This window comes from Magnolia sinica, chromosome 17 (assembly GCF_029962835.1).
Source record: "Magnolia sinica isolate HGM2019 chromosome 17, MsV1, whole genome shotgun sequence".
Classification (NCBI taxonomy): Eukaryota; Viridiplantae; Streptophyta; class Magnoliopsida; order Magnoliales; family Magnoliaceae; genus Magnolia; species Magnolia sinica.
Window position 1 is genome coordinate 60,991,802 of NC_080589.1, and position 72,089 is coordinate 61,063,890.

The window sequence follows — 72,089 nt, forward strand, 5'->3', positions numbered from 1 at the left end:
CATGAAACAAATACCTTCTTTCTTCTTCTTCTTCTTCTTTTTTTTTTAAATAATGTTATTTAGAAGGTGTTTGAGAAAATACCTATAAAACCATTGCCTCTGTATGTAAAACGGTGGGATTTTGAAGTTGCAGTTAAGGTGTTTGTGGAAATGCCTCAATGGCGAACTCTGCTCGATCTTGGCTCAAACTCGGCCCAAGCTGGGCCGAACTACTGACCGAACCGAGCTGAGTTGGTCAATTAGGCTCGAGGACCGAGCCGAGCCGAGTTCGAGCTGAGGTCAGCCACTGTTCGAGTCAAGTCAAGTTGAGGCCAACTCGACTCGATGTACACCCCTAGTTGAGATCATTATTTAGAAATGTTGTTGATGTCTTAAATTAAAGAGCAACAACGTCTCTTGATGCCATCGACAGACTACTAGATGCCATCGAGTATAGTTCAATGCCATCGAATAGGTGCCCGATGCTATCGGAAAAATTCAGAAAATCCATGTTTTCTTGTCGAAATGTTTTGGTGTTTTCTCGATGCCATTGAGGGTTTCGATGCCATCAACAGTTTGTTGATGCCATCGAAGTCCCATTGAAGGTGCCATCGAGCCTGCGCAGAATTGCATAAGTACGTGATTTGTTTCCAACTTCGATTGCGATTCTTGTATATGCTATATATATGGGTGTAATTGGGATTTGGGATATCTCACAGCTTTCTCATTTATTCATAGGGTTTCAAGGGTATAGCTTGGGATTGTAAGGGAAATTCGAGGCATGTTCGAATCGAGTAATCTCTATCTCTTGTAATTTTCTGCTTTCATAGTGCATTACTGTTACTTTGTGTTGTGGTTTTTTCCTGCAACGATTTTTCCATGTTAAATTTGGTTTGTTTGTGATTGGACTGGATTGTGCGGTTAAACCTATCAATGATCTGGTGATAGATCAATGAGCCCCTCACTTTAAATTGTACATAAAAAGTAGGCCCCGCTACCTACACGAAGTTTCAATGGTAGATTTAGACATATAAAGTCATCTTGTAATTTAAATCTTATAAGGACCTTGATCTAGTCATGATCACCATGATCACTGGACTGATCTCAGATCCAGTCTTTGAAAATTAAGGAAAAGACAAAAATGATCTACTTAGACCGTTAATATTTCAAACAGGTCCAAACTAACAGTTCATTTTAAATATAGACACCTATTTTGAAGGTTTAATATAAGGAAAGGAAGAACCACCTGACCTAACCCATAAATTTCAAACTATAGATTAAAAATTTAGATGAATCATGAAATTCAATGATCAGATCAGATGGATTTTAGCATCCAACATAGCTTAAAGCAAGATCTTGACCTATAAGTATAAGTTTTAGATTTGATCAATGGTTCGGATTGTATTAAGGGATGTGTATTATTAGTAGAATGGACCGTCTATGGAATGGATCTAATGGACCAACCTTGCCAATCAACGATTAGAACGTTGATAACTATTGATCTAAATTCCGATCTTATTATACAAGTCCTTGAATAGTGTAGTGCATTGACTAGATTATTTAATTTTAGTAATAACTCAAAAGAGAAAATTGTCCAAAGAAAGAAAATCAGAATCCAGCGACAGATCATCAGGGAGATGATCAAGAAGCGTAAGTGGATTAAAGAAGAAGGGACATGTTGGATAAGTACTCACATGGTTGAATTTTCTCGCATGCATCTCATGGCATATCATGTATATTTACTTGTTTATCTTTGAATATCCTCGATATCTGCTAAGTATACAATTGTCTTATATGATAATTGATTCTTTAGAACACTAAATAATTAAGGGAATGGGTATTCCTTAAATTTTTGGGTGAGCATCCCACTAGGCCAAAGTTGGTATCAATAAGGCCTCCTCCTTCGACCGAGGTCAAGGTTAGGGAAGCAGTTTGGTCAACTTCAAAGTAAGCTACTCATTGCTAGATTATATGGTCACACATCGTATGTGAGAAACCACGAGTAAGCCTTGTAAGTATGCTCTTGCATGTGATGGATTTGTGTAAATCTTAGGTAAATAGATGTTGGCAGGCTAGGTATTGTGCGCAACCATGGCCTTAATGGTTCAACTTATAATCATACCTTGGTAGTTCGCACACTCATTTATATATTCTTACTTTTGTATCTTGATTTTGTTATGAATCATGCATATAACTACTTGCTCAGCTATTATCTCATGTTGTCGATTGAAAAACAATCTAGGTTCTAAAAAAGACTTCAAAACTTCGAAAGCAAATTGATGCATTTGAGAAGCATGCTCATGCTGATTAGATGATTGAATAAAGAATATTATTCCTATTTTTTTCTTTTTATGAATAATGTTTATAGTTATGTTCAACCAAGTGTCGCCATATGGATGACTATACTTGAATATTTTCATGTTGGGATGGACAATGATTAAGAAGTTGATAATGATTATTGGATTATCATAATATTTAGTTATGGCTTGAATACTCAATGTGGTATTATAAACTATTTTTATATCATCCTTACCCGAGTCACACCTCCGACTCGGCGAATGAGTCAAGTGAATTTAAGATACCAGAAGCGGTGTGTGACATGGGATCCCTCATGCACTATAATGTCTTGCAATAGAGCGAGATATGAGGAGTTACAAGTTAGACCTCATGAAAAGAAATATTTATGCATCCTATAGAATCCCTTAAAGAGTATCTCTACCTACAAGTATAAACCAAATAACCTAGTAATATCTACTATATACTAGTAACATACAAGCAATATTGGAGCAACATATCATAGGTTATAAGAATATCATGTCCCTCTAAAAAAATGAATCATTAACTTAACCTACAAGGATCTTTTATGCACTATAATGTCTTACAATAGAGTGGGATCTGAGGAGTTAGAAGTTGGACCTCATAGAAAGAAATATTTACGCATCGTATAATTATAAAATCCTTTAAAGAGTATCTCTACTTATAAGTACAAACCAAATAGCCTAATAATATCTTATCACACCTCAAAATCTAATACTCGAGTATGGAGATCCATATCCCGAATTTAGGGGTGTGAACTAATAACGATTAGGTGTTTTGATATAACTCTTATAGTGCCCCAGCTTTTGCCACCCGAGTATAATACTCTCACACTAGAAACGGATGGGTACATAGGAAAGGGCTGCACATGAGGGTATTCTCATGTATCAACATAAGTAAATTAACATTTATCCCAAAAACAAAGAAATCAAATCAGAGTTGCATTCGTGTACATAGCGGGTATCAAAGGAAAGTAAAGACAACTAAACCAAAGCATGGCCAGCTAAAGAAAAAGTATATGAGTCCAATAGGTGCCATTGAGGCCCACCTAAAGCACCATATCCATATGTCAAAATATCCAAAATATACATAAGCCACAATTTAAATTAAAAAAAAAAAAAAGGGGAATCTAGAGGCTACGGGCTTGCTTGAAAAGCGTAACCACACTATCCGAGCTCCTCCACTCCTAACGCTCCACAAGGTTGTAGTAAAATGCCGCAGGTGCATCGCTAAACTACACTACTCCTAGGTCATCTGTATATATCAAATAGAAGGTGTCAAAGGCCAACATAGTAAAGAAATACTCCCAAGATTGTGCATATGATATGATAACCAAGCATAGGATTCAATAATATCGCAGGAACAGGGTGCCTTCATGTAGGGGAGATCGATCGTGGAGAGCATTGCGCTAGCTCAGGAGATGATCCGTGATATCAACAGGAAAGTTAGGGGAGGAAACCTCATCCTCAAGCTAGACCTCGAAAAAGCTTATGACAGGGTGAGCTGGTATTATTGGAAGCACGTGCTTCTCAAGTTCGGGTTTAGCCAGAGATGGATTCAGCTGATCATGGAGAGTTGTTGGGGGAACAATTAGTTCTCCATCCTTATCAACGGGAAACCCACAGGCTTTTTCAAATCACATAGGGGATTGTGCCAAGGGGACCCCCTCTCACCGGCGCTCTTCATCATTGCAATGGAGTCTTTCTCCGCCAACCTAAACCTCATGGTTGCGGTTAGTGGGTGCCAATAATTTGTCATCCGTCGAGGCTGCCCCAGCCCATCCCATCTTCTATTTGCTGATGACATTCTCCTCTTCACCAATGGGAAAAGGGCGTCTCTCCTGCAACTTAACCAGTTTTTGGCTTTATTCCAGGTTGTCACAGGTCAAAAAATCAGCTACCAAAAGTGCAGATTTATATGTTCGAAAGCCCTTTCTCCAGCAAGGATCAGATCCACTGAGCGTACGCTCGGTTTCCAGCAAGCCAGAGATGATGTTATATATTTGGGCGCCCCGCTATGCATTGGCAGAGTCAAATCTGCGGCTTTCCAATTTCTGTTAGATAAGGTGGATAGGAGAATTTTGGGTTGGGCGGGAAGACTGATCTCCCAAGCACGTAGAGTTACGCTTATTCGTCATGTCCTGAGCAGTCTTCCCATCCACATCATGTCAACAATGCATATCCCTCGCCAGGTAACCGACAAGATCGAAAGAAGCTTCTCTAATTTCTTTTGGGGCTGGTCTCATGGGAACAGGAATCTACATTGGTTAGCTTGGAAGCAGATTACCAGACCCATCGAGGAGGGCGGTCTGGGTATCAAAGGGCTGAAAGAAGTCATGGTTGCTCATCGCTTAAAATTAGCATGGAGAGTCAAGTATAATGAAGCTCCCAGCCCCTGGGCAAGACTAATGAACAACAAGTATGCCAGGGATCTACACACCAACATCCACGGGACCTCCTCTCCAAATCCTTCACCTCTCTAGAAGAAAGTGAGATCACTTCTTCCGTTTCTTTCAGATTCTATTCAATGGTTGGTGGGCAATGGCGAACTCAACTTCTGGGCAGACAACTGGTTGGGCAAAGGGCCCATGCAACATCTCATCGACGGCCCTGTCCCTGCGGAACTCATCAACCTAAAAGCGAGTGAGGTGCTGGGTCGCGCCGGCCCCTTCCCTCCTTCGCGGGTTTTCACTATCCTCCCCTAACACCTTTCAGATAACATAATCAATGGGGGTTTTTCTACTTCCGACGATCCTCCAGAGTGCTTTTGGCCTCATGAAGCATCAGGAAGGTTCTCCATTCGATCAGCTTGGAAGCTGTTGCGTGCTCCCTCCCCGCCCGTCCAGTGGGCTTCTTGGATCTGATTTCATATTCTCCCTCCAAAATTTTCCATCTTCATGTGGAGAGCTCTCCACAATGCGCTCCCAATAGATAACAGAGTTCAACAGAAAGGTATTGCCTTGGCCTCTAGTTGCAGGTGTTGTCCTCAAGGTATGGGTGTTTCTCCCCAATAGGAATCTATCTCCCACCTCCTTCTTTTTGGTCATCACGCACAGGCCCTTTGGTCTTTTTTTGACTCCATGAGTGGTGTCTCGCCACTGGTCCATAGCTCCATTGCAGGTAGGTTGGCCCACTGGAGAATTGCCTCAGCACCTGGTGCTGCTCACAGATCACTTAGATGCTTGCTACCCATTCTGATTTTATGGGAGATCTGGCGCTCTAGAAATGAAGCAATCTTCGACAACTCCCCTATGTCCCTTGGAAAATTTGTAAATCGCATCAGATGGTGGACCAATTTGATCCTTCGGGCTGATCTCAAGGATGACGCTGGCTGGAATTACAGCTTTCGAGCCGGGAATTCAGTTGCGGGTCACATTCGTACTGCTTCTCTCTGGTGAAGTGCAGACAACCAACCCTGGGTTAGGTAAAATTAAACATTGATGGGTCGGCGAGGGCTAACCCGGGCCCCTCAGGCGGGGGTGCCATTTGTAGGAATGAAAGCGGTTCTTTTCTATTCGGCTTCGCGTCTGGCTACGGGGTTGGTTCCAATAATATGGTGGAACTCCGGGCTATTCATGACGGGATGTTGCTCTGTTTGGAAAGGGGTTTGGACAGGGTTATTGTGGAGTCGGATTCCAAATTGCTAATTAACACCCTCACTAGTCACTTAAAATCCCCATGGAATTAGAATCCCTGACTAGCCAGGATTAACCGCCTTCGCCGGTTGGGTGATTTACATTTATGCACATTCTCAGAGAAGGCAATGGCCTGGCTGATGGTATGGCTTGGGAAGGGAGTCGCCTTCAACAGTCTTTGATTTTTCTCCAAGCCAGGAGCTTACCTCAAGATATTCGTGTATGATCTTGTTGGATAGGGTAGGATTAGGTGCGCTCAGAACCCACGCCTAGCTCGGTTGTTTTTTCTTCTCGTTTCTTCATGTAGATAGCTGGTCGCTCATGCCCTCTGCTATTGTCCCCTCTCGTCCTTTTTGTTGTGAGGGGTTGGCCTCTTTATGCTTGCAAAGCTTTGTATAGCTTTTTTGATGAAATGGAAATAGTTTCTTTTTTTGAAAAAAAAAAAGCATAGGATTTAATAGGAACATTAAGCTACGGTGCCTACAAAATACAACAGAACAAACAACCACAAAAATAATAGATTACAGGTTCGAACAATAGTACAATGCATATATGGAAGTGAATATTGATCTAAAATGTCGGGAAAATATTGAAGGGTATATTTTCATCTGTTGAATTAAAATTCCTATGACTACGAGTGCTTTGAACCAAGTGCGTTGCGATCATGGTGACTCCTATAGCTGAAAATTAATAAAAATCATGTTCTAACATCAAAACACTAAAGTTAGTTCTAATTTTCATTTCAATTAATCTCAAATTAGGGGTCAATTTGAAAAAATTCCACTTACATAGCTAAGGAGTCAACTTGAATCACCAATCCGACCTTGAACTTGGGCCTAAATGGATGATCTACATTGCTACATCACCACACAACTCATACATATAGTTGAGTAACTGCTACCGACAATTTAAACTTTAGAAACCCAATAGGCATGCACCAGATAGGGCATGCATGACATGCACATGCTGATGGAAGGCATGCAACACACATGTGTTGATTAATTCAAGCTGTCACCCTTCACACGACACCAAGTCACTCACCTCAGCTAAGAATTTGGAAAGAAAGAAGAGAGAATGTTTTTTTAAGAACTTTCTATTCATGTATAAAGCAGAGGAGTTGTACAGAGAAAAGAAAGGCCTCCCAACAAAAAATCGAGGTAGGCACACCATAAAACCCGAGGTGACACCGCCTACTACAGCTCACGCAAGTATCCTAGGCCTAATTTGTCCAACAAAAGAAGGTCTTTAATGATGTCAGGAAGATCAGATAACGATTGGAAAAGACGGTGGGACTGGTGACTACTACCTCTCCAAGCCAAACCATCAGCCACAACGTTAGCTTCTCTGGGGGAATACGTGATTGATACTTCCATGGCTTCCATGAGGGATTTGATTCTAGTCCACCAATACTAAAGAGTCCAAGAGATGCCCTCCTTCTTGTTTATAGCGTCCACGACTACCTTGGAATCACTAACGAGGTCCACCTTTAGGAATCCCAAATCTCTACTAATTGACAAACCCTCCCAGATTGCTTTTGCTTCTGCCTTGCCATTTGATCCGAAGCCATAACCCGAGGAAAAGGCAAACAAAAAATTACCGTTGTTGTTCCTGGCAACACCACCACCTCCCGAACTCCCAGGGTTGCCCAATGCTGACCCGTCTACATTTAGCTTGATCCATCCCATGGCAGGATGAGACCATTTACCAATCTTTCTTATTTTGGGATTGCCGCATCCCCTTGGAGGCCCAGATTGTTCAAAGCCAAGGCAGCTGAACGCTTGACTGAGCGATGAAGGGGGAGGAGGGGCGCTAGCATAAGAAACTAATGGTTCACCCTGGAGATAGTTTTCGTGGATGAGACAGCAACCCCCTCCATGCGGGCTGAGTTTCTGGCCAGCCATAACTCCCAGAAAATAATCGGAGTAATACCAGTGAGAATGAGAAAACGGTCTCTCGTTGCGGCCTTAGCCCACCAAAAAGAGGCCCTGCTAAAAGCAAAGGTGTTCTGGTAGCTGGGAATACCAAAAAGACCCCCGAAGTGCGTCCATACCATGTCAGCTAGCGGCCTTGACGAGAAGACGTGGTCCAAAGTTTCATTGTGTGGAATGAGAGGTCCTACACAACAAGAGCATTTGGAAGCAAGGGAGATGCATTTAGCCTGTGTTTGAGCATCCAAGGGAATGGCTTTGTTGATCACTTTCCAGGAGAAAAGAGAGAGCTTGGGCGGAAGAATTTGATGCCAAATCCATTTGGCCCATGTCATTGACGTCCCACTCAGGTGAGCGTAACGCTAAGCAAAAGCAATGCTGAATTCGTCAGTACTAGTATTTAGCCAGATCTGCTTGTCGTCGAAGGAAGAGGTGCAGATACCGTCACCGTCAACGTGGTCGATAACCACCGAAGGAAAATGCTGGATGACAAGCGAGTGGTCCTGCCAACCCGTCGGACCCAACTAATCACGAACCTGCGCCTGAAAATTCTCGCGTGCTAAAGTCGACCGCTCCTGGAGGGGCCCCAGGCCTGACCAGTCATCAACCCAAAAACTGCATTCTCCTTTACCTATGATCCAACGAGTGTTGGCCGCAATAAAAGGGAAAAGAGTGCAGATCCTCTTCCATAGCGGGGACACCAAAGGCGATCTGCTGGACAACTCTAGCTACGCCCCAACCATCCTGTGTTTCCGCTCCATGAAAGTTGCCCAACAGCTGGACGCTCTTCTTCATAAGACTGTCCATGCCATCTTGGATCGATAGGCTGTCATAGTACCTCTAAAGCTTTTAACGCCTAACCCTCCTTCATTCTTTGGGCGGGATATAGATTTCCAACTAACCCAATGACAACGCTTCCGACTGCCTTCCCAACCATAGAAGAAGTCAGCCATAGCCTTGTCGAGGTCCCCAAAAAAGCCCAATGGGATATCAGCTACTCTGATGGAGTGGACGGGGATACTACATAGAACGTGATTGATCAAAGTGAGGCACCCCGCTTGGGACAAGATCCGGCTCTTCCAGCCAGCAATTCGTTTAGAGAATTTCTCCTGAATCGGCTGAAAATACGCCTTGCGAGTTCTCCCTTTGAAAATCGGGATGCCCAAGTACGAAAAAGGAGTGGATCTCATATTGAAACCGAGGATGCGTTGGGCAGTCCATATTCTGGCTGCCGATTGACTCGAAGGCATAATGAACATACTCTTGTGTGCATTGATTCTCTAGCCAGAAGTGGATTGGTAGAGGGCGAGAAACTTAGAGATTTTTCTGAGGCAGCGGGAGAATCCGTTCGCAAGAAGAAACATGTCATCAGCGTATAGCAAATGCAAGATGACGGGGCAATCGCCGCGAGTTTGAAAAGGGCTGCAGCTACCCGAATCGATTAACCGTCTGAAACCTCGGCTCAAAACTTCTGCCGTAATGATGAACAGGGTCGGAAAGAGGGGATCGCCTTGGTGGAGGCCCTGTGCGGATTTGAAGAAGCCAGTGGGCTCCCCATTAATGAGGATAGAGAACCACGAATTGTTCCAGCATTTCTCAACTAGCTGTATCTAAGCACCGCAAAAACCAAAACGACGGAGAACGGCTTTTAGAAATTCTCAATCGAGCTTGTCATAAGCCTTCTTCATGTCAAGCTTGATAAGAATGTTACCGCCTCTGACCTTTTTGTCAATATCTCTAAAGATCTCTTCTGCCAGAGCGTAATTTTCCGCAATGGATCAGCTTTAGACAAAAACTCCCTGTTCAGCAGAAATAATTTGTGGGAGTAAAGATCCCAATCTGTTAGCAATGATTTTAGAAAATTTTTTATAAATACAATTACAAAGGCTGATAGGCCGAAAGTCGAAGAATTTGACAGGAGCGGAGGATTTGGGAATGAGGCATAGGAAGGATGCCAAGAAGGTCCTCGGAAGAGGACTCCCATGAAAGAAGGAACAAACCGCTGCAAGGATATCCTGACCCACGACGTCCCAGCAGTGATGAAGAAAGGCCCCCAAGAAGCCGTCCGGTCCAGGAGCGCTATCAGCTGGGATAGCCATGAAAGCCGCATGAACCTCTTCGATGGTTAGGTCGAGTAGAAGACCTCTATTGTCGTCTGCTGAGATTGTTGGGGGAATAGCATCAAGGATATCTGAAGCAGGAGTGGATGGGGTGGCCTCCATGAGGCTCGAGAAGAAGGAAAACGCTGCATTCTTGATGGAGACATTATCCGATAGGACAGTACCATCTTCTAGTTGGATCGTTGAAATTTGTGATCTTCTAGCACAGTATGATGCAGAGGAGTGGAAGAATTTGGAATTCCGGTCTCCCTCTTTCAACTGATGGTTTCTCGACTTTTGTTTCCAGAAAATCTCCTCGCAAAGCTCCATATGTGTCAGTTTTTCTTTGGCCTGCTGAAGAACTTGGATCGAGGCTTCATTGTTTTTAGTTTGCATAGCCAATTCAGCTGCAACCACGTTTGATTCTGCCTGTTTGAGGTTTTGAAACACGTCCCTGAACGTGTGTCTGTTCCATATTTTTAGCGTTGCTTTCAGATTTTTTTAATTTGCTGCCCAAAACTAGCATCAGGTCCCCTGTTAAGTTGGATGCCCAGGTCTGTTTCACCACCTCCTGGAAGGAATCATGTAAGCACCACATGCGTTGAAATCTGAACTGCTTTGGGCTGTTTCTGGGCTGATGAGGGAAAGAGATTAGAAGGGGGCCATGGTCGAAGTGAATCCTGGGGAGAAGCGAAACTTGGAAGGAAGGGAAGGAACGCATCCAGTCGTCATTACTGCAGGCCCTGTCCAGTCTGGCCCAAGCTCTGGAAAGGCCCTGCTGATTATTGCACCAAGTATAGATGTTACCTGTAAAACCTGCGTCCTTTAGACCCGCTCTATTAATCCCCTCATTAAATTCAGCTGCACTCTGAGTATCAAAAGACCCCGGGCCCCTTCTTTCTGAAGGGTAAAGGACTGCATTAAAGTCCCTTGCCACCAACCATGGAATGGAGAAGCCATTTGTCAGGACCAGTAGCTGGTCCCACATCGATCTACGGAGGATTTTGGAACATTTTGCATAAACAAAGGAGGCAAGAAGCACCTCCAAACAACCTTGAACTTTAATCAGGAGAGACAAAAGTTGGTTAGAAGTAGAAACATGGTCGATGGAGAGTGGGGAATTATGAAAGATCCAAATTTTACCACCTTCATGCGCATTAGAAATGGACTGATGAAAACCAAGCTTCAGCCCCGTACCAACACGTTTCTCATCCCGGAGCATAGGTTCTAGGATAGCCACAAGCGATGGCCTAGACTGAATGATGAGTCGCTTAAGAGAGGAAATTGTGGGGCTGTTGCCGACCCCACGAGCGTTCCAGATCAGCCAACTATCCATGGGGAGACTTCCTTGGCCCAAATTGACGGCGCTTGAGCTTCCTGATTCTGCCTTTCCAACCACCCTCCAGACCAAACATTCTGGGGATGTGCTTCTGCGGTCGTCTCTCGTATTGCTTAATGGAGACAATTTGTTTTTTTTACGGTGGATTCCAACCCTATGCCTGAGGCGTGCTGCTTGCTGACCTATTGGGATTTGATAGAGTCAGGGGCGCTATTTGAGGGAGGCAAGTCTCCCAAAAACAGTGCCGACTGAACAATATGAGAGGGCTGATCAGCTGCAGGAAGGTTTTTTTCCCGAGTGGACAAGGAAGCAGGGGGAGAGGGGCACTGAGTAGATCCACAGCAGGGAGGATGTTGATCAGGGGTGGGGGCTTTATAGAAAAAAGGAGATAGGTCAAGAGCTAGATGGATGTCTTCTTCTTCCCTGTCCCTAAGGTGTTATCTGTCAGGAAGGGAATTCCAGGCTAGCATGGCCTCATCAGCCGAGGATTCCTCAAAGGCGGTATCCACCCGCAGGGGATTGTGACCTTCAGATAAAGCTCGTCTGTTCCTAGTAAGTGAGGTGTCTCCCCTGATGGGAGGCCAGGTACAAATGTGAGATGGATTTGGGGGTTGATGAATAGGGTGAGACTGAATGGGTTGAGCCTCAATAGCCTGATTTTCACCAGTGTGTGAAGACAGTTGTTGGCTTTGAGTGGGGGAAGGAAGTAAGGGGGGTTGGAAGAAGGGGGCAAATAAGTTGCAGATTTATGAGAAGTAGGTGGCATGCAAACCATGTTGGATAATGGTGCGTCCATGCCTTGAAATGTACCACTGTGAGGAGAAATGTGTTAATTGTGGTTTTGAAAATGGACTAAGTTGTGGTCAATTGTAGGGGCCGTAGGGGCCAGTGATTTATCACAAACAGTAGATGGGCGAACAATGGGTGGGGATGCCGAGGCCTCCCTATAGTGAGGAACCCTTGATTCATTGTCAGCAACATTATCACAAACACAATCATGGGATTGGGGAGTTATACCTGAGACGGGGAGATGAGTTTGGACAAGGAGCTAAGATTACAGCCCTGCGTTTGAGGGTTCCGGTGGTCGGACAAGTTGGTGAAAAGTTCTTTCCACCCATTCTCTTGTAGATATGGCAGGAACTCTATTTTAGATTGGATCATCCGGTCTGTCGGCATGGTCTTCCACCTGTGCCCAGATCTGGAAAGCAGTACCATTAATCAGCAAAGTTCTTAAGCTGTAGATATTGATCCCTGGTTGGAGAAGGACTTTCACCTTTGCTACCATTTGGGCAACTCCTCGAAGCAAGCAATCAGCAACCTCCACCACTCGGCCGAAAGTGTTCCCTAGCCCGATGAAAACTGACTCCAGCCAGGCATGTGTGGGGATCCCGAATATGGATATCCAGACCCCATTGGTGGTTGGAAGGGATGGGTTCCAAGGTTCCACCAAGGATATGCCCATTGAAGCTTGCAACGACTTGTCAGCGAGAAACGCATTAAAATCAGCCCGGGATTTAAAAATGAAAAGCACCTTCTCCGTTGAGATTCTGGAGATGTTGATACTAGCGGCATCATGCCTCAAGTTCCGCAAACGTTGGATGAGGCGGGTGATTGGAAATGGCTGACCCTTCACATGACCCACAAGGGCGAGCTCCAACATCTTTAGCCTGTGATGTATCTCGTTCTGGTTAGCAACAAAAGAAAGTCTGGGATTTGAGGGTGGGAGATGGGTTTCTACTAGTGCAAATGCAGGTGGTGTGGGATTTGAGAGGCAGGGGTTATGCCAGCTATTAGGGTTTTGGGATGATCAGGGTTGGTTTGGTAGGGTAGGGGATGACCGAATGGGAGGGGTAGGGTTCAGGTGCAAAGGGGGGGTTTGGAAAGTGGGTTTCGGGGAATCTGGAAGGCCGCGAGAGGGTGGGGGGGGGGGGGGGGGGTTGGAAGGTGGGTTTCTGGGATTTTCGTGGGCTGCTTGAGGTGAGGGGGGTTGGAGTTGAGATTTCTTGGTTTTGCAATCTCCACCATAAGGATTCGACCATCCATCTACTTGCCATGGAGGACTCCAATTGCTGCATATACGTCTGCTAAGTAGAGGAAATTGACAAAACCAAATCCTCGGTGGCAGTGAAGTTTCTCATTCCACGGCGTGTAGGCCTCTCTTATCCGACCATATCTGCTGAAAATCCGCCGGAGATCTTCGGCGGAGGTGTCGTACGTGATGTTTCGTACGAAAATAAGGAAGCCGCTATTCCGCCTCTCCATCTCGGGTTGCTTCTAACAAGAGGTGTTCCTTCTTTGGAAATGTAGAAGAGAGAGAGAGAGAGAGAGAGAGAGAGAGAGAGAGAGAGAGAATGTTGATTTGAAGGCATGTAATGACTTAGAGCGGCAATCCGCTCCCAGTCTCACTCAATCTCTCACTCTCCTGCTCTCTCTCCCTCTCTCTCTCTCTCCCTCCCTCCCTCCCTCCTCTCTCTTATTTACTCTCTCTCTCTCTCTCATTCTCTAGCTAAAAATAAGGAGAAAATGGTGAAAAACCTTTTTATAGGTCCAAACTTTAAGTTATGTGGTGTCAATGCACAATTCTCGAGCGATTGTCAGTTGAACCGAGAGAATTTCATAAGTTTCCAAGGTTAGACAGTCGATCAGACCAACAGATCTATAGGTCAAACTAACAAACCATAGATTCATCTCATAATTGAGATTTTCCCTGCCTCAAAGTTCTAGAGTTCTAGCCTAGGTGTTCTACAAATTAGTTCTTTGCCTAAACTATTCAATTTGGGTGATTTAACATGAATTCTCTTTTATCATTCTTAGGGTTAAGTGAGTTAGGGAATCCAAGTCTCGTAGGTGTTATTGTATGGTTCGATCTTCCTCTATACAAAGACTAATTGAGTCACGGGTTCCTAGGTTAAGTTTCGGCCTATAGCCCCAAAGCCTACGAGTTAACATGCATAAGAACATGTGCAATTACATGTTTTAACCAAAATATTTTTGGTAACACCCAATGATATCCAATACCTAAGTATTGGAGGGCCAAGGTATTACATATATACTACATACTAGTAGGATACAAGCAAACTGGGGCACTGTACCATAGGATACAAGAATTTACTGTCTCCCTAAAAAGTGAATCCTCTGGGTACAACATGTGTGTCTGTGTCTATATACATAATTAGTTGTTTATTTTCCATGCTCAATCGCAACTACCATTCACCAACCAAATTCCTAAACCATAAATCTGAAACCCTAAAACCTAAAATGTCAACACTAGACCCTAAACCGTAAATCTTTTCCCTTACCCTAAACCCTAAACCCTAAACCTCTAACTCTAATTCGTAAACCTGTAGTGTAAACCACAAAATCCAAAATCTAAAACCCTAATCCCAAAGCCTAACCCTATATGCTTAACCCTAAACCTCAAATCCTAAACCTAAAACTCTAACCTAATCACTAAAACCCGAATCCCAAAACCCTAAAACTCAAACCCTAAACAGTAAACCCTAAACCCAAAATTTTATTTTATTTTATTTATTTATTTATTTTTACCTTATGACCTAAATCCTAAATCCAAAAACAAAAAACCCCAAACCCCAAACCCCAAACCCTAAACACTAAACCCTAACCCTAAAATCTAAATCCTAAACCCCAAATCCAAAATCATAAATTTTAAACCCTACCATAAAACTTAAAATCAAAACCCAAAACCCTAAACCCTAGCCCTAAACCTCAAACCCTAAAGATTAATCCCTAAGCCTTACCCTAAACCTTTCCTAAACCTCAAACTTTAAACCCTAAACTACAACATTAAACTCTAAAGCCTGAGCCCTAATCCCCAAGACTTAAACCCTAATCCTCAAACACTATACCCTAAATCCAAAACTCTATTCCTAATCCTAACACTAAATCCCGAACCCTTTTTTTTTTTTTTTTTAAAGGTGGACAATTGATCCACCACAATTCATTCATAAACCAGGATACACAGCATTTTAGGTGGGTCAGACAAAAAGGTATTGACCCCACCTATCATATAGCAAGAAGGAAACCAAAAAAAAGATTGCACAGGGAGCCACAACAAATATACAAAACACCCCAAGAAAATGAAAATTAAAACCGTGAGACATCACACTATGCTCCGAACTTCCTTTCTGGCAACCTCTCTCAGAGCACCCAAGCCAACCTTATCCAGAAAAATGCTACCTCTAACCTTGGGTGGGAGATCATGGATGGCAGAAAAGGCAATGGAAGAATCCTGGGCACTACCCAACCGCACCAATCCATCAGCAATTGTATTCCCTTCCCTATAAATGTAACAAAATTGAAATTGTCCTTTCTCCTTGAACCTAGCAATCCTAGCCATCCAGTAATTCCACTTCCAGCTAGGAATGATAGACCCCATCAGAATCTTCACAGCCAGCAGGGAGTCGAACTCCACCATCACATTCTGGTAGCATTTTAACAGAAATTGTTCCATTCCGTTAGTAATGGCCCTCAGTTCAGCATTAACGTTAGAACCCACCAAGTAACTAGCTGAGAATGCAAACAGAAAATCACCATTTTCATCTCTGTATGTCCTACCACCTCCTGTTTGCCCAGGATTACCTAAATCAGAGCCGTCCACGTTGATTTTAACCCAACTGGATGGTGGCCTGTTCCATCTCACCAGAAACAAATAGGAGTGGCTAATTCCCCTGGCGGTGTGCACGCTACCCTGTTGAGCTGTCTGTGTACTGGTGCTGAGATTAGGTGCCACTGCAGTCCCGGAACCGCTGCTTTCTACTGGAACAAGAGCAACAAAGACCCTCACTGCCTCAGAAACTAGCTCAGTCTCCCTGCCGTGCAAGTTGGCGAACCACTAAGTCAACTGCTAAATGGACATTTGAATGGAGATGTTAATGTTGTCATGGATAGCAGCGTTTCAGTTCTGCCAAATAACCCAGAATATGAGGCCGGGAGCAATTTTATGAGCCGTTAGATTTGCAGCTCGATGGACGGTCAAACCCCACCATTGCAACAACCTACTACCGATTGACTGAGGTTCTACTAGGTGGATGCAGAATTTGTTGCTACAGAATGTCCAGAGAGCCTTGGCAATAGCGCTGTTAATGAAAAGGTCATCGCTGTTTTCAGTTGCATGTCTGGGCTAAGAGCCAGATGTGTAGCAGACACATTTAGACACTAGAGAGACGCCCCGGGTTTGGACCGCCTCATCGACTGCCACCGCTCTCCTAATAATTCGCAAGGAGAGAATGGAGATCCTGGGAAGAAGGTTTTCATGCCAAATACATTTCGCCCAGCTCCTACGAGGAGAGGAAATCCTGCATTTCTCCCAGGCTGAGGAAATCGTGAAATTGCCGGAATAGGAAAAAGGCTAGAATGGGGAATCAGGACCCTCGGAAGTGCAGAACCCGTTCTGAAAGATGTGATCAATAGCATGTTGTGGCAAGAGGCCGAAGGCGGCTGACGGAGGGAGAGGCTCTGCCTTGCCCAGCACCTGGGCAGTTTTCATGGAAAGGAGCTGTTCTGGAATGTCAGACGAAGTGATCCTGCAAAGCGGGCCAAGCCCCGACCAGTTGGAGGTCCAGAACAAATAGTCCCCCTCCCCCAAATTCCATTGGACAAGATCGTCAGCAATGGAGAGTGCATTTTGAACTCGTTTCCAAATAGGAGACGCAAAAGTGGACAAGTTGGTGGAAGCTGAAGGCAAGAGGTCTTGGGCATATTTTGTTGACATGAAAGTTTTCCACAAGCTATCGGATTAGCCAAATTTTATGGACCGGGCTAACTTCAAGCAAAGGGCATCCATCATACTCTTGAGTCTCCTTATCCCAAGACCACCTTCCTCCTTAGGTGTAGCAATCTTCTTCCAACTAACCCAGTGATGCTTTCTTTTTCCCTCTTTCCACCCCCAGAAGAAGTTGGTGAATTTCTTTTCCAGCGCAACCAAAACCCGCGATGGGATGTGGGCTCCAACGAGAGAGTGGATAGGGATACTGCTCAGGACATGTCTAATCAGAACCACCCTACCGGCTTGCGACAAATATCTAGCCTGCCAACCCTGAATGCGCTTTTCTACCTTTTCAACCATAGGTTGGAAATCTGCCACTCTAATCCTGCCCAATGCTAGAGGGACCCCGAGATAAACAAATCTGCCTAAATTTCTGGTGATTCCGAGAGAATTTTCAATGGCCCGAACTCTGCCTTTAGTTAACTTATTGGAGTGAATAAAGGTGCTCTTGCGTAAGTTAACTCTCTGACCTGAGGCCTTTTGGTAGGATTCAAGGAAAAGCTTCATGTTCCTCAGTGAAGTGCTGGTACCGTTAAGAAAGACGAGAGTATCATCGGCATACAAAAAGTGGGATATAGAAGGGCAGCTCGTTCTGACCTTATAGGCTTGGCAACGATCGTTAGTATTCAGCTTCTTAATGCCTCTGCTTAGCACCTCAGAAGCAATGATGAAGAGACTTGGAGAAAGTGGATCTCCTTGTCATAGCCCCCGGAATGACTTAAAGAAGCCCGAACTTTCACCGTTGATAAGAACGGAGAACCAACAGTTGGCCCAACATTTTTCTACCAAGGTGATCCACGATGCGTTGAAGCCGAAGCGGTGTAATACCTGTTTGAGGAAGTTCCAATCCAGCTTGTCGTATGCTTTTTCCATATTTAATTTCACTGTAATGTTACCTCCTCACACTTCCTATTGAGTTCTCTAAATAATTCCTGCGCTAAAGCAACATTTTCCTCAATAGAATGGCCTGTGATGAAGGCACCTTGTTCAGCCGAGATTAGGCAAGGGAGGAGGTGGTTCAATCTTGCTGCAATCACCTTAGCGAATATCTTGTACAGGCAGTTACATGAACTAATTGGACGGAAATCTGAGAAAGCTTTAGGGGACGCACCTTTAGGGATAAGGCAGATGAGAGTGGTGGTGAGAGATCTAGGAAGAGGGCCTCCTTGGAAGAAGAATTTCAGCCTGTTAAGAAGGTCGAGGCCCACAATATCCCAACAAGATCTGAAGAAATAACCAGAGAAGCCATCGGGGCCTGCTGCCCCATCGGCAGGAATAGAGGAGACTGCTTGGAAGACCTCATGAATGGAAGGTGTACCCATGAGGAGGTCGTTGTCCACCGAAGAAAGGATGGGAGGGATGACGTCGAAAATGTGGTGTACTCACAAGGGTCCTCCTTGAACAAATCCTGAAAATGATCAACTGCCGCTTGCTTTATGTCCACCAAATTATCCAAATGTTGCCCTGATTGTAACACTATACTGTTGATGATGGATCCTCTATGCTTATCCGTAGCAGAAGCATGAAAGAATTTAGAGTTTTTGTCATCGACTTCTAGCCAACTAATCCGGGCCTTTTGCTTCCAAAACTGCTCCTCCATACCTTGGAGCCGGGACAGGTTCTCCAAGGCAGCAGGGTGAGCTTGCTGCAGGTCGTCCTTGAGGCTTTCATTGTTGGTCGATTGTAAATGGGCCCCGGTCTCTTCCACTGCCCGTTCCGCCATATGAAGCTGAGAAAAAATGTTCTCAAATACATCTTTATTCCACACCTTCAGGGCCTACTTGACACTTTTCATCTTTGCTAAAAGATTATAAATCGAGTGGTTTGACTCTGTGGCCGCCCAAGCGGTCCTCACAGTCTGGTGGAAGGACTCATGATGAGTCCACATATGTTGAAACCTGAAAGGTTTAACAGGGGAAGCCGATTGCTGGGGAAAAGAGATAAGAATCGGGGCGTGGTCGAAGCCGATACGAGGGAGATGAGCAATTTTAAAGGATGGAAACGCTGTTGCCCAGGCCGCATTAATGAGAACCCTGTCAAGACGGGCCCACACTTGGGCCACAACTCCACGGTTATTGCTCCAGGTGAAATGATTTCCCGAGAAACCACCATCCATCAGCCGAGCGACGTCAATTGCAGATACAAAGTCAGACGAGCTGATAGCGTCAGCCGGTCTGCAGCTCCTCCTTTCACCGGTTTCAGTAATAGCATTGAAATCCCCTCCCACAGCCTAAAGGGACGAAATTCTGGTAGAAAGGTTCGCCAACTCACTCCATAGAAGTTGTTGCATAACTCTGGAACAACTGGTATAAACAAAAGACACCGAAAAGGTGATAGCTTGGGCTTGAACATTGAATTCTATAGAGATGCTTGATCGAATTGCATGATGAGAGAGGTGGATATAAGATTCTTGAAGAAAATCCATATCTTGCCCCTGATGCTCGCGTTGGACGTGGATGAGTGGAAACCTAGCCGTAAGCCAGTCTCCACTCTTTTACAGTCAGGGAGCATTGGTTCAAGAATAGCAAAAATCCAAGGGTCATGATTCCTAATAAGATGTTTAGCCACCCCAATGGAGCGGTGATTACCGATGCCTCGCACATTCCAAATGAGGATCCTATCCATCAGTCACACAGCTTGAATTCACCGCCCTTCTTTTGAGCCGACGGAGCTTCGATTCCCAATCACCTCTCGCATACAGTACTCTAGCTCTTCTGATAAATTTTCCACCCAAGACCGTCATTGCAGGGGAAAGCGTGTGCTGAGCCTCCAAGACTTCCCTGTTCGACAACTTCTATTGACTATTACAGTTGCTGCTATCATTTTCCCGCCTTGTGCAGGAGGTGATATCCAATGAGAGCGCCAAAGGGTTGGGCTGAGAGATTGCGCACCGATCGTCGAGGACCTCCGCAGAGGGAAATGGTTCGGTAGAGTCCCTGGCTTGCGATTTCTTCTTAGTTTCTACAGAGAAGAATGGAGAGAGGTCGACCTCCAAGGCAATTACAGGATCCTCTCTGATAGTGCAACCCTGACCATCAGCCATATGACCATTCTCCCTGCTATTGTTTGAATTGAGTCTGAGCCTTTCTGACGAGATGGGGGGCCTTTCCGTCTGAGGTATCTCCTTGGTACCAGACACAGGTAACTGACAACACACAGGCAGACAATCTGGCTCTACTGCTGACTTGACTAGAGAGAAATCTCTATCAACCGTGGCCACTTTGGTGGTGCTCCTAGGCGAGCAACCTGCTGACCTCAACCGCACATGTGCATTCCTTCTTCTAACTGAGCAACGAAGGAAGGCATCATCCACATGTAGTGGCATTTCCACTATAGCATTATCTTTAGCCCTGACAGAGTGCTAGTTGTTCCTATGAGTTTCAACCAACGTGGCCTGTAGTTAATTTTGGTTCTGTGTGCACTGGGGATGAAGAAGAATTGGGTTGGTAGGGCATGTCATATTTTGAACTGTGTTAGAAGCATTGTTGGTGTTTCCGTCTGTGATTTGAAGCATGTCTGAACTGACCTTGTGACAAACAGATAACGGGCGATCGTGGGGATCATCTCAAAGCGACACATTTGGGAAGAAAACTATGTTCCTTTATCATATCATCATTACTGCCAACATGAAGGGGCCGATAAGCAAGATTGGTGTTCACTCCCCAAGTATAGGGTTGTGATGTAGTAATAAACTCGGTAAGACCGAGGTCGAATCCACAGGGACTGATACCTGTACGTTATCTGAAACCAAGTAGAACTAGAACTAGACTAAGATATGATCTAATCAAATAAAATTTTAAGGAATAATTGTGGAATAATTATTTAAAACTTTAAGGAATTCAGAGGAAGGAAACTAGGGATTAAGAGGATCCACTTGTAGAGATCAGGGAGATCTTATGCCTGCATCAAGGATTATGGAATTCAAACTGAACTTACTTGATCTGGTTTTCAAGAGATGAAAGGTATATGAATTAGAATGGATTCCATCATCTAACCATGCCCAGGAGATAAAGCAAACAATGGGATTAAACTAATTACCAACCAATCAACAATGTATGAAGATCAAGAAGGGTACTGTCATCCTACCATGCCCATGGAACAATGATGAACAACAGGGCTTCCTGACTTCATAAACATAAAAAGGGGAAAGAAATATTCAAAGCCATTGCAAACCCATTGTAATTTCAGTCACAACAGACCATTAAAGACTGAGAAAATATTCCTTTAATAATCAAACCACAATCAAGTTTAATTCACAATTAAATAATTGAATCAACAAATAAAGTCTCCCATCTCAATACAAGCTTCACCTCTTAGCCCTAGCTAAGAGGTTTAGCCACACATGAATGGGCTGAACCTAAAAAATAAAAGAAATATAAAGGAAAAGAAGAAAGGAAACCAAGCTCAGCTCATGTGCCAGCCTTCTCTGATGTCTGACGTGTAAATCCTCGATCGTGGTTCCATGGGGCCCCGTCCAATGTCTTGGTGATGCCTGAGCTTTAATTCCATGCTTTTAGCATCCTTTCCAGTCCACGCTCATAAATCTACCTTGCAACACAAACACGATTAAAATAGGGCGTTTAAACAGTATCATGTTCGTAAATCTAGGTAACAACTGGTTCTGATATGCAATATTTGACCCTCAACACAACCCCCAACCAGCATTTTGCTAGTCCCGAGCAAAGTATGCGAAAAAATAAGTTGAGAATTACAGGACAATCTTTATGAACTCAAGTGATTTTTTTTTTAAATAAAAAAATCTAGATTCGAAAATTCTAAGATGCATGAATGTTGGACATTACTTCCTCCTGGAATCAAGTGCACAATAAATTTCATAATCAACTTTAAAGTATTTATGCATTAATTAGAACAATTCTAAACACTGAGTATCATGAGTGTATAATGAAATCTCGGCTTATCATCATTAAGAAATCCAATAGATAGTTTCTATGATAACATTGATAATCAAAACAGCATTTAGGACATTCAAAACCTAAACCAGAATTTGCCTTACAATTCTTCTTCTTTTTTTTTCTTTTTTTTTTTTTTTGTTCTTCCCACTTTTGATTTTTTTCATCGATGGAGAGGAGAATCAAATCCGCACCTATACGGAGCAAACCTATGGTGAAGATTATTCGCCTAACCTTTTCCAAAGGTATCTCTTTTTTTTTTTTTTTTTAATTGATCATGACGGACAAATTTTCCAATCTGGTTCCTTACATGCTTAGTGATTACCAAGTTAACCCTTTAATATCAAACTGAAATCTTAATGTGAAAGCGAGATGTGACATGTGAAATCATAACTCAATCAATGTTTAAAACTTCTAATTATAGATTAACACTTCAAACTTAACTGTGAAATCTAATATCATAGATAACTGAATCTAAGAGTCATAAATTACCAACTTCACTTATCTTGTAATTTTAAATTCAAGATGGTTGTCAAAATCACTTCAAATTCAACAAAATGTCAGAAAATTTTTAAAATTTTCACAACTTTCACAACTTTTGTTCAAGACCCAGAAAATGCTGATTAGGTGACCTAATCTCCCACCCCCAACCTAAAATCTACATTGTCCTCAATGTAAAAGAAATAAGCATGCAATGCACATGAGACAAAATAAGTAAATGAGAAGTGATAGAAAGATAATACCTGGATGAAAGAATCAAGAGGCTTTCCAAAGATATCTATGTAAGAGCGGGTCAGCACAAGAGAGAAACCAACAGAAGTAAAATAAAATAACAAAAATAAAATCCTACCTATACCACTTTCGTAGGTGCTCTCGATTGCATTTAGCGTATGCAACAAGCCTTTAAACCCCTAGGTTGCCCCTAGTGGACGAGTTGTAGTCTCGTGAGGGTTTGCAGTAATGTTACCCACAAACATTGAACTAACTAATGATAAAAATGAAATGTAATGAAGAACTAGGTTACCTCCCAGGAGCGTTAAGTTTACCGTCTTCAGCCAAACAAATAAAGCAACTACCCTAGTCCTAAGAAAACAGGAAACCTACTTATACCTCCATCAGACTAGGAGATCAATCCTGGTAAACAGGATCAGTCAGAGGCATGGACATGTCCTCTGAATCAAATTTCTCGACAAATGGTTTCAATCGATATCCATTGACTTTAAACTCCTTGCCATTGTCGGGATCTCTTATCTCAACGGCCCCATGCGGAAAAACAGTGACAACAATGTAAGGGCCGGTCCAACAAGATCGAAGCTTACCCGGAAAGAGATGTAATCGAGAATTGTACAAAAGGACCTTCTGACCAGGCGTGAATGATTTTCGCAAAATGTGTTGGTCATGAAATGCTTTCATCATGTCCTTGTAAATTCTCGAATTATCGTACGCATCATTCCGGATTTCCTCAAGTTCATTCAATTGAAGTTTGCGTAGCGAGCCAGCGTTGTCCAGATTGAAATTAAGATTTTTGATCGCCCAATACGCTTTATGTTCCACTTCCACAGGCAAGTGACAAGCTTTCCCATAGACAAGTCTAAAGGGAGACATTCCAATAGGGGTTTTAAAGGCAGTACGGTATGCCCATAAGGCATCGGTCAATCGGATTGACCAATCCTTACGATCAGGGTTAACCGTTTTCTCCAAAATGTGTTTAATTTTCCTATTAAAAATCTCAGCTTGCCCACTTGTCTGTGGGTGGTACGGGGTGCTTACCTTATGAGAGATACCGTATTTCTTCATTAAGCTCTCGAATAGTCTATTACAAAAGTGTGAGCCCCCGTCAGTAATGATGGCTCGAGGCGTTCCGAATCGAGAAAGGATGTTTTCTTTTAGGAATTTAATGACCGTGCGATGGTCATTAGTTCGACACGGAATCGCTTCAACCCATTTAGTGACATAATCTACGGCGAGCAAAATATACAGATTTCCAAACGATTGGGGGAATGGTCCCATGAAATCAATGCCCCAGCAATCAAATGCTTCAATGATAAGGATGGGATTCAAAGGCATCATATTTCGACGGGACAATGCTCCCAATTTCTAACAACGTTCACAAGCTTTGCAAAACTCATGAGTGTCCCTAAACATAGTGGGCCAGTAAAAGCCACACTGTAGAATCTTGGCCGTGGTCTTTTTAATAGAAAAGTGACCACCACAGGCCTGTGAGTGACAGAAGGAGATGACGCTCTGATGCTCATCGTCTGGTACACATATCCTTAAAATTTGGTCTGAGCAATATATAAATAAATAAGGATCATCCCAGAAAAAGTTGCGCACCTCGGTGAAGAATTTCTTCTTATCTTGCGCAGTCCACTGTGTCGGTATGGCACCTGTAGCAAGATAATTAGCAATATCAGCAAACCAAGGTGAATGGGAGACTCTGAACAGTTGTTCATCAGGGAACATGTCATTGATATGAGTCGTCTCAAGGGACTCAGAGGTATTAAGGCGAGAAAGGTGATCGGCCACTACGTTCTCTACTCCCTTTTTATCTTTAATTTCCAAATCAAATTCTTGGAGTAGAAGGATCCATCGTATCAAATGGGGCTTAGAATCATTCTTCGAAAGAAGATACTTAAGTGCCGCATGATCTGTGTAGATAATGATCTTGGATCCGATCAAGTAGGACCTAAATTTGTCCAAGGCGAACACTACAGCTAAGAGTTCCTTTTCCGTAGTCGAGTAGTTCACCCGGCGAATTTAAAGTTCTACTTGCGTAATGAATAACGTAGGGCCTCTTATCTTTTCTCCGGCCTAGGACCGCCCCAAGAGCATAATCAAGTGTCGCACATAAGCTCAAAAGGAAGGCTCCAGTCGGGTGGCTGCATGATAGGTGCAGTGGTTAACGTTCCCTTAAGCTTGGTGAAAGCTTCCTGGCATTGCTCAGTCCACTCGTACGGAGCATCCTTTTGAAGAAGAGTACATAAAGGACGAGAGAGGAGACTAAAGTCTTTTATGAATCGCCTGTAAAATCCTGCGTGTCCTAAGAAGGATCGCACGTCTCTGATGTTCTTGGGTGGAGGTAGGTTAGAGATAAGATCGATTTTTGCCTTATCTACCTCGATTCCCTTGGACGAGATGATATGCCCAAGGACAATTCCCTTCTGAACCATGAAATGGCACTTCTCCTAATTAAGTACCAAGTTCTTTTCTTCACATCTTTTTAGCACACATTTAAGACTTTCCAAGCACTTGCTGAAAGATGGACCGTAAATAAAGAAATCATCCATGAAGACCTCTAGATATTGCCCCACCATATCAGAAAAGATACTAAGCATACATCGCTGAAAGGTGGCAGGGGCATTACATAGTCCGAATGGCATCCTTTGATAGGCAAAGGTGCCGTAGGGACATGTAAATGTAGTCTTTTCTTGGTCTTCAGGGGCTATCTATATCTGGTTGTAGCCCGAATACCCGTCAAGGAAACTGTAATAGGAATGACCAGCTAACCTTTCCAGGATCTGATCAATGAATGGTAAAGGAAAGTGGTCTTTCCTCGTGACGGTATTCAACTTCCTGTAGTCAATGCACATTCTCCAACCAGTAGTGACTCTAGTTGGCACGAGTTCATTATTAGCATTGGCTACGATGGTGATTCCGGACTTCTTAGGGACCACTTGAGTTGGACTCACCCATTGACTATCAGATATAGGGTATATAATACCCACGTCCAATAGTTTAAGAACCTCGACTTTAACCATTTTCTTCATGTTTGGATTTATTCTACGTTGTGGTTACCGAGCGGTTTTTGCATTATCCTCAAGATATATGCGGTGAGTACAAATCGAGGGATCGATTCCCTTGAGGTCCGCTATCGTCCATCCCAGGGCTCCTTTATGCTCAATGAGAGTAGATATGAGCATACTCTCCTGTTCTTTCTCCAGGTGGGCAGAGATCACCACCGGGTATGTCTCATCTTGACCTAAATAGGCATATTTCAAATCAGAGGGCAAAGGTTTTAGGTCAAGCTTCGGCGGCTTGAGGTTAGACGGTAGAGGCACTACATCGGTTCGTGGTAATTCTTCAAATTGTGGCCTCCACCGGTTAACTTCAAGTACCGGTGCAGTATCAAGCAAGGCGCACGTCTCCCTAATCATGTCATCATCAAAATCATGGGAGTGGGCCAGGCACGTCTCTAGATGGTCGGAGGATAAGGTCAGAGGTGTTGTATCTTTCACGAAAGAGTCAATCATGTTAATGTCATGAAAATCGTCATCATCCTCTGAGTTGCTGCCGTTATTGAAAAAAATGTTTGACTCCAATGTCAAATTTTTAAAAGACATAGTCATGACACCATTCCTGCAATTGATAATTACATTTGACGTGGCAAGGAATGGGCGACCAAGAATGACAGGAATCTGAGTGCTCATGTTATTGATTGGTTCGGTGTCCAGGATGATAAAATCTATAGGGTAATAAAATCTATTGACATGGACTAACACATCCTCAATTATCCCTCTTGGTACACGAACAGAGCGATCAGCAAGTTGTAGTGTGGTCAGGGTGGGTTTTATCTCACTCAAATCTAACTGTTTGTATACCGAATAGGGAATCAGATTTACGCTCGCTCCTAAGTCAAGAAGTGCGTGATCAATTCGATGGTTCCCGATTACACATGATATGGTTGGGCTACCGGGATCCTTGAATTTCTGCGGCACGTCTTGCTTCAGGATGACACTCACTTTCTCAGTCAAGAAGATTTTCTTTTGAATAATTTTTCGTCTTTTGGTCGTACATAAGTCTTTCAGAAATTTGGCATATGAAGGAATCTGTTTCACGACATTAAGTAGAGGAATGTTGACTTTCACTTGTTTCAACACCTCTAGGATATCCTGAGAGTTAAAGAGAGGTTTTGGTGAAACCAACCGTTGGGGGAATGGAGCAACTGGCTTCTCTAGAAGTTCCGGTTCTAATTTTTGTGGGGCATCACTAGCTCCATCATTGTTGTCCTCTTCTGGTTCTTGAGGCTTTTCGGGACTAACCGGAAGAGTTTTATCAATGATCTTTCCACTCCTAAGAGTGGTGATGGATTTAGCGTGCCCCATCTGATTTGAAGAGCTGGGATCATTAATCTCGTACTGCGGTTTAGGATTGGGGAGAGGTTGTGCAGGAAGCATCCCCTTTTCTATAACCGTCATACGAGAATCTATCTTTTGCATAAAATCTGTAATTCCCCGCATTGCCTGAGCCAGCTCTTGTATGGAATTTTGAACCGGTTCCTCTTGAGGTTTCACTTGGTTTGGATTTTGATTGAAGAAACCTGGAGGAGTAGCCATTTGTCCATTTCTCCAACTAAAGTTTGGATGATTTTTCCAACCAGGATTGTACGTATTGGAGTTAGGTCCAGTAAAAGGTCTTTGATAGTTGTTTACGGCATTGGCTTGTTCATTCAACACTCCTCGAAAGGCGGGTATTGTAGGACAATTTTCAGTTGTATGAATGTTGCAATCACAGATGCCGCAAACAATTTCATTAACCTTATCCTTCTTTCCTTCCATGGCCTCAACTTTCCTTATGAGCGTAGTCACTTTACACTTGAGATCATCCTCTTCTTTCAAGAGATATAATCCACCTTTCTCCTTTAATTAAGTCGGCCTAGACGTGGTGTTCGACTTTGGGTAATAGTCCCAAGATTGTGTTTTTTCAGCCAGACTGTCGAGGTAGTCCCATACCTCGTCGACATCTTTATTAATGAACTCTCCATTACACATTGTCTCGACCATTTGGCGCATGGAAGATGTCAGTCCATTGTAGAAAAAATTTGTAATGCGCCACGTTTCAAATCCGTGTTGTGGGCATGAACTGACCAAATCTTTGAACCTTTCCCAACATTGGAAGAATGTTTTATCTTCCTTTTGGGCAAAGTTCATGATTGCTTTTCTGAGGGTAATCATTTTATGATGTGGGAAGAATTTTTTTATGAATTCCCTCTGCATGTCGTTCCATGTGCCAATGGATCTAGGACGCAGTGAATGTAACCACATCTTAGCTTTCTCTTTTAAGGAAAAAGGAAAGAGTTTCAACCTAATTGTATCCTCAGATACATTAGGAAAACATAATGTAGCTATAATCTCATCGAACTCTTTTAAATGTAAATATGGACTCTCTGATTCAAGTCCATGAAATTTGGGAAGGAGTTGGATAACTCCTGGCTTGATGTCCATTTGTCCTGTGTTTTCAGGGAAAATCATGCATGAGGGCATACTCACTCCCGCCGGTTGTAGATAATCTCATAAAGTACGAGGCGGGGGTGCCTGTTGCACCTCATTCTCATCTTGGGTATCCTCCACCCTGGGTGGAAATAGAGGAGGTTGGTCTTCAGCCATAACTTCAATTAAATCAGGGGATTTTGAGCGGTGTCTAGTCCTGCGATGGATAGTCAACCCCTCAACCAATCCTCCTTCAGTCAAGAGACGTCGAGTGTCGTCACGGGCCCACTTGGGCATGAAACACTCGCAGCCCTTAATCAAATTAGAACGAAAAGAAAATCTAGAAAGAAGGAGAGAGAGAGAGAGTTGGAAAGAAATTACCAAATTGAAGCTCCTAAGTTAAAACCTACAAAATAAAACAAAATAAGTTAGATTTTAAAAAGAGAAGAACGATCCTTTAAAAGAAAAATAGCAGTGAATTAATTCTAAAAGAAGGAATTCCTAAAAGAAAGTGGAAATTTCTAAAATAAATTAGGAAAGACCTAAACTAGAAAGTAAATTTAAAAGAGAACTGAAAAATAGAAAGTAGGGAAGGAGCTTACCGAATTAGAAATTTCTATCTTAAAGGCCTACAAAATAGGAAGGTTAGTGTCTAACAAAAATTCTAAAAATAAATTAGGAAACAAATTAGATTCTAAAAGAGTTAAAATTAGAAAGTTACCAAAATAAAACTAGAAGGTTAATTTCTAAAAAAAAAGGAATAACTAACCAAGTTTCTAAAAACAAAAGAGGAAAACTTGTAAAAACTATTTCCTACAAATAGGAAAATATTAGAATTAGAAAAATTTAACCCTAACTTTAAAAGTGGAAAAAGTATAGAAATTAGGAAGGAGTTACCAATTTAGGAACTTATGTCAGGATCCTACAAAATATGGAAAACAGGTTAAGTTCTAAAAATAAAATAAAATAAAAACTTTTATCCTAAAGTTAGTAAAATCTTAATCCTAACCTAATTCTAAAACTAATTAATTTCAGAAAAACGAAACCGTCAGTCCCCGGCAACGGCACCAAAAACTTGTTTACTCCCCAAGTATAGGGTTGTGATGTAGTAATAAACTCGGTAAGACCGAGGTCGAATCCACAGGGACTGATACCTGTACGTTATCTACAACCAAGTAGAACTAGAACTAGACTAAGATATGATCTAACCAAATAGAATTTTAAGGAATAATTGTGGAATAATTATTTAAAACTTTAAGGAATTCAGAGGAAGGAAACTAAGGATTCAGAGGATCCACTTATAGAGATCAGGGAGATCTTATGCCTGCATCAAGGATTATGGAATTCAAACTGAACTTACTTGATCTGATTTTCAAGAGATGAAAGGTATATGAATTAGAATGGATTCCATCATCTAACCATGCCCAGGAGACAAAGCAAACAATGTGATTAAACTAATTACCAACCAATCAACAATGTATGAAGATCAGGAAGGGTACTGTCATCCTACCATGCCCATGGAACAATGATGAACAACAGGGCTTCCTGACTTCATAAACATAAAAAGGGGAAAGAAATATTCAAAGCCATTGCAAACCCATTGTAATTTCAGTCACAACAGACCATTAAAGACTGAGAAAATATTCCTTTAATAATCAAACCACAATCAAGTTTAATTCACAATTAAATAATTGAATCAACAAATAAAGTCTCCCATCTCAATACAAGCTTCACCTCTTAGCCCTAGCTAAGAGGTTTAGCCACACATGAATGGGCTGAACCTAAAAAATAAAAGAAATATAAAGGAAAAGAAGAAAGGAAACCAAGCTCAGCTCACGTGCCAGCCTTCTCTGATGTCTGACGTGTAAATCCTCGATCGTGGTTCCATGGGGCCCCGTCCAATGTCTTGGTGATGCCTGAGCTTTAATTCCATGCTTTTAGCATCCTTTCCAGTCCACGCTCATAAATCTACCTTGCAACACAAACACGATTAAAATAGGGCATTTAAACAGTATCATGTTCGTAAATCTAGGTAACAACTGGGTCTGATATGCAATATTTGACTCTCAACAATTGGCCCACTCAGTCTCCGGCTCCTTGGTTTGTACAAAACTCCTTTCGACCCATTGTATCGTGCCTTCCGGGTCTCTGTTAGTGGGGGGATGTTGAGATGAGCCTATAACTTCTTCAAATGGTTCCAGCACTGTAAAAATTGAATAACTACGCTCTCGAATGATTAGCTTAAGCGTTTTAGCTAAGAACGTCCCTGGCCGGACCGCCACTTTGATGCGAGCAAACTTTGGAAAATGCCAAGGTTGGCATTGGTATCTACTTGCAAAACTCTCCTGAGGGAATTTTCAAGATCGATTAGCACAGATTCCAGCCAAGCGTGTGCTGGAATACCGTATAATCGGATCCAAACACCTTCCCCTCCCATTACCAGATCCTCATTCCAAGGAACTATGGATCCGAAACCCATAGATTGCTGCATATTGACATCTTCACGAAAATCAATGTATTCAGATTTAGATTTGAATAGTAAAAGGAACCTGTGTGGAGAAATTCTAGAAATGTTGGCTGCTAAAGCCCCAAACCCGGAATCTCTCGTAGCCTGGATTAAGGAAATAATGGATGTGGATGGGGAAAGCACCTTACCGATGAGACCCAGTTTCAGCTCCTTCAATTTTTGCTCTACCGCACTATGATCAGCCACCGTCACTCCAACGTCTCCCTCCTCTGCTACGTCAGCTCCCAAGGTGGGTTTTCTCCTGGTTGCATCAGAATAGGAAAACATTGGTCTCCTCATGCCGGTTGCTTCCTGAGCAGGGGGGTTAAATCCCGAACCCTAAACCGTAAACCCTAAACCCAAACTCTATAAATTCTACCCTAAAACTTGAAACTTAAACCATAAATCCAAAACTAAAACTCTAAACCCTAGCCTAAACCTCAAACCCTAAATACTAATTAGGGTGATATTTGCATTTTCACTTTGTCCAGGTCTATGAACTTAATCAACGGGTTGGATGGGGAATGCATCACAGGGGTGCCTGCGGTCTGAGCAACATGGGTACATCCTAGTGGGCTCCATTGGATGGGCAGCTGGATACATCAGAGTGGGCCCCTGGAAAGGTTTCAACAATCAGTGCCTCAATCACCACTACTTCTACGGTGGGGCACATCTAAGATTTGAATCTATCCCATTTCTAGCCTCGTGCCTGATAAATGTGCTCGGAAGATGGATGGTATGTATGTAAAATACATACATACAGTGACCCAAGGAAGATTTCAATGGCAGACGTTCAATAAAGGCCACTTAAACTATTTTATCAATTTCAGATCACTTATTAGATGGTCAAGATCATCCATTTCAAATAACTGATTAGATGGCCAATATCATCCGATAGATCAAGGATTTTTAGAATCGTAAATGCACAAGATTTAGAAAAACTTAAAAAAATGCATGCACTTGAAGGAAAAATCATGAAAAGGAAATGAGTAGAGATCGATCTAGGGATCGAAGACTTGTGAAGAAAGTTGATGCCGCTTACGTTGTTGATGATGGTATCTGGTGTTATTCGTGCATGGGCTGACCTGACGACAATGGTGGTAATGAACTTTGGCAGCACTAGAGATAAAGCGAAAGTGAAACAAAGAGAGGGAATCGGGGGGCAGAGAGATAGAGAGAGTAAGAGAGAGCACGAGAGAAGAAAGCGTTAATAGAGAGAGAGAGAGAGAGAGAGAGAGAGAGAGAGAGTCGAACCCAAATTGTGTTGATTTTTAATCCCCAAATTTCAAATATTCAATGGCTCATGCCTGTCCGGTAACTAAACCCTAAATATCAATGGCCAAAGGCCGTTCAATTTGAGGGTCGATTTTATACCATTTTCAGTGTTTAGTCTTTCAACCTACCTTTATTACATTTGAATTTTTATCCTAGATCATAAAAATCTATATTTTGGATAAACATTGATTCCAGACATTGAACTATGTATATATTAACAAGAAAAACACGTGTGCTTGATTATTTTCATACAATAAACACATATAGTAATAATGTTTTTGCCACTACAACTACAACCTTGATGATTTTCATACACCTAATTATACCTTGAGATCCATCAGTTGAGGTAGTGTAAGTACAAGAAATGGCTCTAGAGAGAAAGAAGGCCCGCCAACAGATAGCTCCTGAGCTACATGGTGCATGGTTGGCCGAGAGTTTGGATCTGATCGAATGCATGCAAGTGCCATGGACATTGCAAATACGACTTCCTGTGCAACCTCTGCCTTCGGATCGGAGAGATGTTGGTCCAACATATCCTTTAGCAGTGTATCTTCTCCATTTGGTGATGACAAGGAGGAGATGAGCTTCCCAGGATGCCTTCCCATCCTCACTTCAAGTGCCACAACACCAAAGCTATATACATCAGATTTTTCAATCACCCTCATTGTATATGCAAGCTCTGCAAGAACCAAGATAGTTCAATCATGTTCTTTACTTTTTGCTAATCATTAATAGATAAACTCTTATATATAAAACTTACATGATTTCTTAATTTATGTTTCATATCTTCTACTCTCCCAAGGTATCTCTACCAACAGAGCATGTGCCAAGAGATGTCTTTGGTTCATCTGGGAGGTGCATGAGATGGGCCAAATTTTCAGATGATCTCGCTACAAAGTCAGGATTGTCCACTACAGGAGTCATGCTACATATATACATTAAGTGGGTATTGCTGGCTTTTTTGGGTCAAAACTGTCCATTATTTGGACGTGGTGGTGGTTCGCATGATAAGGGAACTAGCTTAATCATTGTGTCGGGTCATCTGCATGGTTGGGCCTACTTTTATGAATGCCTCAGATGTCCCAGACACTTGAGAAGTTGGCATGTGTGAACTAGTGTAATGGTGTGTATAGGGATCGTTGTAGCTACAAATTTCATCGGCATGGATTGGTTGATACGGACAGTGTTTCTAATATTAAAATGGCTTTAGCATAATTATTTTATCAATATTCTGGACCAACAAACCAAATCTCTCTCTCTCTCTCTCTCTCTCTCTCTCTCTCTCTCTCTCTCTCTCTCTCTTCAAAAGTATAGATTTGAAAGTAAAGGAAACAACGAAAATGCATGCTCCGCCCAAGAGAGTCTATGAGATTCTACTAAGGTTTTAGTTTATACTGGTAGAGCCCAGAGTTCCAGGATCCAAACCATTGACATAATGGGTTCGATTTGGAGAGGTCATGCATCAGTAATTCTCTAATTGGAAATCCCAATCATTTTAGTGGCCAGTGGATATATAGATGAAAGGGGAAAAAAAAAAAAAGCAATTGTGCACATTGAACAAAGAAAGACCATAGATGGCTAGGAAATTTTATTGTGTGGGACATCAACTTGGATCTTAGAGGTATGGAACCCTTATATGACGGAAAAAAAACCCAATTATGCATTGGGATCTCTTGGCAAAGCATTGCACTGTTCAGTTTAAAACCCCACTTCTTGCTGACGTGTGGTTGCAGCCACCATAGAACACAAAACACAAAATTGAAAAAAGAAGAGAATTGAACTGCTAAATTTTGAATTTTTGTGGAAACGATTACATTGGTGCCATTTAAAGGCTTTTCTCCTTATGTGAAAAGACAGAAAAATCCCCATCTAGATGCTTCCTAGGGGTAGCTAAAGAAAGAAAAAATCCAAAAAAATATCTACCGTTATCTTAACCCAGCTAATACTCTAAACTTAGAAAAAATCTAACAGCACGGCTAGCTCACACGATTCTTACACGTTATACACAGCTGGCTCATAATATCTTTACATGGTTTTGGATTTGCACAAATCCACCACCATGTCCAACACTCCCCTTTAAACCAAAACTAGCTTAATTCTGAGCATTGATTTAAGTCTTCTGAATGTGTCAGTCGACAATGCTTTGGTGAAGATATCTGCCACTTGTTTAGTGGTGTGACAGTATTCTAGCTTTACCAATTTCTGCTTTACTTGATCTCTAAGAAAGTGATATCTTGTGTTGATGTGCTTGCTCCTTCCATGCTAAACTGGATGTTTGGCAAATTCGATTGCCGACTTGTTGTCAATGTATATAATATTAGATTCCTCCTATGGATGCTTCAGCTCCTTTAGCAAATTCCTTAGCCAGATCGCCTCACATACAGTGGATGAAGCTGTTACGCACTCAGCTTCAATGTATACAGGGCGATCACACTCTGCTTCTTTGAATTTCATGTGAATGTTGTCGACCCAAGATAGAAAGCATAGCCTGTGGTGCTTTTTCTTTCATCTTGGTCACCACCCCAATCACTGTCAGAGTATCCATACAGTATCACCTTATCATCGTATAGATAAAAGAGATCAAATTCAATAGTCCCTTTGATATGCCTAAGTACTCATTTTGCAGCTAGCTAGTGTGACTCTTTTGGAGCTTCCATATACCGGCTTAGAAGCCCAACACTGTAGACTATATCTGACTTAGTGATTGTGAGGTACCTTAAGCTTCCGATTAGGTTCTTGAATAAGGTTGAGTCGACATTTCTTCCTTCTCCATCTTTTATGAGCTTTAGGCCTGTTGTAACCGGTGTATTTACAGCTTTACAGTCAACCATTTGAAACTTCTCAAGAAGTTATTTTGTGTACTTCTTCTGGGATATGTAAATGCCACTGACTTGTTGCTTCACTTCAATGCCCAAGAAGAAGACATCAATCCACCATTAGTCATCTCGAACTCTTTGAACATATCCTGCTTGAATTCTTTAAACATCATCTGGCTATTCTCAGTGAACATCAGATCATCAACATATAAACAAGCTATAAGCATATCACCATAGGCATTCTTCTTTATGTAAACGGCATGCTCATACGGACATTTGACAAAACCATTCTCTTGAAGATAGCTGTTGATCCGTGCATTAATCCAAGCATGGGGAGCTTGCTTCAACCCATACAGGGCTTTCTTCAGCCGATACACCTTGTGTTCATCCTCTTGCATGACAAAGCCTTCAGACTGGTCAACATAGGCTTCTTCTTCAAGTACTCCATTTAGGAATGCGGATTTCACATTCAGTTGGTAGATCATCCAACTGTGATGAGCTGCAAGGGAGATAATCATTCTTACAGTGTCAAGGCAAGCAACTGGGGCGAAAGCTTCTTCATAGTCTACCCCATATTTCTGTTCATAACCTTTTGCTATAAGTCTTGCCTTATATCGTTCGATCTTACCATCAGCATTCTGCTTAATTTTATACACTCATTTGAGACCAATGGTTTTCTGCCCTTCAAGGAGTAAGGTCAGTTCTCATGTTCGATTCTTCTCAATGGCTTGAATCTCTTCTTCCATAGCCTTTCTCCAACATTCTTCATTCACAGCCTCTTTGAATGTGAGAAGCTCGTGGTCCGCATACAGGCAAAGTAAATTCACTTCCTCAGTTTCTGCATAGATGTCATTAAGGCTTCTTATTTTAATAGGAGCCAAGGGTAAAGGAGAATTGGATGAAGATGTGTTGGCTGAATTCTGATTTGATGAACTACTTCCAGGGGAGATGGAACGTACTCCTGAACTTCTGTGATCCGAAGGGGGTGATGTGGGTGTCTGCTCTTGATTCTAATGTCTCTCTTCTTCGTATTTTTTGACCTCGACTTGTTTTTCTTTAACCGAATTTTCCTCGTTCCATTTTTACGCTTCTTCCTCACAAAACACCACATCTCTACTCACCACCAGCTTATTGGTTAGTGGGTTATAGAGCTTATATGCCTTTGATTCCTTGCTGTAGCCGATAAAGATGCATTTCTCGCCACGATCATCAAGTTTTTTTCTTCTTGCTTCTGGAACTTGAGCGTAAGCGACACACCCAAAGATCTTAAGGTGTGCCACGCTCGGCTTGTATCCACTCTATGCTTCTTGCGATGTCTTGAATTTGACACTTTTGGTCGGACGCCTATTGAACAGATAGGCAGTACATGCAACTACCTTTGCCCATAAATTCTTTGGCAGACTTTTCTCCTTCAGCATGGTCCTCGTCATGTTGATGATAGTACGATTCTTCCGTTCCGTAATATTCTATTTTGTTGTGGCGTGTACGCTGCAGTGTGTTATTACTTAATGTCATGTTCCCTGTAATATTCTCGAAAAATATTTGAGGTGTACTCCCCACCTCTGTCTGATCTAAGGGTTTTAATTTTAAGACCACTTTCTTTTTCAACAAGGGCCTTAAAATTTTTAAAAATAGTAAAAGCAGCAGACTTCTCTTTGATTATATACACCCACAATTTTCTACTGAAATCGCCAATGAAGGTAATAAAGTATTTATTACCTCCAAGAGATTAGCTCTAATGGTCCACAGATGTTAGTGTGAACCAACTGCAACGGTTCTCTTGCTATTCAGAATACTCCACTAGGAAAGGAGTTCCTCTATTGTTTTCCAAGTGTGCACGCCTCACACACATATTCTGAAGCTTCAGTAGCAGACAAGCCATGCACCATGCTTAATGAGGACAGAAGTTTCAAGCCACTAAAATTTAGATGGCCAAATCGAAGATGCCACATGCAAGAATCATTCTTTGCTTTTCCATAAAAACACTTCTCAAGCATTGTGTTTATATGGAGAGGAAACATACGATTCTTTGCCATCAGGACTTTCACAATCAAACGTCCATGCATATCTCTTATAGAAAGAGAAGAGTTCTTCATGTGTATAACATACCCTTTTTTGAGGAGTTGTCCGAGACTCAGTATATTACTTTTCATGTTGAACACGTAGTACACATTGAAGATATAGTTTGGAATATCATTCTTTTGAAAGATTTTGATTTTGCCTTTACCTTTCACTGGCGTTTTTGATAAGTCTCCAAACTTTACATCGCCATGAACTCCTTCTGTGAGTTCCACAAAGAGTTTCTTGTCGCCGCACATGTGATTGCTCGCACCCATGTTGAGATACCATACATCCTGCTGATCACTGCCTTTCTCTTATACAAGGAGAAGTGTGGAGCTTTCTTGTTCATGGCTTGATGCTTCAGCATAGTTGGATCGCTCGTCTTGATTCACCAGCTTGCTCCAATAATCAGATGTATAATGGCCAAGCTTGTTGCAATTATAACACTGGATGTTCTTTGTATTTTCCCATCCATGCATAGATCCGCCTTTACCATTTCCTCTTCCACGAAAATTGATATTTTTCTGCTGGTTTTGGCCATGACTTTATTAGTATCCACGCCCTCTGCCTCTTGCACGATTGCTAGCAATACGTCCACCATGTTATAAACTTCCACGTCTACCATTATTATCATTCAGAGTCAATCTTGACTCCAAAGCTTGTTCTAGCGGCATGGAACTGGCATTCTTTTGCATTCGTTGCTCATGAGCTTGCAACGACCCCATCGGCTCCTCAATGAAGAGTTTGTCATTATCTTTTGATTCTTCAATCGCCACAACCACATGCTCAAACTTGGTTGTGAGGGATCGAAGTATCTTTTCAATAACTTGGACATCTTCAATCTTCTCACCATTTCTATTTAGATTATTGACAGTTACAAGCAATCACAAAAAATAATCAATAATATTCTCAGCTTCCTTCATGTGAGTCGCTTCAAACTCGGTTCTTAATGTTTGAAGGTAAACTCGCTTCACTCGATCTAAACCCTTGAAGATGGTGTCAAGGGTATCCCATGCTTGCTTGCTTGATATTGCTTCAGTAATCTTTTTAAAGGTTGATTCATCTAACACTTGATAGAAGAGAAACAAAGCCTTGTTGTCTCTCTTCTTTTGATTTTTGAGAGCGGTCTTTTCTTCGCTGGTAAAGGTGGCTTCTTCCTCCATAGTGGGTTCTACATACCCATCGGTGACAAGCTCTCATAGTTCTTACAACCCGAACAACACCTTCATTTGGATGCACTATTTTTCATAGTTGTCAAAACCTGCAGTTGGATTGTGCTTGCCATCTTTTTCTCTTTTTTTTTGAAAAAAATGGCTGCTTTTTTTTTTTTTAATGAAGGGAGAGGGATGAAATAGAAATCTGAATATTTTTTTAGACATATATATTATTTTTTTTGCTGGAAAAAAAAAACTTCTGAAATCTTTTTTTTTTTAGCTGAAACAATGGATTCTTGGACGGATTCTTGGCCAAAATGGTTGATTCTTGGCTGAAGTCTGATTTTTTTAACAGATTTATTCTTGAAATCTTATTTTTTTTGACAGATTTTTCTTTTAAAAAAATTTGTTTTTAGTTGAAAAATTGCTGGAATCTTCTTCTAGAAAAAGAACCTAGGACCTATGGGTTATGGGCCCACCACACCTGATGTCTCTTATACAAGTTTGTTGGGTTTAAAACCCCACTTCTTGCTGATGTGTGGCTGCAGCCACCATAGAACACAAAACACAAAACTAAAAAAAGAAGAGAATTGAACTACTGAATTTTGAATTGTTGTGGAAACAATTACACTAGTGCCATTTATAGGCTTTTCTCCTGATGTGAAAAGACAAAAAAATCCCCATCTAGATGCTTCCTAGGGGCAGCTAAAGATAGAAAAAATCCAGAAAAATATCTATCATTATCTTAATCCAGCTAATATTCTAAACGTAGAAAAAATCTAACAGCACAGCTAGCTCACACGGTTCTTACACATTATGCACGGCTAGCTCATAAGATCCTTTCAGTTTTGGATTTGCACAAATCCACCACCGTGTCCAACATGCACAATGCCACGTTTCCTAATGTATCACTTTCTAAATTACTTGTAAGGGCTGGAAGCCATGAGCTTTTTCAATTATTTCCTAAATAGCCATAAGCCATCCATCTCCACTTGGTATGCATTTAAATCAATCTAGACCATCTGAAAACATGACCCATATTGTAGATGGATTCTATCCAACCAATTAGTGGCCAACAAATGTACAATTAAAAAATGGTCAATGCCATGAATTTACTAACTAATAAAATGTGGTTAAAGTTTGTTTGGTAAATGTAAATCACGGTTTTGTCTTACCATGCAACCATATTATCTTTACAAGGCCGCTTGTAGTTGTTGGATTAAGGAATCTTAAAGATAAGGGAAATTTTAAAATATGAAATTTATCATATTCCAGTCGCCCTAGATTGCCACATCGAACGATAATGTGATAACTAATGCACAAACTTTATCGTAGATAACTGCCAACAAATAAAAGGAAAGCTTAAGAAAAATAAAGGATAATTTATAATAAAACTATTAAAGCGTTGAGAATCCATTTGCTAGTGACTAACCTGGAGCGATGTATCCATAAGTGCCTACGAGCATAGTCCAATTGGATGAATCAGGCATCAACAATCGTGCAATGCCAAAATCAGAGACACTAGCCTCAAGTTCTGAATTCAATAGAACATTGTTACTTGATAGGTCTCGATGGACAATCAGCGAGGTGCAATCATGGTGCAGGTAAGATAAAGCATGGGCCACACCTTTAATAACCTTCAACCTTAGATTCCAATCCAATTGTGCAGCCCCTTCATCATTGCTTAGGATGCTTGAAAAGCTTCCCCATTCCATGTACTCATAAACTAGAAACAAGCATTAAGCATGGGAGTAAAAGCCATAAAGCTTCATAATGTTGTGATGGCGGACTTTGGTTAATGCTTCTATCTCATTTCTGAAACTTCTTTGATCAAATTAATCCCCACCTTTAAGTGGGTGAAGTTTCTTCACAGCTACTACTAAGCCCATTGGTAGATTTGCTTTGTAAACTTTCCCATAACCTCCAATATCGATGCAATATTTGTCGTCAAAACCCTCTGTTGCCTCCAGTATGTCTTCAAACACGGCCATCCCATCATAATTCCATATTAAAAATGGATTTTCGCTGCTCCTCTTAAGAACCCCTTTCTCTATATTTCCTCGTCTTTGGTAATAAATGAAAGAAATGCCAACGATTACAAATAAAAGAAACAAGGCCACCAAGACAGGAAGAATAATGAGGATCACAACTCTATGGCCTTTCTTTGCATCTACATGACTGATTGAAGAGGCATTGCAGGGTCGCAGACCTTGCACTTCACCACATAAGCCTTTATTATTTATGAATGCCTCTACAGGAGCCTTCTGAAAGCTTTTGCTATTGGGAAGAGGACCTTCCAAAGCATTATATGAAAAATCAATGGATTGCAAGCTGAACATCTCTTGAAAAGAAGGTGGAATAGAGCCTGATAGCATGTTGTGAGAGAGGTTTAACTTTTCCAGCCGAATCAGTTTCACGAGTTGTTGTGATATCTCTCCACTGAGGGAGTTATGACTTAGATCTAGTAAGCATTGTAGATATATTAGGTTACCAATTTGAAAAGGAATGCTTCCTTCAAAACATTTTCGCTTAATTTCAGATAGTGGAGTTTGGAGCAATCCCCTAATTGAGGTGGTATTGGACCACTTAGGTGATTCATTGACAAGTCAAGAACCTCCAAGTTGGATAGTTTTCCAATCTCTTGGGGTACCTGACCAGAAAGCTAGTTATCATTTAAAGTCAAGTCGAACAAAGAAGTCAGCTTCTCAAATTCCTTTGGAATCTCTCCTACTAGATAGTTTGAAGAAAGACCAAGCACTTGTAGCTGCCTCAACTGCCCAATCTCCAGAGGAATTCTACCGGTGATCATGTTAGGAACTTGCTATAGGTGGGCATTTATAGTGGAAGGTTGATGGCCCCACATGGTAAGATGAATAACTTTCAGTGGGTGAAGCAGTTTTCCACGAACCATGATGCATCATGATGTGAATAACTACTTAGTGCGGGTGATCATTAAGTGTTGCAGAAATGAGCCCACATAGAGTGTATCACGAGTAAAGCTGGGCATTGGACCGAGTCAGATCGGATTGAGTCCAGCCCGATTCGATCCGAAATGCAAGCAGGCTGATCCGATCCGGGACCGGGACCGGGTCCGGGAGATCTGACTCGATCCGATCCATTTCGTCATTGGCCTGACCTGAACTGAGTCCGACTCGGTCAGGGAAACTGAGTCAAATCGGGTTGGGCACAATTCGGATCAAAATTTTTAACGGTGAAAATCATTAATTATCCTCGATGCTATTTTCGGTGTGGTCCATTTGAGCCTTAGATATGATTCAACTTTTTTTTTAAATGCTCTAAAATGATCACCAAGATTGGATAAACGGTATGGATATAATAAATACATCATTGTGGGGCCCATGTAATTTTCATCTCATTTGAGCCGTTCGTACAATTCGGAGCTCGGACACTCCGCTCGCCTTTGCACGACACGTGGTGCAGACGTGCTGTGCACGAAAGCACATTGGCGGTGGCTTGCTTAGCAAGAAAGCACACCGCGTGCACAGTGAATTGCACTGTATTCACATTAGCGAGTTATGTGGATTTGATCATGGGGTATGTGTTATATCCAAACTGTTCATGCATTTGGTGAGCTCATCTTAAGGCTTGAGATGAAAAATAAGATCGATCTAACTATCAAGTGAACCACGCGAATTGTTTAAGGTGAAAATCATTATCTATGCCGCTATTTGTGGTGTGGTCCAAATGATCTTTGGATATTATTCATTTTTTGGATAATGCTCTATAATGATATCTAAAAATATATAATTGGTGTAGATATAATAAATACATCACTGTGGGTCCCATATAACTTTAATCTCCTTTGAACCGTTCGTACAACCCGGAGCTCGAGGAGCGTCAGATGTCACGTCTTCACATCGCAGGAAGCTCCTGCACAAGTATTCTGGGTGGGGCCCACTGCGATGTTCGTGAGAAATCAAACCCGTCCATCTGTTTTTCGATCTCATTTTAGGACGTGAGAAAAAATAAGGTGGATCCAAAACTCAAATGGCCCACAAGAGATGAAGAAGTGGGGATTTATTTTTCACCATTGAAATATTTATATGGCCATTAAAGTTATGTATCGGTCTAAGTTTTGGTTTTCGGTGTTTTCACTTCATCCTAGTAAAAATGGCCTTATAAGCAGTTTGGATGGCATATAAACATCAAGACAGATCCTAAGAAGGTTTCAACGGTAGGAATTCCTTTTCCTACTATTTCATCTTGTATGGCCCAGTCGAGTTTTGGATCCTCCTAATTTTTGGTCATATATCCTAAAATGAGCTCAAAAAATGGATGGACGGGTTGGATTTCTCATAAACATCATGGTGGATCCCACCTTGCATCCCACCATAGCAACTTCATGAGAATGCCTTCCGCAACAGGCGTCCTCTCTCCGTCTTCTTGATAAAGCCTTCCGCAGCAGGCAACTTACAAAGCTATATAGCTGGTGTGTACTGAGTAAACCCCGAATTAGGTCTGGTCGGATCGGATCGGATTTATTCGGATCGGGTTTCGAATCGGATCGGTCCGAATTGACCATAATCTGAACCTGATCCGAAAAACATTTGGATCTGAAAGTCCCAACTCGACCCGCACCGATCCAGGCCGTCGGTTCAGATCGGATCGGGCCAAATCGGGTAGGATTAGGTTGGATCCATCAGATCGGGTCACAAATGCCCAACTCTAATCATGGGATGCGGTTTGGCTGGTGACCCAATCACCAACCAGCTAGCTGGTGTCAAAGCTGTGGGCCCTAACATGATGTATGTGTTTTATCCATGCAGTCCATCCATTTTGCCTGAGACCAAGAATAGGTAGAACCAAACCTCAAATGGACAATACCACAGGAAACAGCAGGGAGAATGATGTCTGTCGTTGAAACCTTTTTAGGGTTTACAGTAATATTTACTTGTCATCCAACCCGTTCACAAGGTCACATAGACCTTGATGAAGGGAAAACACAAGTATCACCTTAATTCTTCAAAACTTTTATGGGTTCTGTGAAATTTTTAACTATATGCATTCAATCACCACTGTTTCCTGTGGTATGGTCCACCTGATATTTGGATCTACCTCATTTTTGGGCTCATGACCGAAAATGAGCTAAAAATAATGGATGGACAATGGATAAAACACATACATCATGGTAGGGCCCACAGGGCTTTGACACCTGCTAGCTGGCTAGTGTTGGGTTCACCAGCAAAACTGCGTCCGTTTATGACACCCACACAGTTGCGACAATGCTATTATGGGTGGTAGCAATCCAAAATCCACCACCACCCACCTCCCCCCGTTCAAACCGTGCATCAAGTGCTTCTTATCAACTAATGAGGGACCCGCAAAATTAGGTTAATCCAATCCAGTGAGTCACACCATTATGAACTCAAACCATAGAAAAGCCCCGGACGTAGAGGGCTCCAGCAAATCCAAAACTCTACTGCACCACACCACACAAAACAGTGGGGACATAAACAACTTACCATTGACACTTCCTTGGGCCTGCCGTGATGTTTATATGGCATCCAAACTGTTCATATGGTTACAGGGATGAACAAAAAACACAAATATTGGCCTGATTCAGTAGTAGGCATTCAATCACCACTATTTCCTGTGGCCTGGCCCACTTATGTCTTGGATCCACCTCTTTTCTTGAATCATGTCCTAAAATGAGCTGGCCCAACTGATGGACAGAGTAGATGTCACACACATTGCGGTTGGCCTCACATGCTTTTGTTTACAAGGTCATGTAACCGCAATTCGAGCCCCTACTAGGGGTGCACATCGAACTGGTAAAACCATGGAACCAGACCGGAACCAACCAAACGGTCCAGTTTGGTCCGGTTCTAGAGTACCCCGGTTCCGGTTCTAGTTACAAAAATCAAAGAACCGATTACATCGGTTCAGTTCTCATTTTCGGGGTATGTAGAACCGAACCGAACCGTGAACCGATCCATAGAATCGAACCTAGAACCGAACTTGGAACCAAACCATGAACCCTTTGATTGTTTCCATATTTGACTCATGAATTATGGTTTATAATGCACCATTTGATTGTTTCTATAAGTGTATTTTTGCACACCTTATACAATATCTGAACCATTCATCAAATGGATCACAACATGAACGGACATGGGCTAGATAATAAAATAAAACATGCAATTGGACTGGATTATAAAAAGCCCAAAACCGTGGAACTGAACTGGAACTGAACCGATTTTAATGGTTCGGTTCCAAGGTGCTAACAGTCCGGTTCCGGTTCCGAGTATCCTAGAACTGTTAGGAATGGTTCAATTCCGGTTTCACCCCAGAACCGGACCGAACCGACCCGTGTGCACCCCTCGCCCCTACAACACCGGTTTTACATAGTCCACCAAGCTTTGGTTTAGACAGGATCCCTGCAACACCGGTTTTACGTGGTCCCACAAAGCTCTAGTTTAAACTGGATCCCTCCAATTCTTGTTTTACATGTTTCCACAGCTTTTGTTTACTTGGGACCTTCAACACCTGTTCTAAGCAACGCATAAAATACCCGGAACTGTGGGGCCCACCAGTTTTATGTATAAAATCCTCTCCATCCATCATGTTCTATCCTCAAGTCTAGGTTGTGAGGCGAAAGAAAACAGCTAGATCCACAACTAAGGCGGGCCACCCCTAGGGAATAATGGATGGGATGTGAATCATAGGTTTGTGTGGGGCAACCATGGTGTGTATCTTTCGTCAAACCCATTAATCAAGTTTAAATAACAAATATAAAGTGAATGTACAAAAATCAGCCTGATTAAAAACTCAGGTAGCCAATGACCTGTGTACTTGGAGGTTTTTTGGAGAAGTTTAACATTATTCCTATAGTGACTAAAAAGAAAGTATTCATTTGTGATTTTGATTATGAAAACTACTTTCTTAATTAAGCTTTAAGGCTGCATTTGGATCCCAAGTCATTTTGTTTTAGCTGGTTATGCCTCCAGCAGCTGATATCAATTTCTATTGATTCAGATGCATAAGTATGTTTGGTAAATAGCACACTTACTAGTAAAAAAATGAATAAATAAATAAAAATCCCTAAATTGAAACCTAACCTTAGCATAAAGAAAGGAAAGATTCTTCTTCAATCTCATCATTTCAATCTTAAATTTTCTTTCCCCTATTCCACCATTAAAAAGCTCCAAACTACTGTCATCATTCAATCGTCCACTTTCTTTGAATGAAACCACCAAAAAATAATAAATAAATAAAAGCATGAAATAAAAGGAAAAGGGATAAAGATGCAAATTAAGGGAGGAAAGAGAGGGAAGAAAGAAGTTATGGAGGACTGAGGAAGTCTTCCATTTAGCTATGTGCTTCCACCGACGATAATTTAGAACACCTTCAGTTGTTCTCCACTCCGATATAAAAGCATCTTGTTTCTTTTTCTTTTCTTTTCTTTTTTTTTTCTTTTTTTTTTTCTTTTTTCTTTTTTCTTTTCTACTTATGTGTATAAGTCATCTTAAAGGTGTTTAGAACCTCTTAAATTACATGTTATGAAACTAACTTTTGCCTCATAAGCTATCGATTTGCCATTGTTAGCCAAATCAGTAGCTTATCAATGTGTATCCAAACATGTTGGTTATCTACTTAATTAATCAATTTTAGAGAAACAATTTTCCTAATTTGTGCTTTTTCCTTGTAGCCTAACCCACCATATTCAACACTTAATTATCTCTACTTCTACAAACTTGCCAAAAGCACTCAGTCAAAAATCTCTTTTTTTGAAGGTTTGATAATTGTGCACAAGTGTAGAGTTGTACACCACATGCTATCTTGGCACGTAGGTCCAAGATCAAACCCATCCACTGGTTGGTCCAACCATGATTTTCCTAAATTTAATCTAGTATACTCAGAAGGTGCGCCCAATATTGAAAACAGGCGGATGGGTTAGCAGACCCCGATATTGAAAACAGGCAAATGGGTTAGAAAACTTCAGGTAAGTGTTTTAGAACAGCACCCTTTTTTTTTTTTTAAACTGTCACGTTACCAGTGGATCAATCTAATTCTTTGGCTAGGCAATCAATATGGGGGTGCCCTTCTACTGGATGGAAGTGCCCTTCTTAGGCTAGGGCATCAATATGGAGGTGCCCTTCTATTTGATCTTTCTTACATCCACCCCATCGATCATGTGCAACCTTTCATTGTATGCCACGGGCCAAAAAATAGGCCAATCCATGACTTAGCGGCCCACACCACATACCACAGTTAAGAGAAGATACTCACCCCTTGAAACCTTCCCAATTGTATATAGGACCAGTGTGATGTGGTTAGACATCCAGCCCATCTATTGTATTGTCCCACTTGGATGAAGGATCACACCAAATTTCGGACCATTCCAAAACTCTGGTGGCCCCAACAGGTGCTTTTGGATGTTTTAGGCATGATTTCCCATGGCTTAAAATGGTGTGGCCCAATTAAGTTCCAGATATGTCTGATTTTTTTGGCACATCCCATGACCTGGAGGAGACCTACCAAATGCATGCCGTGGGTGTGTGGGCCCACTGAGCTTGATCTCATGGAGCTCCATCAGGAAGATCTCATAATACCCCACCAAGCAGATTCCCTGCATTGAGATGCTAGGTGGGGCCCACGATGATGTTTGTGAGAAACCCATACCCATCTATTTTTCTAGATCATTTTAGGACACGACCAAAAATCAGTGGATACAAAACTCAAGGCAGCCATACCAAAGAGAAAATTGGGTAAAGTATTGCTTGCCTTGAAACCTTTTTGGGCTCCACCTCGAAGTTTATATGTTATCTAAACCGTTTATAAGGTCATTCCCATTGGAATGAAGTGAAAACACAAAAAACCTTGGCCTGATAAGAAGATCTTGTGGCCACCTAAATGTTTGAATGATGGTCACTGAATACCCAATGCTTCCTTTATATGTCTGCCTTGAGTTTTTGGTATCTTGTCCTAAAATGATCTGGAAAAATGGATGGGTGGACTCGATTTCTCAAAAACATCATGGTGGACCCCAGAAAGGTTACTGGCAAGATACAGGGACGACTCTAATATTGCATATACTACGCCAAAATTGCGGATTTTCGATGGACCAAATCCGTCGTAAAATCAAATAAACGACAGATTTCATTTGTCGCTTGGTCCGTCGCTATTTACTAGGTCGTTTTTCTTTTCTCGACGGATAAATGCAACGGATAAGGTCCATCGTATATTACCGACAGATAAGATTCGTCGCTGAAATTCGGAAAAAACCACCTGAATTAGTCGTCATTAAAATATTAGCGACGGATAAAGTCCATCGCTAATATGAGGAGAGCGACGGACCACATTCGTTGTTCGTTTTGTTCAGAAATTAGCGACGGATTTGGTCCGTCGCTAAAATATCTGTGAATTAATAAACATAGGTCAGATTTGTTTGTATTTTTTTTTTAATCTTACACCTGATAGACATTCAAAAAATAATTCACATGGGGATGAGATTGAGAAAATAAAAAAGTAACTGAGTCATGGTTCTCTCATTTGCAAAAGAAATAATTGAGAAAATAAAGTACCTTTAAAAAGGGAAATCGGTTTCCTCAAATGTGAAGGTTTCCCTCATTTGCAAAAGAGGGGACTTAAGGAAACCAAAAACATGCCGGCAACCTTGCTAGGTGATCTTGTCTGAAATCCACAAACAGAAGAACATCTTAAACATTATTCCACACCTTTTATGTATTATTTTTCTAACAAAAGTAAAAATCTTGCCACAAATTCATGGATAGGTCCAATGGTTTTAGCATACCAGTTCCGAGGTCAACTTCTCTGCCGACTTTGCAGCGGCTAAAAAGTGAGAACATATCATGCAATTAAGCAGATAGAAATCAAAGAGAATCTAATACAACTCAAGAGAGGAGCCTTACGTGACTAGAAGCTCTTGTTGGAACTGTCAGTTTCCTTGAAAAGCTGTTCAAAATGAGGCTTGCAGTACAAAACACCTTCCAGTGAAGAGTAATTGCTCAGCTGAAAAATAAAGCAGCAACATCAGATGGGAGCCACATTATACACCCACCCTTCCCACCTATTACTGTTAAGTATATTCTAGAATATCATATGTAAATGGAACCAATACAATGTCTTTTATACCAAAAGCACAACTATATCTGCAAATTTGTAATTTTATGTTCATTCATTTTTTATGGGTAAAAAGCTATACTGAAGGAGTTAAGAAGCATTACAGATGCAAAAATCATTCCAACACACAAAGATGCTCTCTCAACTCTGGAATCCATTTCTTGCTCAAAAGCAACTTCTTTAAAATATTGAAATCATTTGTGGCCCTTGTATTTTGGCATATATAATGGCCATTGAAAATTGGGCTCAGACACTTCAATCTATCTGTAGCACCCAACACCTGTCTGCACAATTTTCCCAAGTTACATACATAGAACTGAGAAATATAAACACAGATTTAAACATAATTGGATATTGGCTAGTACTTTGCTGAGGAATAGCTTCCTAGCTTGTGGGTAGACATCCTTCATGCCAAGATAAAATCAGCTGCTACTAGTGTGAAACATATTAAAATCTCTAGATAAGCAAACATCATCTGTTTTTAGACTACAAAAGGCAACAAAACAATCAACACACATTTTATCTTCATTCTAAGAAGATGAATACAATGCTTAGTAAACAGCCATTTCGAACAAACTTTCGCATGAAAGAAAAGATCCAACCTGTGATAATCTTAAAGTCAAATAATAGACATCAATCGGTATTTTTTTATCCCAGTACTTTGACAGGCGCAAGACAGCTTTTGCTGAAGTAAGTCTTAGATGGGCCTTGTCTACAGTACTGCAGGATGAGAAAGTCCTCGGGTATAATTCTACTGTCAGCTACTTAAAACAAGAGATAATTCCTATGCAAATGATAAATGTAAAATGAAGGCAAGGATGCCCATCACCAAGAGATGAAAAAGTTAGTCATGTTAGTAGGCCTATAATACCTTGATTTTACATCCTTTGAAATGTCCCAACATAGAGAGGAAATTATACAAAAGACAAGGAAGAAATTAAAAAAGATTAAAGCATAAGCAAAAGGATCTAGAGAGGCAAAGCTCACCCAGGTTTAGATGCAGATACACTCGCCGGAGCAAACAAGTAAAAACAATTAGGCATGCTTCTCAAATCCATCACAATCATCCCTCCCAAAAAGCCTCACACATGCAACTCTCATTGGCTTTGTAGGTAGAGATGCTATTGACTAGAAAGTCTTCTAATCATCCTGCAATTTGACAGCATGGTGAATGATAAAAGGTGAGTGAAGATGTATGCGTACATGCAATGTGGAACCATAAGTTGCTGCCAATATCTTTCCATCAGGTGAAATATGGAAGAGATGCATTGAATCTTTACTCCTAAAAGCAACATGTCATGAAACATACTAATAATTTTTAAGATTTTTTCCCCAAAAAGGGCCATTATAGTGGCCATATTGTATCAACCAGCAAGCTAGAAAAATATGCTGGCTGATACCATAACAAAATACCTTGGATCAAGGTCACTATAGAAACTTGTAGCCCCTAAATTGTGCATTTTTATACGAAACTTGGACATGGACATGTTGTTGAGTCAGAAACAGATCTATGCACAATACATTAAACTACATAAATAGTATATGCATAATACCACCAAGCCATAATCGAAGCTTTTCCTTGATACCCGCATTGTCTTGTGCCCATAAAAAATGTCTGATATGTGTATCCAGTATGGTACTTATCTTTTCTTCTTCATTTTCTTTTAATGAACTATATCAAAGTTAATCTGTAAGATTCAGCTTCGGATACAGTACTCATTTTAAAGAAATCCAAGAAAAAAAATATTGCTCATTATTCCTCAAAAAAGATGAACTAATCCAGCCATATCAGTGGGAAAAGATTTCTCGGTAGTTCAAGAACATGAGATCTTTCACTAATTCTTAGAAGCATTTTAACCTTAGGCTCTTAGCTAATGTAACAAAGTAGAAGTAGAACTTTCAAGTCATTAGGTTTGAAGGTGGTTGGAAACAAACATCATTCTTTATTATATGAATTTTAGAAAGGAAAAAAGAGTTGCATGATAATGGCAATTTTACTATGAAACAAATAATTTATGAGGGCATTTAAAATTTCAAGAAATGGGTTTGTGCATGTCACCCCATTATTCCCATTTAAATAATAATATGGAAACTGCCAATTCAAGTATTAATTTCATAACTCTATAGCATAGAGATTTGTTTTACAATCCAGTCCTGTTTTCATAATAGATCTTGACTCTGGAAAAGGTGCAAGTTTTCTTTTCTATTCTATACTGTGCAGGATGTATTTGCATACTGAGATTACCAACACAAAATTAATGAACTAATCAGTGACCTTTTCTGAAGCATATCAGCATCATGAAGCCATGTGATGCAGGAATTTTCCTGGAGAAAATTGCAGTCATAATGAGTCTCTTCTGAATTTTCTATATTCGAGACAAATATTTGTACCTTTTTGCTTTGTGTAATTTTGAAGTATTGTCTAGGCTGTATTATACTGTGTTTACAAATGCTATTGATGGGAAATGCATCATGATGACATTTTTTTTTTTGGTTGTACTATCGTGACATAGGAAAATAACATTTTTAACGTTTCATTCCAGGATAAAGAATTGCGGTACCAGTTCATTTATAACCATTTTCCGGGTCTACAAGAGGAGTTAGCTGATAGCCAACAACTTTCATGAGGGTTATACTGTGTAACCTAGTGAACATTTTTGTGTTTTTTAAAATATATATATATATATATATATATATATATTATTAATGTCATCTAAGATACTGCCAATTTTTTGTGACATTTTTTATTTTCTTCTGCAACTTATTTTTCTTGGGTGCATTTGCATGCACTTCGAAATGGGTTAAAACTATGACTTTAGTAGCATGGAAACCATTTCCAGCCATCAACATTTTGAGGGATGTGCTAAACACACTGTTTCCCTTAAACGTGGATGCATAGATGATACTCTCTGCACTCTGTGGTACTCTCTGCACTCTGTGGTGCTCCAAGTGCAACAGTACACCGCACATCATGCCAAATATTCATAATGCTCTTGAACAGAACACCCAAAGTAAACTTCAAAAAACCAATAAATCACCTGATTTGCTCATATCCCTAGGCCCATAAGAAAATTATCTGGCATGATATCTCGATGTAGAAAAGACTTGGCATGAACAAACTCAACTCGGTTGATCTGGCATAAACAATTAAGGATCGCAAGAAAACAGCCAAACCAAACAAAATGCCATATAAATAATACACCATGAATGGAAAATAGATAGAACCTTACCATTTGATCGGTGAGCATAAGAACAGACTTCAAAGATAGTTTCCTACTGCAGAAGTTGAAAAGGTCTTCCAAGCTCAGACCCAACAAGTCCGTCATTAGAACATTATAGTCACCTTCAACACCAAACCATCTAACATTTGGAATTCCAGCTGCCAAATTTTAAAAAAGAAAAGTTGCAAACAAAAAAAAATTTGAGGAAATATGACTAGTAAAATACAAAATCACAAGAAACGAGAAACGAGAAATTTCATTACTTCCTCCCTGTAGGATCCTGTACAACTTTGATTCATACAAGAATTGGGGATGCTTTGTCTTGACATTTTCCTAGAAAGAAACAAAGAAACACTGGTAAAAATAGGGAACACAAGCATCACTTTTGAGGCAATTCTTTATGTTCAGGGCAGGATAGATTACACTCAAGCAGAAACATGCATGAAAGGACAAATATTAATAAAACGTGGGTCATGAAAAGGAAAATGGAAAATGCACATACTTCAGGAGGTGTGAAAAGGCATAGATCAGCTTTCCACAAACTCAAATCACAATAAAAACAATTCATTGCAGTTGCAAGGTGAAATCCCAATTGCAAGTATTACCATTTTAGACATCTCACAACTCTAAGCCTTCTCCAAGAAGAACCCAAAATGCACAAAGGCCCATAGAATAAAAAAATATATCATGTCAGATATTCGCTAATCCCATGTATAGTGTACATCTAAGAAATTCACTCTGTCTATCAGTTTTGCCAACTCATGTTATGGGATGAACCCAAAAATGAGACAGATCCAAAACTCAAGTGGGCCACACGGCAGGAAAAAGTGGAGATTTAGGGTCAAGGGTCACAGTCCAAACATTTGGCATTATTGTGATGTTTTTGAGAAATCCATCATGTCCATCTATTTTGCCGCCTCAGGTTGAGACATGATCTAAAAAATGAGGCAGATCTAAAACTAAAGTAGGCTACACAACTAGAAGCAATGGGAATTGAATGCCATAATTATCAAACAAGTTTTACTTTAGATTTCAGATTCAGGCTTTAGATTTCAGATTCAGCCTTCAGTCTTTTAGATTTCAGATTTAGGCTTCAGATTTCAGATTCAAGCTTTAGATTTCAGATTCAGGCTTCAGATTTCAGATTCGGTCTTTAGACTTCAGCCATAATTATCAAACAAGTTTTTTTTTACTTAAGATTTCAGATTCAGGCTTTAGATTTCAGATTTAGGCTTCAGATTTCAGATTCGGTCTTTAGACTTCAGCCATAATTATCAAACAAGTTTTTTTTACTTCACATTTCAGATTCAGGCTTTAGATTTCAGATTCACGCTTCAGATTTCAGATTTAGGCCCCGTTTGTTAAATCTGAAGTCTAAAGCCTGAACCTGAAATCTGAAGCTGAATCTGAAATCTGAAAGCTGAATTTGAAATCTGAAGTCAAAAAACTTGTTTGGTAATTATGAGTGAAGTCTGAAAATTATTTGTTTGTTAACAAATATCTGAAATGTCTGAAATATGTTAATTTGACACGTTTGCCCCTATTTTCTGTTTGAAAATATTTTACATTATAAAGAAATTATTTTTTATTTAATGAAAATAAAATTATTCTATTTAATTCAAATAAACTACGGTGTGGTGCTATAAATCCTCTTGTGTGAGTGTAAGCAGCATCAACCAGATAATATTTATCTACATAAAAACAAATGACATTTTAACAAAATTTCAAGTTATAATTTTACCAAGCTATATGAAATATATATATAAGGACCCTTGAATTATATGCCACCCCTTCCCATCCAGTTATGATATATGTAAAAATCATATTAAAGTCACATATGGTCATAATATTCTGAGCACTTTCACCCATTCCTCTTCCTCTATAAGGTATTTGTTTATCTGTCGGGATACATGCAAGAAACAATATTGAATGAGCTTTATCTATTGAAAACTTTTTGGGGGCCATAAAAGTTTTGAATTAAGCTGATTTTTGTTTTTTCACTTCATCTGGGCATGTATGACCTAATCTACATATTGGATGTCAAATAAATAGTACAGTGGGCCCTAGGAGGATTTTAATGGTGGATATCCAATCACTATTGTTTTCTTGTGGTGGGTCCACCTGAGATTTATACCCATCTTATTTTTGGGATAGAGAAAAAAAAATGATATGTAAAAATGGATGAATTACATCCATCATGGGCCTCGTAGCACTGACCATTACCCACCAGGCTAGGGAGTAACCAATCCGTTTCCGTATTACACACCGGCTATATCGCTGGTGTAGATACGTGTGGTGCGCAAGACGCTCCTCGAGGTCCTAGTCGTAGGAATCAAAGGAGATCAAAGTTACATGGGCCCCACAATAATGTATTTATAATATCTACACCGTTCATAAATTTTTCGAGATTATTTTAGAGCATTTTCCAAAAAAAGTGAATCATATCCAAAACTCAAATGGACCACACCAAAAATCGCAGCGGGATAATGATTTTCACCGTTAAAAAATTTGTAGGCCCACTGTAATGTTTATTTTGCACCTAATCTATTCATAAGGTCAAAAATATCTGAATAAAGAGGAAAAACAAATTTTATATTGATCCGAAACTTTTGTGACCCCAAAAGGGTTTCAACGGTAGACGTTTAATCCCCTATTGCTTTTTGCAGTGTGGTCCAATTTATCTTTAGATCTATTTTATTTTTTGGCTCAAGTCTTATGACAAGCTCGCAAGATGAATGGACGGTTTGGATATAACAAATACATCATGATGCGACCCACATAACTTGCTGTACAGCAGCTAATCCGCTTCCAATCCCGTCCCTGACTCAGAGACGGATTGGCTACTCCACCTGACACCAGCCGGCTGGTGGTTGGTGCTCTGTGGGCCCCACTATGATATACGTGTTTCATCCATTCCGCTCATCCATTTTTACAGATAATTTTAGAGCTTGTTACAAAAAATGATTGGGATATAAATCTTAGGTGGACTACACCACAGGAAAAAAAATGAATGGATATCCACCATTAAAATCCTTCTAAGGCCCGTTGTACTGTTTATTTGACATCCAATCTGTTGATTAGTTCATAAAGACCCAGATGAAGGGAAACATTAAATATCAATCTTATCCAAAACTTTTATGGCCCCTAAAACGTTTTTAATGGTCAATGTTCATTCAACACTGTTTCTTGTAATGTGGTCCACCTAAGATTGATATATAGTTCATTTTTTCTTTCATATCATAACATGATATATAAAAATAGATGGACGGCATGGATGAAACGCATACATCATGGTGGGGCCCACAGAGCACCAACCAGCAGCCATTGGCAGGTGGCAGTGGGAGTAGCCAATCCATTCCCGTCTTCTGTCCAGGAAGCGGATTGCGTACTGCCACCGCCCGTCCCTAGCTCCGAACAAGCAGTTCTGTGGGCGGGCCCACCGTGATGTATCTGTACATCCAAACCATCAATCCATTTTCTCAGATTATTTTAAGGCATGAACACAAAAATGATGCAGATCCAATGCTCAAGTGGACCACACCAAAAATAGTAGCGGAATAATGATTTTCACCATTAAAAAATTCATGTATACATCCATTGTTGAAACCTTTGTAAGGGCCACTGTGATGTTTTTTTACCATCTAACCTATTCATTAGGTCATGTATACATGGATGAAGTGAAAACACAAATATCAGCTTGATCTGAAACTTCTCCAGCTCTCAAGAAGTTTTTAACAGTGGACGTTCAATTCCCACCTTATGGTCCAATTAATTATTGGGCCTGCTTCTTTTATTAGATCACACCTTAAATTATCTGAAAAAGTTGATGGACGGTGTGGATCAAACGCGTAAATCATGGTAGGGCATAAAGAAGTTTCACAGGTTAAAGGTTGATTTTGTATTGCGCGAACAATTTAAAAGAAAAAAATTTCCGTAGTAACTTGAAGAGGGATACTTTTGGAAGCAAAAAATTTTTGTTTAATAAAAAATCATGGAGCGCATTCCGCGTTCACCATTAAGCCAGACTCCTATCACGGAAAGAATTCAGTGAAAAACCACTTAGCGCTTTCCGTCTTCCGCGTTAATAACGCATTAACAAACACCACTAAACACGGAAAATTTTCCCCATTCCGTGTTAAGTGCAAAAATTCAGCGTTAACAAACATGGCCTTAGTCTTTAGAATTCAGATTCAGGCTTCAGATTTCACTATTGTGTACATGCAATTAAAAAGTCTTCTCAATAAGAAATCGCAAAATGTATTTGTTTGCGCCAGCAACCAAAGTCCTAGAAAACCCGTATCTATAATATTAAAATTTGATTATCATATTTGAAATGAGAACCGATCACCTACAGACAAGGTACAACAACTTATGGTACCATACCCTCCATCCTGCCAACATGCTACTAGTGTAGGCCATCAGCACCATCAAAGTAGTAGGCCTGACCATGTAGATGACCTAGCACAAAAGTCAATCTACATAATTGGGCCTTTGATGTTAGGCCCAAGCCTGCCCATTAACATAATATACAAGCCTACTCACGTCTCACACTGCCGAACCTAGGCCCAGGCCTGAGCCCAGCCCAATGATTAAGCAGGCTCATAGCAACTTGCAAGTCTAACATGTATCAGTCCAAGAACTGAAACCCAACACACCAACCTAACCCATTGTCATCCCTAAATCCAATAGAACACAAAAACAAATAAAATAAATAACTATATATATGTATATGCTGGGCCACAGGAAAATAGCATCAAATGCAAATTGCCCTTAATAAGAAGTTTGTTACTCTACTTTTATAATAAGCTATGTGATGCCCACTGTGATGTTTGTCATATCCACTTCCTTCGTCCACTGTGCTTGCCCATTTTTGGACATCATTTCAAAAATAAAGCATATTCAAATCTCAAATGGGCCACACAATAAGAAGCAATGCTGATTGAACAAACCACCATCCAAAACTTCTTGTGGGTTACAAAAGTTTAGGATCAGGCTGATACTGGTGTTTCCCTTCATCCGTGTGGGAATCAACTTATTAATGGTTTTGGATGACATATAAACGTCAGGTGGGTCTTTGGAAACTTTCAATGTGGGAATTTCTATTCCCACTATTTCATGTGGTGTGGTTCACTTTAACTTATGAATCTTGCTAATTTTTAACATCACCTCCTAGCATGGGCTGGCACAAGGAATGGAGGACACAGATGTTACAATTGCTCCCATAGAGCTAAGGTCATATGTGCTTCCTATAACCCTGAGTTAGAGATAAGCTGCATCTATGGTCTTCCAAAGAGTGGGTCTAAGATTGGCTGGTTTTAGACTTATCTTTTAGGTTTATAGTCTCTCTTTTTCTTTTTTCTTTTTGACACGGCACTGGATATATGGCTTTGCTTGTCTCCTGCGTGTACAGTTTCTCTTCTTCTTCTTCTTCTTCTTTTTCATCTTTTATTTTATTTTTTTATTTTATTTTATTCTCTTGGGGCAAGGCACTGGATAGTGGCTTTGGGCCAAAAGCCTATGTTTTTAGAATCAAGTCTCCACTTTTGCAGGTCATCAAGATTCCAAGTAATGGGACTCTGAATTAGATGGGGGAAATTGATTGTATTGACCTCGAAATTTGGTCAAATTACCTTAGGAGTTATGACGTTCTAGATATCCCAAGAGTGGCCTTTTGACAACTTTTGGATATTGTTTCAGACGAAAATGCCCCCGTCCTTGGTTCAGAACGGGTCCTGGAGTGAATAAGAAGTTACCTTCTTTTTCAACACCTAAGAAAGTGACGGATTGGCTACTCCCCCTGCCACCAGCCAATGGCTGGTGCTCGGTGGTCTGTGGGACTTACCACCATGTATGTGTTTCATCCATGCCGCCCATCCTTCTTGCCATGTCATTTTAGGGCTAGAGCCCAAATATCAGCTTGATCTAGTGCTCATGTGGCCCACATAATAAAAAATAATGGTGATTGTTGAAACTTTTCAAGCTAACTGTGATATTTGTTAGAAGTGTATATTGCCCATGTCAGGACTTTTTAGGCCCACGGCGATCTGGCTGACAAGGTGGATGGATCAAATCACCCCATTATGGGCCTTAAGCTATGGTACCAATGGTTTGGTAGAAGAGGAAGTAAACAAGTGTATATCATGATCCATGCAACATGACAACCACAACCCATATAACATGACATATACGACCCATGCAAACAATGACCCCTATGGGCCCACATTGATATATGTATATAATTTATGCCGCCCATCCTTTTTGTCGTGTCATTTTAGGCGTATGGCCCAAATATCAATTTGATCTGGTGCTCGTGTGGGCCACAAAATAGAAAATAATGGTGACTGTAGAAACTTTTCAGGCTCATTGTGATGCTTGTTAGAAGTGGATACTACCCAAGCCAGGACTTTTTGGGCCCATGGCGAGCTGACCGACAAGGTGGATGGATTGGATCACCCCATTGTCGGGCCTTAGGCCATGATACAAATGGTTTGGTAGAAAAGGAAGTAAATATGTTGCAAACCACGGTCCATGCAACATGATAACCACGACCCATATAACATGACAACTATGACCCATGCAAACCACGACCATATGGGCCCACATTGATGTATGTGTATAATCCATACTGCCCACACTGATGTATATGTATAATCCATGGGCCCACTGTGATGTTTGTTAGAAGTGGACACTACCCAAGTTATATGAGTTGAGGTTGTCATGTTATATGGGTCGTGGTTGTTAAGTTATATAGGTCGTGGTTTTCATGGGTCGTGGTTGTCATGTTATATAAGTCGTGGTTGTAATGGGTCGTACTTATCATGTTATATGGGTCATGGTTGTCATATTATGTGGGTTGTAGTTGTCATCCGGGTCGTAGTTATCATGTTATATGGGTAGTGATTGTCATGTTATATGGGTCGTGGTAGTCATCTGGGTCGTAGTTATCATGTTATATGGGTCGTGGTTGTCATCTGGGTCGTAGTTATCATGTTATATGGGTCGTGGTTGTCATGTTATGTAGGTCGTGGTTATCATCCAGGTCGTGGTTATCATGTTATGTGGGTCGTGATTGATATAGGTCGTGGTTGTCATATTATGTGGGCCGTGGTTGATAGAGGTCGTAATTGTCATCCGGGCCGTGGTTGTCATGTTATGTGGGTCGTGGTTGTCATGTTATATAGGTCGTGGTTGTTATTTAAGCTATGATTATCATGTTATATGGGTTGTAGTTGTCATATTATGTGGGTCGTGGTTGTTATCCAGGTCATGGTTATCATGTTATATGGGTCGTGGTTGTCATGTTATATGGATTATGGTTGATATGGGTCGTGGTTGTCACGGATCGTAATTATCATGGGTCGAGGTTGTTATGTGACATATGTAGTTCTTGTAATGTAATAATGGTCGATGTTCTCGTGTTATAAGGATCATGGGTCCTGTCATGATTTATGTGTCGAATTCAATCCGTCCATTAGATTTGAATTTTATTTAACATTATGGGCCAAAAAATGAGTTACATCCAAAATATTTATGCCCCAAAAGATTTTCAATGGTGGGCTTTCAATTTCACTGCTTTTTATGGTGCGGTCCACATGAGCCTTCGATATGCCTCATTTTTGGGCTCATCCCTTAAAATGATCTTTCAAAATGAATGGACGGCATGGATAAAATAAATACATCACAATGGGCCTAATAAGACCATTCATATTGACATATATATAAGTTACTAAAAATAACCTGACTTACTAAAATAACCTTCTCGAGGTCTCAGAAGTTTGGACTCCTCCAGCTAACGTGACATACTAAAATAACGTTCCCGAGGTCTCGGGAGTTTACACTACCATAACATTTATTTTCCATCCCATCCGTTAATAAGGTCACAAATACCTATGGGCCCCACTATGATGTACGTGTTTCATCCATGCCGTCCATCTATTTTTCCAAATAATTTTATGATATAAGACCAAAAATGAGGTATATCCCAATCTCATCTGGACCACATTATAGGAAACAATGTTGAATAAGCATGGACCATTAAAAACCTTTTGGGGCCATAAAAGTTTTGGATCAAGCTGATCTTTGGTTTTTCCCTTCGTCTGGTCCTTTATGACCTAATCAACAAATTGGATGTCAAATAAACAATACAGTGGGCCTTAGGAGGATTTTAATGGTGGATATCCAATCACCATTGTTTTCCTATGGTGTGGTCCACTTGATATTTATATCCCTCTCATTTTTGGTATAAAACTCTAAAATAATTTGTAAAAATGGATGAACGGAATGAATGAAAGACATACATCATAGTGGGGCCCATAGAGCACCGACCACCAGCCACGGGGCTGGTAACAGGGGGATTAGCCAATCCGTTTCATCCTGGATACAGATGCGGATCATCAGAAGCAGATTGGCTGGTGTACCTAGGGGTGCACACGGGTCAATTCGGTCCGATTTTGGGGTGAAACTGGAACCGATCCATTCCTAACGGTTCTGCAACTATTGGAACTAGAACCGGACCGTGAAGAATGGTTCGGTCTCGAATCGGATCCACGGTTTTGGGCTTTCTTCCCTCCCATTCTCCATTCTCTCTCCTCCTTCAAAATATCCATCCCCCCCCCCCCCCCCCCTTACAAAATCATAGAAAACAGAGATCTTTCTCATCTACAGAGAAATCAGGTAATCTTCGTTTCTTATATTCAATTCATTGTGATTCTTTCAAATTAGAAGAACGCATCTCGTTCCAATCTCCATTTCCGTTTCGATTTTCTCTTTTCCTCGATTGAGACCGTCTCGATTCACAGATGATTTTCTGAATCCTCCGTCACTGGATTTGTTCTCATGATTTCAGTGGTTTCATTTTGGATTTTCTGTTGAATTCCGTTAGGTGTTTTTTTTTTTGTGTCGTTTTGTTATTGGAACGTGGTGGTGATTCTCATATTGGCGGCATTTGGATTATGATTGGATGAGAAAGCGAAAATTTTTCTTTCTTGCATTTTGTTACGATTGGATCATGACATTGTTTTCCAACCAGCGATGTTGGCATGGGATTTTCTTTTCCCCTTTTCTTCATGATTTTAAATTCCATTTTACAATGGAGGGTGATTACATTCAATGGCCGGTGTCTGGGACAAGGACGGAGAGAGAGAGACAGAGAGAGAGAGAGAGGGAGGGAGGGCAGAGGGAGTGCAGCGAGAGAGAGGGCAGAGGGTAGGGAGTGTTAAAGGACTTAGGCAACATAAGGGTTTTTTTTTTTGTTTTAAACTACCTCAGATCGACGGTTCAGATCCACGGTTCCTGTCACGGATCAATTCTACGGTTCGGATCAACGGTTCAGTTCGGTTCTACAGGACCCTAAACTGGAACTGATCTGTAATCAATGGTTCAGAAAATTTGGGAACCGAAATCAGACCGTTAGCACCCTAGAACTGGACCAAACCGGACCGATCCAACGGTTCCGGTCCTGTTACACGATTCCAACGGTTAGATGTGCACCCCTAAGTGTACCTCACACCAGCTATATAGTTATTGTATTGATGTCAGCAAGTTCTGTAGGTCTAATCATGAGGTATATGTTATATCCAAACCATCCATCCATTTGGCAAGCTCGTCTTAAGGCTTGATATGAAAAATAAGACAAATCTAACAATCAAGTGGACCACACTGCAAAAAGCAGTGGGAGATTGAACGTCTACCATTGAAACCCTTTTTAGGGTCACAGAAGTTTTGGATTAATATGAAATTTGTTTTTCCTCTTCATTCAGGTCTTTGTGACCTTATGAACAGATTGGATGGAAAATAAACATTATGGTGGGCCCTAAGAATTGTTTAACAATGAAAATCATTATCTCTGTTGCTATTTGTGGTGTGGTCCAGATGATCTTTGGATATTATTCATTTTTTGGATAATGATCTAAAATTATCTCTAAAAATAGATGTATGGTGTAGATATAATAAATACATCACTCTGGGGCCATGTAACTTTGATCTACTTTGAACCGTTCGTACAACTCGAAGCTCGCATCAGTGCTCGTCCTCGCACGACACGTACCTACAATAGGGTGTCCTTGCACGACACATACCTACAGCAGCTATATGGCTGGTGTGTGGTACACCAGCCAATCCGGTTCTGCATCCTACGCGGATTAGAGGGAAACGGATTGGCTACTCCCCCTGCCACCAGCCAATGGCTGGTGGTCGGTGCTCTGTGGGCCCCACCATGATGTATATGTTTCATCTATGTTGTCCATCTATTTTTTATAGATTATTTTATGATATGAGACCAAAACTGAGTTATATTCCAATCTCAAGTGGACCACATTACAGAAAACAGTGTTGAATGAGCTTCGACCATTAAAAACTTTTTGGGGGCCATAAGAGTTTTGGATCAATCTGATCTTTGTTTTTTCCCTTCATCTAGGTTTGTATGACCTAATCAATAGATTGGATGTCAAATAAAAAGTACAGTGGGCCTTAGGAGGATTTTAATGGTGGATATCCAATCACTATTGTTTTCCTGTGGTGTGGTCCACTTGAGATTTATATTCCTATCTTTTTTTGTATCAAGTGATAAAATAATCTTTAAAAATGGATGAACGGAATAGATGAAGCACATGCATCATGGTGGGGTCCATAGAGCACCGACAACCAGCCACGGGGCTGGTGGCAGGGGGAGTAGCCAATCTGTTCCTGGATTAGAGGACGCGGATTGCCTGCTAACAGCGTCACTAGCGAGGTGGCTACTGACAGTGCTACATGGGTCCCATCATGATGTATGTAACATATCCACGCCATGCATCCATTTTTGTATACTATTTTATAGAGAAAAAAACATGAGGCGGATCTAAATCTCAGATGTACCACACAACAAGAAAGAGTGTTGATTGAACACTCACCATTAAAAACTTCTTCGAGGCCACAAAGGTTTTGGATTAAGCTGATAATTGTATTTTCTCTTCATCCAGGTGTGTGTTATAGAATAAACAGGTTGGATGACAAATAAACATTACAGTGAACTCTGGAAAGTTTTTAATGGTGGACATTCATCTCCATTGTTTTCTTTTGGTGTGGTCTACTCAAGATTTGGATCTCCCTCATTTTTTTGTTTCAGTCTTTATAATGATCTGTAAAAGTATATAAACAGTTTGGATAAAACACACATATATTATACAGGGCCCACAAAGAACTGTCAGTAGCCACCTTGCTTCTGACGCTGTCAGTAGCCAATGGCTGGTGGTCAATGCTCTGTTGGCCCCACCATGATGTATGTGTTTCATCCATGCCGTCCATATATTTTTACAGATCATTTTACCGTATGAGACTAAAAATGAGGTATATCCCAATTTTAAGTGGACCACATTACATGAAAGTGTTGAATCAGCGTCGACCATTAAAAAAAATTTTGGGGCCATAAAAGTTTTGGATCAAGCTGATTTTTGTTTTTTCCCTTCATCTGGGCCTGTATGACCTAATCAACGTGTTGGATGTCAAATAAACAGTACAGTGGGCCTTAGGAGGATTTTAATGGTAGAGATCCGATCAATATTGTTTTTGTGTGGTGTGGTCCACCTGAGATTTATATACCTCTCATTTTTGGGGTCAAGTCATAAAATGATCCGTAAAAATGTATGAACGGAATGGATGAAACACATACATCATGATGGGTCTCACAGAGCACCAACCACCAGCCACGGGGCTAGTGTCAGGGGGAGTAGCCAATCCGTTTCCTCCGCGTCCCGGATTAGACGGACGAGGATTTCTTGCGAAAGCCTTTCGGATGAAGTTCCTGCGCTGGGAACTGGGTGGGGCCCACTGTGATGTTTGTGAGAAATCCTCACCTTCCATCCATTTTGTGAGTTAATTTCAGGACATGATGCGAAAAATAAACCATATCCAAGGCTCAAGTGGGCCGTACTAAAGGAAAATGTGTTTAGGCAAATTACTACAGTTGAAACCTAATTGGGTTCGACAGTGATGTTTACATGCCATCCATACCGTTAATAACTTCATTCCAACTAGGATGAATTAAAGTCACAAATATTAGCATGATTCAAAACACTTTTGGCCCATGAATATTTCAATTGTGGACGTTGACATTCAATTACCATGTTTTCAGCTCACTTGAGCATTGAAAACGGTTCATTTTTAGCATCATGTCCTAAAATGAACTTACAAAATGGATATACGGGGAGGATTTGTCACAAACATCACAGTGGGCCCCACCTGAGTTCCCTGCACAGGAACTTCTTGCAAAAGTCTTTGGAGGAAATCCGCATTCGGATTAGACAGGGAAGGGACATCACCAATTTCTGTGGGACCCACCATGATGTATGTGTTGTATCCACACCATCCATCCATTTGGATATATCATTTTAGGGCACGAGACAAAGAATGAGTCAGATCTAAATCATAGTGGACCCCACCCTAGAAAACAATAAGAAGAGTGACGCCCACCATTGAAACCTTCCTAAGGTCTACTATGATGTTTATTTGAGATCCAACGTGTTCATAAGTTAAGACAGACATGAAAGAAGGTAAAACACAAATTTTAGATTGATCGAAAACTTTTGTGGCTCTTAGAAATTTTTAATGGTAGACGGCACTCTCTCCACTGTTTTCTGTTGTGGGGTCCACTCGAGCTTTGGATCTGACTCGTTATTTGATTCATACCCTAAATTTATATCACCAAATGGATGGACGGTGTGGATACAACACATACGTCATGGTGGGTCCCACATAACTTGGTGACATCACTTCAATAGTGAAATCAACCTGTCAGTAGCTAATCCGCGTCCAGTCCAATACAGTACGTTACCCCATAGTCAAGTAGCTGGAGGAGTCCAGATTCCTAAGACCTCAAGAAGGTTATTTTAGTAAGTCACGTTACTCGACTTACACATCCCGATATATGTAGAATGAATAGTCTTATTGGGCCCATTGTGATGTATATGAATGAGCCAAAAAATGAGGCATATCAAAGACTCATGTGGACCACACCATAGAAAGTGGTGAAATTGAAAACCTACCATTAAAAACCTTTTGGGGCATAAATTTTTTGGATGTAATTCAGTTTTTGGCACATGATGTTAAATTAAATTATAAATCTAATGGACGGATTAGATTCGACCATAAATCACGATAGAACCCACGATCCTTATAACATGACAACATTGACCCTTACTACGTTACAACCACGAATTGCACACGTCACACGTAACTACCTCGACTCCTATAAGATGATAACTACGACCCATATAACATTACAACCATAACCCATATAACATGACAACCACGACCCATATAATACGACAACCACGACCCATATAATACGACAACCTCGACCCTTGCTACATGACAATCACGATCCATTCAAAGGGTCATGGTTCACATGTACAATGGATCGTGGTTTATTCACATACATCAGTGTGACGTCGATGTATGGCCTTAAAAAGTTCCGACAATGGGACTTTATTTTCCTCTGTGCGGTCCATTCGGGACTTGAATCTGTCTCATTTTTGGCTCATAGCCTGAAATAATATGGAGAGGGTGGTGGACGGCGTGGATTAAACATATACATCAAGGTGTAGTTCACGTCACATGGTAACCTTGTCCCTTATGAACCGCACACGTCACATTACAACCACGACCTATATAACATGATAATCACGACTAATATGATATGATAACCATGACCCATGACAACCACGACCCATATAGCAAGATAACTGCGACCCATATAATAGGACAACTGCGATCCATACAACTGTGACCCATATAACAGAACAACTACGACCCATATAACATGACAACTGTGATCCATACAACTGCGACCCATATAACAGGACAACTGCGACCCATACAACAGGACAACTGCGACCCATATAATAGGACAACTATGATCCATACAACTAAGACCTATATAATAAGATAACTTAGACCCATATAACATGACAACTGCGACCCATATAACTGAGACCGATATAAAATGACAACTAAAACCAATATAACATGACAACTGCGATCCATACAACTGCAGCCCATTTAGGTCGTGGTTTGCATGGGTCGTAGTTGTCATGTTGTATGGATTGTGATTGTCATGTTATATAGATCGTGGTTGTCATGTGGACCACTAGATGAAAACAATAGTAATTGTATATCCACCATTAAAATCCTCCTAAGGCCCATTATACTATTTATTTGACATCCAATCTGTTGATTAGGTCATACTGACATAGATGAAGGGAAAAAGAAAAAAGATCAGCTTGATCCAAAACTTTTATGGCCTCTAAAAAGTTTTTAATGGTCTACACTCATTTAACACTGTTTCTTGTAATGTGGTTGACTTGATATTGGGATAATATACCTCATTTTTGGTCTCATACAATAAAATGATTTGGAAAAATATATGGACGGCATGGATGAAACACATACATGGTGGTGGGGCCCACAAAGCACCGAGCACCGGCCATTGGCCGGTGGTAGGGGGAGTAGCCAATCTATCACTTTTTCGGGGTTGCAATAAGAATGTAACTTCTTATTCACTCCATGACTGAGCAACTTCTGAACCAAAATCAGAGGTATTTTCATCTCAAACAATATCTAAAAGTTGTCGAAAGACGATAACTGGAATGTCGGTAGCTCCCAAGGTAATTTGACCAAATTTCGAGGTCAGTACGGTCAAATTCCCTTATATGGGCTTAGAACTTGACTTTACTTTTACAGTAAAGTCTCTCGTCCGAGTCCAGTCTATCTTTTGCTATCAACTCAACCGGAAAAAAAAAAAAAAAAAAAAAAAAGAGCACGTTTGAAACCCTTTTTCCAAAACCCCCCATGGGAAGGAAATGCAACCAAACGGCCCCTAGATCACCAAAGAAGAATCTATTTTTATGCATCCCTTTATCATTTTCTAATTTTTAAAGTGGTAATTGCGACCGTAATTTGATCCAACCCCTGCAATAGTTGCAGCACGACCATCTCCACCAGATGACCTAAAAATCTAGCTGGTCCATCCATCAGGTGGACCAGCTTAGTAAACTATACTACACCACCAAAAAAAAAAAAAACTCGAAAGCCCTCGGAAAAGCAGATTTTCTGGTGTACCACACACCACCAACCTAGCTGATGTGGGTATGCCGTGCGCAGACAGCGCTGACGCTCCTCAATGCCGAGTTGTACGAACGGTTCAAGGAAGATCAAAGTTACACGGACCCCATAATGATATATTTATCATATCCACACCGTTCATCCATTTGGCAATGATTCTTACCGTTAAAATATTTTTAGGGCCCACTATAACATTTATTTTCCATCCAATATGTTAATGAGGTCACGGAGACATGGATGAAGAGGCAAAACAACTATCCTATTGATCCAAAATTTTGGTAACCTCCAAAAGGATTTCAATGGTAGAATTTTAATCCCTCACTACATTTTATAGTGTGGTCCACTTCATCCTTCGATCTCTCTTATTTTTCGGTTCAATCCTTATAAAGAGCTTGCCAAGTGAACGGATGGTTTGGATATAACTTATGGTACCCACATAACCTGGTGACGTCAACACAACAGCCAGGTGGGTGGTGTGTGGTACACTTGCCAAAGCTTTCCTCGTGAGATGGCATACCAACGGAAGCGGATTGCGCCCTACCCAGCCGATACAGTAATCCGTCCGGGCAGAGCTTCATGGGAGTCACTGTGATGTAAACGTCTTATCCATGCCGTCCATACCTATTACTAGATCATTTTATGGCATAACCTAAAATATGAATCAGGCCCAGATCTCCTATGGACCACGCCAAATGAAGCAGTGGTCATAATGACACCCACCATTGAAAACTCTCAAAGGGCCACTGTGATGTTTTAATACCATCCAATCTATTCATAAGGTCATGTAGACCTGGATGAAGTGAAAACATAAATATCAGCTTCATCCGAAACTTCTGCAGCTCCCAAGAAGTTTTTAATGGTGGTCGTTCAATTCCCACTTTGTGGCCCACTTAAGCCTTGGTTATGCTTCATTTTTGGATTCGATCTGTATAATGATCTCTAAATAGGGATAGACAGCGTGGATAAGACGTTTGCATAACGGTGGCCGCCACAGAGCTCTGACCACACGGTAACATGAATAACTTTGAGTAGGTAAAACAGTTTTCCACGCACGATGGCGTGAACCACGTTTCATGCACGTACGTGAATAAATTCTTCGTGCGGGTGATTAAGTGCTGCAGAAATAGGTCCTACATCGTCTGTACCACGTGGTCGTGGTTTGGCTGGTGACGCGGACACCAACCAGGTAGCTGGTGTCAGATGTGTGGCCCTACCATGTGTTTTATCCATACTGTCCATCTATTTTACTTGGGCTCAAAAATAAGCAGATCCAAACCTCAAATGGACCATAGCACGGGAGGAAACAACAGGGGAGAATGATGTCCTCGAAACCTTTGTAGGGCTTGCAGTAATATTTATTTGTTTTCACAGACCTAGAGGAAGGGAAAACACAAATACGAGCTTAATTCTAAAACACAAATATGAGCTTAATTCTTCAAAACTTTTGTGGGTCCCATGAAGTTTTCAACGGTGTGGATTCAATCCTCACTGTTTCCTATGGTACGGTCCACCTGAGATTTAGACCTGCCTTATTTTTGGGCTCATGACTGAGAATGAGATGAAAAAAAATGGATGGATGGTGTGGATATATAAAATACATACATTATGGTGGGGCCCATAGAGCTTTAACACCTACTAGCTAGAAGGTACGTGTTCGGCTCACCAGCAAAACTAGGGTTGTTCATGAGTCAAGCTAGCTCGAAAAACTCAGCTCGAGTCAGCTCGGATTGACTCGGCTTGAATGGCCGACTCGGGCTGATTCAAGCTAATTATTTGAAGCTCAAGTTGAGTTCAAGCCGAGTTTGATCAGGGAGCATTTGAACTCGACTTGACTCGAAGCTTGAACTCGAGCTCGACTCGACTCGATTAATAAATACATTAAAGTTGTGGGGAATGCGGAGAAAGTTGAAGTGGGATCTCTTTGCTTTCACCCCAGCAGTGAAGAGTTTGATGTTGGTGTTGATGGTCTCTTGAATCCAAAATGGTATATTGTATGGAGCACTCACATGAATAGACATGTCCTTCCTGAATATGTTGAGAGCTACAAGTCCTCAAATCATCTGCAAGGTAACGGAAATTGCGCCTTTGTTTAAGCAGCAACAATACAGGTGGGTCCCACTTTTCTGTGGTCCTAGGTCTGTTCAAAATCCTATCCATTGGAAAGTATGGCCTTGATGATGGGTAATTCAGAACATACAATTGAGGATGCTTTTGGCCCCATGGTTCTTCTATCATGGGGCCCACACAGGTGGATTTTTTGGACTGCTGAAAGATGGTCTTCACCCTATTTCGGTTGCGGGGCCAAACCAAAAATGAATTTCACTTGGTGGAGCTTCATGTAAAATGCCTCTTTAAAATTTTTTATTTAGCTTCTCTTCTAAATCAATGGAAGAGGATCAAGAACAGAATCCATTACTTTCTCACCTAACAAGCTTGAGCTTGAGTCGACTCGAACCACTAGCTCGACTCGAACTCAACTCGACAACTTTGACAAACATGCCAAGCTTCAATGTTGAGCTCGAGGCCGAGCTCGAGTACAGTATGGACAAGCCGAGCTGAACTTGGCCCACCTCGACCCGACTTGCCCACCCTAAGCAAAAGTGCGTCCATGTAAGACACCCACCTAGTTGCAACAGTGCTACTATGAGTGGTAGCAATCCAAAACCCACCACCACCCAACTCCCCCATCTGAACCGTGCATCAAGTGCTCCTTATCAACTAATGAGGGACCTGTAAAATTGGGTTATTCCAATCAAGTGGGTCACACCATTATGAACTCAAACCATAGAAAAGCCCCATACGCGGTGGTCGGGCTCACTTCCTAAAGTGATCAGGTGACCGAGTGGATTTTCCATAGACATTTCCGTAGGCCCCACATAGCTTCCTCCATACGAGGCTCTCTGTATGCAGAGGCACAGGAAAGTCATATCTTATATTCAGTCTGGTTTCAAAATCTATGAGATTCAAATCTCAAATTGGCCTCACCACCAACCACCATCGAAACAGTCATGTCGAGCACACAAGTTTTGGATCAGGATGATATTGGTGTTTCCCTTCATCCATGAAGGAATCCACTTATGAATGGTTTTGGATGGCATTTAAACATCAGTTTGGCCTCAGGACAGTTTCAACATGGGTGTTCCCATCTCCAGTAATTCATGTGGTGTGGCTCATTTTAGTTTTTAAATCTTTCTTATTTTTAACATCACTTCCTAACATAGTTTGTCACAATAAATAGAAGGGATCTAACACAGACTTCACAACACCCCCACGGAGCTTAAGGCTTTAGGGGATTCCTATAACCTTAGGTAACAGGCAAGTCCCATCTGTGATATTCCAAGGAGTTGGGCCCAGTACTTGATGATTTTGGAACAGTATTCTATGTTTAGAGTATAGTCTTCTTATTAAATTGGGTGCCGTGACATTTTCAGGAGTTGGTTGTGGGATTGGATGGCTTCATGCTCTCCTCTTTTGTAAGACGCATTGAGAATCCAAGAGGTGGGCCTGGGACTGGATGGGTTTGGGCCCAGATATTCCATTTACAGTCAAGTGTAACCTCCTTTTAAAAGTCTTCTTCTTCTTCTTTTATTTGGTGCTGCCGTAAGAGTTGGGCTCATGATTGTATAGGTTTGGACACAGATTCTACTTTTATAGTCAGGTCTTCCCAACTTAAATATTCCATTTACAGTCAAGTCTCTCCTCCTTTTAAAAGTCGAGTCTTCTTCTTTTATTTGGTGCTGCCGTAAGAGTTGGGCTCATGATTGTATAGGTTTGGACACAGATTCTACTTTTGTAGTCAGGTCTTCCCAACTTTTAGTATTTTAAGTCCTCCTTTATTGATGGGTCCTGCTAGGTACAAGGAGTGGGATGAATTAGTGCCGCAGAAGCGGGCCCCATATGGTGTGTATCATGGTGATGCAGTTTGGCTGGTGACCCGAACACCAGCCCAGCCAGCTAGCTGGTGTCAGAGCTCCGTGGGCCCTACCATAATTTATGTGTTTTATCCACATAAAGCATCCATTTTGCCAGCTTATTTTAGGGCATGAGCCCAAAAATGAGGCAAGCCCAAACCTCGAGTGGACCACACCATAGGAAACAGTGAAGATTGAATGCATCCAAAACTCTAGCGCGCCACACCACACAAAACAGTGGGGATGGAAACACTCACCGTTGGCACTTCCTTGGGCCCACAGTGATGTTTATATGGCATCCAAACTGTTGGTACAGTTATAGTTATTCCCACAAGGAAGAACATAAAACACAAATATTAGACTCATCCAAAACTTCGGTAGTGACCCAGTGAAGGTTTCAATGGTAGGTGTTCAATATCACACATGGCCCACTTGAATCTTGGGTCCACCTCATTCTTGGGTGAGCTGGCCGAACTGATCATAGACAAAGTGGATATCACACAGACATCGTGGTGGGCACCACAGCTTTTTGCTTACATGGACTCCACGTAATGGAAGTTGTAGGAAAAGGCTCTCGTCCATCACTGGTTTTACATGTTCCCACAAAGCTTTGGTTTAGATAGGATCCCTCCAATACCGTTCTTACATGTTCTCACAGCTTTGGTTTACATGGGACCCTCAACACAGAACCAATGCATAAAACACCCAACAGCTGTGGGGCCCACCAATTTTATATGTAAAATACAGTACATTCATGACAGTGGGCTCATGTAAAAATGTGATCCGGTGAAATTGATGGTGCTTCCTCTTAGGGGCTCCCTGTATGATGGGACACAGGAAAGTGGCATCAAATGCGAATTTCATGTAATCAGAAGTTACGTGAATCTGCTCTTATCCTAAGCTCCACGAGGCCCACTGTCATATCTGTGTTATTTCCACTTCGTTCATCCAATGCGCTTGCCCCTTTTAAACGTCATTTTAAAAATTAGGCATATTCAAATCTCAAATGGGCCACACTAAAAGAAACAATGGTGATTGAACAATCACCATCAAAAAAAATTTGTGGGCCATAGCAGTTTTGGATCAGGCTGATATAGGTGTTTGCCCTCATTCACGTGGGAATCAACTTAATTATGAATGGTTTTGGATGACATATAAACATCAGGCAGGCCTTCGGAAAGTTTCAACCTCGCTAGGCATTCCAATTCCCACCATTTCACGTGGTGTGGCTTACTTTACTTCCGGAATCTTCCTGATTTTTAACATCACTGCCTAGCGTGAGCTGGCACAAAGAATGGAGTAACACAGACATCACAAAAGATAGAGCTAAAGGTCACACCTGATTATTGTAAACCTGGGTCAAAGGCAAGGCCCATCGATGATACTCCAATGAATGGGGTCAGGAGATGGATGATTTTGGACATGACTTAAACGTGTGGAGAGAGAGGAATGCTCACATGCCTACCCATTCTCACGAGAACTCGTGAGAACTTTTTGAGAACTCATCTCATATGATATAATTGCAAGATCTGAACTGTCCACATGATGCAACACCCCATGAAATTCCTATGGTCCAACTTTTACTCTAAGCCAATACTCTAGTGGGCCATGGAAAAAGAGAGAGTCAAATCAAGGGGGGAAACTTTTTCACTTTTTTATGGTCCACCAAAGTTTTTGATCAAGGTAAAAGTTCGCCAAGAAGGTTTCATGGGGTACTGTGGCATCACATGAACAGTTTAGATCTTGAAC

At 41.1% G+C, this 72,089-nt stretch overlaps 2 protein-coding genes, 2 long non-coding RNA genes and 1 other non-coding gene across 5 annotated transcripts; 1 reads left to right on the plus strand and 4 right to left on the minus strand.

The window, feature by feature from the left end:
* Positions 1 to 9,137: 9,137 nt before the first annotated feature.
* On the minus strand, positions 9,138 to 11,292 carry LOC131230554 (uncharacterized). The gene is made up of 4 exons (XM_058226459.1): positions 10,477 to 11,292; positions 9,740 to 10,385; positions 9,569 to 9,696; positions 9,138 to 9,467 (listed from the first exon to the last, which is right to left on the minus strand). The coding sequence occupies exons 1-4, from the start codon at positions 11,290 to 11,292 to the stop codon at positions 9,138 to 9,140; spliced, it is 1,920 nt and encodes a 639-aa protein (XP_058082442.1).
* A 16,536-nt stretch (positions 11,293 to 27,828) lies between these two features.
* Positions 27,829 to 27,935, plus strand: LOC131232033 (small nucleolar RNA R71). Its single transcript, XR_009164639.1, has one exon. It is a non-coding gene; the product is annotated as a small nucleolar RNA R71 (small nucleolar RNA).
* Positions 27,936 to 32,297: 4,362 nt separating this feature from the next.
* Positions 32,298 to 40,383, minus strand: LOC131230555 (MDIS1-interacting receptor like kinase 2-like). The gene is made up of 3 exons (XM_058226460.1): positions 39,855 to 40,383; positions 39,441 to 39,734; positions 32,298 to 32,656 (listed from the first exon to the last, which is right to left on the minus strand). The coding sequence occupies exons 1-3, from the start codon at positions 40,381 to 40,383 to the stop codon at positions 32,298 to 32,300; spliced, it is 1,182 nt and encodes a 393-aa protein (XP_058082443.1).
* An 8,013-nt stretch (positions 40,384 to 48,396) lies between these two features.
* On the minus strand, positions 48,397 to 49,243 carry LOC131231279 (uncharacterized). Its single transcript, XR_009164272.1, has 3 exons — positions 49,100 to 49,243; positions 48,715 to 48,832; positions 48,397 to 48,516 (listed from the first exon to the last, which is right to left on the minus strand). It is a non-coding gene; the product is annotated as an uncharacterized LOC131231279 (long non-coding RNA).
* A 1,566-nt stretch (positions 49,244 to 50,809) lies between these two features.
* On the minus strand, positions 50,810 to 51,937 carry LOC131231588 (uncharacterized). The gene is made up of 3 exons (XR_009164449.1): positions 51,597 to 51,937; positions 51,343 to 51,491; positions 50,810 to 51,246 (listed from the first exon to the last, which is right to left on the minus strand). It is a non-coding gene; the product is annotated as an uncharacterized LOC131231588 (long non-coding RNA).
* Positions 51,938 to 72,089: the final 20,152 nt, after the last annotated feature.

What these genes read in the sequence shown, in the direction of transcription:
- LOC131230554 (XM_058226459.1), bottom strand. Translation starts at nt 11,292, where the DNA reads ATGGATAGTTGGCTGATCTGGAACGCTCGTGGGGTCGGCAACAGCCCC. An exon ending in TAACAGGGGACCTGATGCTA is followed by an intron (nt 10,386 to 10,476) that starts GTTTTGGGCAGC and finishes AACCTCAAACAG; the next exon opens with GCAGAATCAAACGTGGTTGC. An exon ending in CTTTCGGCCTATCAGCCTTT is followed by an intron (nt 9,697 to 9,739) that starts GTAATTGTATTT and finishes CATTGCTAACAG; the next exon opens with ATTGGGATCTTTACTCCCAC.
- LOC131230555 (XM_058226460.1), bottom strand. Translation starts at nt 40,383, where the DNA reads ATGCTATCAGGCTCTATTCCACCTTCTTTTCAAGAGATGTTCAGCTTG. An exon ending in GAAACTTCACCCACTTAAAG is followed by an intron (nt 39,735 to 39,854) that starts GTGGGGATTAAT and finishes GCTTGTTTCTAG; the next exon opens with TTTATGAGTACATGGAATGG. An exon ending in TTATGGATACATCGCTCCAG is followed by an intron (nt 32,657 to 39,440) that starts GTTAGTCACTAG and finishes TGGTTCTTGCAG; the next exon opens with AGCTTGCATATACAATGAGG.